Raw genomic sequence first — 72089 nt, forward strand, 5'->3', positions numbered from 1 at the left:
AATTCTACCATCAAGATACTCATCACCGGATTCAAACTCTGATCAATACAATTCCATCATGGCAGTCACCATCATCATTTTCAGTTTCAGATGAATCCGTCTTGTGGGTCACTTCAAAAATGCGATTCCTTTACTGTGGGCAGTTCATTACGTAATGATATTGGGAATCACACTGAAAACACCGATTAACTATTCCCCAGGCATTTTCTGGGTTTAAATGCCTATGGGCACCATCCCAGGCATACTTCTTGTCCCAACTCTCAAATTGGCTAGGATATTGACCATTTTCAGACCTGTCATTAACCCCATCTTTGATTTGGAATCCTCATCTAATATTTTGTCAACCTCGAAATTCGACTACCATTGATTCCTCTATCCTTTGTTTCACAGCATAGTTGTTTGCTTTTGCTAAGAAAGTGACAGGGAACAACCGTTTCCCCAGAAATTTTTTAGGGCAGCAGCCGTTTGATCTAGGGGAGATTCTTTCCCCCAGAACTGAACCCCTATCAACGTGGGGATTGTGAGCACAGTCCAGTAATTTAAATGCCAATTCCAGAATTTCAAGTTCAAATCTCTGGAGTCTCCTGTACCATTTATCAAAATCCATGATATATTCTTCCATGGACTGATCATCTGATTTCCTAAACCTATCAAAGATCGTCCAGGCTTCATACACTTCCAATAACTCATCCTTTTTGTAAAGCTTATCCAAAAATTGTAGCAGGAGGTTCAGTCCCTCTTCATGATCCAAATCATCCACTTTCCACTCTGAAAATACCTTACTCCTTATTTTACTTTTGGCTGGTAATGATAACACCAAAGCCATACCTTGCTTCTCCCGGGGTATGGAAGCAACCCGGGTCCACATTTCAACTTCAGCCTTCCCTTGCTGATAAGGTTCAGAGTCAGGAAAAAAATTGGTGGATAGCCGAAGCCTGTGATTTTGCACCATCCTTCCACCATTCCGTAACTTAAATTGTCAGCAACAGTACACTTCATTTCCCTCCGAGGATTGAGACAAAAATCTTCGTATATTGCAATCAATCAACAAAGCTTAAAGTTCATCCTCTGCTACCATGTTACTCAAAATAAGGTCGTGGCGGAAGTACACTTCATTTCCCTCCAAGGATTGAGACAAAAATCTTCATACATTGCAATCAATCAACAAAGCTTAAAGTTCATTCTCTGCTACCATGTTATTCAAAATAAGAGGTTGTGGCAGAAGAATTCATCCAGGCTGGTCTCGGTTCAAGCTGGTTTATTTTCAAGACAACTCCTCAGTGCTACCGACTTCCAAGCAGCTTCCACACAAAGTGTTCCAGCTGTAGCTTTTTATTCTATGTAGATGGGATAATCAATGCCCATCACCTGTTTAGCTAGCAATTGTATTTAACAAGGTCATTGCCATGCAGTGTGATTATTTATACATTGACATCATGCTCAATGTTTAAATTATTTTTCTGCACTTGATGCTTAGTTCCCTGATCTAAGGGCAGGCTGTTGATATGCAGAAGTTTTTACTGTGTTATCTTTGTATTTTCTCCAACGTTTTACAGTTTGATCTTATTAACTATGTAAGATTTAAGAGTTCTGAAGCTGTCAATTCCATAGATTGAAGAGAATTTACAATGATGTGCCTCTCCCTCCACTGTGAGCCCCTGCAGGGGCGCTACACAGATTTAGGATAATTAAAGAACAACATAAAAGATAATCTCTTGGGGGGGAAAAAAAGACAATTCTCAAACCTGGAAGTGAAGATAATTGTGTTTTAATTTGTTTGTCCTGGAAATGGACTTTGTGCATAATCATTGTTCCCAAGCCTTTGCAGCACATAATAAATAACAAATGCATTCTTTATTCAGGCAAGCATGTCTGACAATCACTTAAATCTGAAATTACAATTCAAGGTCAGTCAAATCAATCTGTAGATAAGGGTTCCATCTCTTTTACATTATTAAACTGTGTAATTACGGTTTTGAGTTGCCAGTGTGTACAAATCTTTAGGGAGTCATTAGTCCTTAGATTACCCGAGCAATTAGATCATTGGATGCAGTGTGATTACTCAATACTGTACAGACCCTGTGCAGCAACACATGACTCACCTGATGTGTGGGAGAGCCATTAAAGAATACCTATTTTATAAAAAAATGTCTTCTGTTTCACATTTAGAAAATAAACAAGCATTGAAGCAAACCTGATTTCTCACAAATCTATTTAAACCTTGCCGAGTATAATGCCAGGCAAGGCTTTGGTGCTACGAGATCAAAAATGAATTGAGCTTTACTGAATGCCAAAGCCCAATTCAAAGGTTGTAGCTTATTCCCCCAGGCAGGTTAACATTTCAGGTATGAACCTTAATGATAACCAGTCTGTTCTCTGCTGCCTGGCCTGCTGAGTAGCATTTTCTGTTTTTGTTTCAGATTTTCAGCATGTTTGGTTATTATCATATCTCTGCTACATGACCATTTAGAGATTAAGCTAACTAATTATTAACAGTGAAAAAATAATGTTCAAACAAACCTTCCAATAGCAGCACATTGACTGGTGAATGTACAACCCATGACTGTTTTATGGCTTGCTAAATTATAATTAGCTGTTAGGGACCATTAACATTTTAAAAGATATCTGAATACCTCGTTTCAACCAATAGAACTACGCCACAAGATTTCATTTTTCTTAAAGCAAAACACAAACTTTAATGTATAAAAAAGAATTAAACAAAACAAGCACTATTAACTGAGCAATATGGTTTATGCACTCAGGTTTACTTCCTACAAGAATTCTCTCATAAGACATTTCAATCTTAAAGTTATTTACTTATGTAGGGACCACCCATACGTATGCCACAATTCTCTGGAGAATTTTCTTCATCTCCAGCTATTCTCTAAGTTAAAACATACATCTATCTTCTCTTGTCTGTGGAGGCCTCAGTCCCTTGTTCTGGTTACTTCTCAATACTTCCAAGCTAATCTGCTGGTTACTTCCTTCTGTATTACGATATTGCAAAAGTAAGTAACCAGCAGATATTACTGTAAATTCTCCCACGAGCTTCAAACTATCAAGCTTCTGTTCCTCACAAGATTCAAACTGAGATTACACCTCACCCACCTTTCATGCAGTAATGAGGAAGTAAGTGTTTCACTCTGCTTAGAGTGCAGGTCTGCCTAACTGTCATTTACTTTGGCTAATTTCCCTTAGTGAGCTGCAAACACACGAGGTCCAAACTGCATCTAAAAACCTCTCCCAACCAATTATCTCAGTTGAAATTAAAACCAATGAGCCTTCCTAAGCTCCACCCATCTCCATGATGATATAGCCTGCTCTGGGCTATCTTTAAACTGATCTTTAAGCTAATTATCACTCACTTGCAATTTCTCCAGCTAAGTAGCCCACTTGCTATTTTATAACTATATCTTTTCTGTTAAACAAACATGGGTAACCTGCTGAACTACCATTTCTTTAGGTGTTCTGGCAATCACTGAAGCCCAGCATTTTAATTACATTACCTCCACATTAATAATCTTCCCAGAACTAAAAATCACTCCTAAAATATTAACATGAACCATGAACTAGGTATTTGCAACAGCTGTAGAACAGAAATGAAGACTTGATGGAAAAGAATTATAGAACTTGCAGGAAATTTAGCATATGTTTACCATGTGCAATATATTCTGTACGCAGTGCTGTATGTAGAATTGCATGTCGATTGAGATATACAGAAAAATACCTTGGTAGAACTGTGCATACTCGTTTGCCTAGTGTGGCAAAAGGGGAGTTAATTGCAAAGTGCCCTGCGGAGCCTGCATGTACAACCATAGAACCAGAGAAAAGTTACATTGTAGAAAGGGACCATTCAGCCCATCGTGTCTGCGCCGGGTGCATTGTGTAGTAATTCATGCACTCTGATATCTGCAGAGCTCTGTGCAGTAATATACAGTGGGTTACCTCAGGGTTCAGTACTGTCATGAGTCATATGATCATAAAAATTGTAGACTACAGGGGTGGTTATGTGGCTCTTCCTCAGTCTTTGCACCAAGTGATTTCTTGCCCTCAGTGATTTCAACCTCCATCTCATTATGTTCTCCCCACTTGAGTTCACTTCCCTCCTGTCCTTGACTTAATAATTCCCTTCATATATTCACACCACACACCAACCTTGCCATCTCACATGGCCCCACTACTCCCAGTGTGTCAATCACAAATAAGGCCATCCATGGTCACTTCCTTGTTTACTTCTTATTTAAACCCACTTTCTTCTGTGTTGACCCTAGAAAATTTCTTCCCAAATCACTTACAACACTTTCAAATTCCCAACTGTGTAAGCCTTGGTTCTCCACCCCCCCCCACCCCCAATTAAATGGGCAACCCCTTAGTCTGAAATTATGCCCTCTGATCCTAGACTCTCCCACAAGGGAAAATAACCTCTCAGCATCTACCCTGTCAAGCCCCCTAAGAATCTTATATGTTTTAATAAGGTACCTCTCATTCTTCTATACTCCACTGAGTACAGGCCCAACCTACTCAAACTCTCATCATAAAAAAATCCCTCCATACCAGGGATCAACCTAGTGAACCTTCTCTGGACTGCCTCCAATGCCAGTACATCTTTCCTCAGATAAGGCAAAAAAAAATGTCCACAGTATTCTAGGTGTGGTCTAACTAGTGTCTTGTATAGTTTTAGCAAGACTTCCCTATTTTTATACTCCATTCCCTTTGAAATAAAGGCCAACATTCCATTTGCCTTCCCTATTACATGTTGAACTTGTATGCTAGCTTTTGGGGATTCATGCATGAGGACCCCCAAATCCTTCTGTGCTGCAGCTTTCTGCAGTCTTTCAACATTTAAATAATATTCAGCTCTTCTATTCTTCCTGCCCAAGTGCGTAACCTCACATTTTCCCACATTATATTCCATTTGCCAAGTTTTTGCCCACTTACTTAACCTGTCTATATCCCTCTGTAAACTCTTTGTGTCATCCTACCACTTGCCTTTCCACCTATTTTGTGTCATCCACAAACTTGGTGATAGTACATTCATTTCCCTCATCCAAGTCATTAATATATATTGTAAATAATTGTGGCCCCAGCACTGATCCCTGTGGCACTTCACTAGTTACAGGCTGCCATCCTGAAAATGCCCCCCTTATCCCAACTGTCTTCTATTAGTTAGCAAATCCTCTATCCATGCTAATATACTACCCCCAACACCATTGTCTCTTATCTTATTAAGTAGCCTTTGTTACCTCAAGATTTGACCATTCTCCTCGCTAGCTTCCCATTGTCTACCCAACAAAAACTTGAACTTATCCAAACCTCTGCTGACAGAATCCTAACTCACACCGATCCTCCTTTACTCTGTTCCTTTGCCTACATTGGCCCTTGGTCTGGAAGTGCCTCAATTTTGAAATTCTCATCTTTGTTTTCAAATCCCTCCATGGCCTCGCTCCTCCCTATCTCATATCACCTCCTCCATCCCTACAATCTTTCACAATCTCTGTGCTGCTCCAATTCTGGCCAGTGTGGATTCCTGCTTTTAATCATCCCACCACTGGCAGCCATGCCTTCAACTGCCTGGGGACTAAACTCTGGAATTCCCTCCTTAAATCTCTCTGACTACCTCTCTCTCCCCCTTTAGGCCATTCCTTGAAACCTACTGCTTTGAATAAACTTTTGGTCACATGCTCCAATATTGCCTTAAATTAAAAGCAAAATACTCCGGGTGCTGTAAATCTGAAATAAAAACAGAAAGTTCTGAAAAAATTCAGCAGTTATTGCAGCATCAGTGGAGAGAGAAACAGAGTTAACATTTTGAGTTGAATGTCTCTTTGGAATCCAAAGAAGAGTCACAATGGACTTGTAATGTTAACTGTGTTTCTCTCTACACTGATGCTGCCAGACCTACTGAGTTTTTACAGCACTTTGTTTTTATTTATAATATTCCCCTATGTGGATAAGTGCTGAATTTTCTATAATAATGCTCCTGTGAAGTGTGTTGGATCATTGTACTATGTTAAAGGTGGTATCTGAATTCAAATTATGGTCCAGCCTTGCATTCTACTTGAACACCATGGATGTTATTTATATGGACTTCCAGAAGGCATTTGATAAAGTCCTTCATGTGAGACTGTTAGCTAAGGCTGAAGCTCAAGGAATTGAAGACAACTCATTGTCCTGGTTAAGAAATTGGCAGAGTCACAAGGGATCAAGAGTAGGGATAACAGGCTAGTACTTTAATTGGCAGGGTGTGATTACTGTTGTCCTATAAGGATCTGTGTTGAGGCCTCAACTATTTACCATATTTATTAATGACTTATCTGATGAAATAGAAAGCTATATATCCAACTTTGCCAATGAACAAAAATAGATGGCATTGTATGCAATGTAGATGGAAGCCTAAAATTACAAAGGGAGATTGATATATTGACTGAATAGGCAAACTATGGAAAATATTTTTAATCTAAGCAAATGTGAGGCCATCCAGTTTGTATGTACATGAATAGAAGAAGCGCTTTCTAAATGGTGAAAATGTAGAAATAGTGGAGGTCCAAAGAGATTTCAGGGTTCTAGGTACATAGATCATTAAAAAGTCATGAACAGGGACAGAAAATAATTACAAAGACTGGGGGAAATCAGTGGTGTAGTGGTAATGTCACTGGGCTAGAAATCCACAGGCCCAGGCTAGCGCTCTGGGGACATGGGTTTAAATCCTACCATGGCAACTGGTGGAATTTAAATCCAATAATAAATTTGGAATTGAAAGCTAGTCTCAGTAATGGTGACCATGACAGCTATCATCGATTGTTGTAAAAACCCATCTGGTTCACTAATGTCCTTTAGTGAAGGAAATCTGCTATCCTTACCTGGTCTGGCCTATATGTGACTCCAGACTCAGACCCACAGCAATGTGATTGACTCTTAACTGCCCTCTGCAATGGTTTAGCAAGCCAATCAGTTCAAGGATACCTAGGGATGGGTAACAAATGCTGGCCTTGCCAGCGATACCCACATCCCATGAAAGAATAGAAAATATTTGGCAGATCCCATTTTTGCCAGCAAGGAAAAGAAATAAGGCATGAATCACACAGATGGGAAAGCTGAACTTAGCAGGACCATTTGAAATTAGTGCTAAATTCAAATAAACCTTATTTCCACTCTCCAAAGGACTTAGCCTGCAGTGTGAAAACTACAATTTTCTGGAGGAGGCATAAACATGGAGGTCAGATTTAAGATCTGATTAAGTATCATGCCATCCCTTCAAAAATGAATAAAGAACCAGGCTGCAGCTTTCAGTTAGAGCTAAAAAGCAGGCACCCATTGCTGGGGTGAATTGATTGGCAGGTCATCTGGTATAGCCTATAAAAACTGTTAGCTGTCTGTTCCTGCAGTTTCAAATGACTTCATTGTTGACATTCAGCTGAGGCATTATGAATGCTTGGCTGGGTTTCAGCAGAGTGCTGAGTTCACATTTTGACTGAAAGTTTTAAGAGGTTTTTGAAGGATTATCTGTCTTTGATATAGTTTGTGAATAGACATTTATTTGTTTTTATGTCAGATTGACCACTTGAGAAGATTTAGCTTTTTAAATGTATTTCATGAATGAAAGTATTTTTTCAGTATCAAGTATATAGCTCTTGGGGCGAAAGGGATCAAAGGGTATGGGGAGAAAGCGGGAGCAGGTTATTGAGTTGGATGATCAGCCATGATCGTAATGAATGGCGGAGCAGGCTCAAAGGGCCGAATGGCCTACTCCTGTTCCTAGTTTCTATGTTTCTATGTATGAACGAGAACTCGCATAGATTGTTAGAATTTTTTTTCTTATCTCAACATGTCTCTTGAGGTCTGCCTATAGTGGAAGCTGGGTGAGTGAATATAGAGATAGAATGGGGAGTATGAGTGGGCATGGAGGTGGCATAGGGGTATGAGGGAATTGAGGTAGCATGGGGGAGTAAGAGGGGGCATGGGAGCTGGGTAGGGGTGAGTGCTAGAGGGCCTAACAGCCTTCAGTACAACATGCTGAAGTCTCAGAGAACTAAGGCGAGTTTTCCAACAACCCTGCCTAGACACTCATTCACCTCTGTGGCTGTCTTCGAACTGCCTTTGGGGTTGGCGACCCTGATTCCATCCTGCCCTGCCTCCCCCGAATGAAAATATGGTTGACAGGGAGTTTTTTTAAAGGAGACAGTTCTGCTGAGTTGGGAAGTTTTCTGACTCAACCTTCTCACCCCCTCCACAAAAATCCAGCTCCCAAAGTACTGTGAGCCGTTCTGGGCACCACGTCTTTGTTAAGGATGTATTGGCCTTAGAGGAAGCACAGAGTAGATTTACCAGAATGACATTTGGACTCCAAAGGTTACATTATGAGGAATGATTGCACAAACTAACACTGACACTGTATTTTCTGGAATTTAGAAAATTAAGGGGTAATTTGATCAAAGTATTAAGGGGAACAGATAGTGTAGATAGAGAGAGACTATTTGCATTTCTTGAGGAGGCTTGGACTAGAGACATAGTCTAAAAATTTGAGCCAGACCTTTCAGGAAATTAGGAAACATTTCTGCACACAAAGGATGGTAGAAGTTTGGAACTCTCTTCCACGGATTGCAATTGATGCTCAACCCGTTGTTAATTTATACCTGAAATTGATAGATTTTGGTTAACCAAAGGTATTAAAAGAAATGGCATGAAGGCTGGCATATGGAGTTAGTTTACTGCTCAGCCATGACCTAACTGAATAGCAGATCAGGCTTGGGGTTGGGGGGTGGGGTTGGTGGTGGTTAAATTAAATGCTCCTGTTCCTATTTTCTGTTTTCCATTGTCAAATTTAGTATTGCTGAAAAAAACACATGTTGCCGAAGCTTTTCACCTTGCACACGTCAGGACAATCTGCAACCCTTCGCAGTGTGGCACACTTACATGTACTAGAAGCTACATATATTCACACACAGGACCCTGTTCTTTGCAGAAAGAAAGAATATGTACACACATTATGCCTATTTCAACTAAACAAAATAGGTGACAGCCATTCTCTGCTTCATTCCCCAGGGTATTGCCTTGGCCAATCAGAGTCAACCTACCTGATTTGAATTTAAATGAAGCTTGGCAGTTAACTGTCAGTAATCAGTTAACTGGTGCATTCTCCATGGCAACATCTCTACCGATCAGAGTCCATTTGCCGATCAACAGCACTCTCTTCTCATGAAGTATAAATTGTTGTTTCCTTTACATTTGGTATTCTTGCGAATTGTCCTGATGAGTACAAGGCAAAAAGCTTTGACAATGTGTCTTTTTTCAGCAATACTCAAATTCTGTACTACCAAATGACTATTTCCAAATTAATTATGAAAGAAGAGCACAAGAAGGTTTCAGCGCCATCTCTGAGTTACGTGATAAGCGGTATCTTACAAAACTGAGAAACCTCAATTTATTCCTCATTTCTGATTCATTTATCCTTGAGCCATCCTCCATCTATTCCACCATTCAATACATTTTTTTTTACCAGGGTACTCCAAATAAAAGTAAAAATCTGCATGAAGATATGACAGAAAAGTAATGAAGTGGCATAGCATTGTGTGGGGAGGGCTACAATTGGTGTAACATGTATTTAGTGCGGACTGGGAGGGTCCATATCCTAATGCTAGGGTACGAGACTTTAGCCAAAGAGGTGGAGCTATTAAATGAAAGTACACGCAGACAATCTTAGAGGGGGGATTGTTCCTGAGTGAATCACCAAGAATGTTAAAGAATACTTGTGGCCAGCGCTGATTGAAAGATAAGCCCTGAGTAGGAATAATTGATGCCACATCCTACTTCACTGTGATTTTTGCCCTGAGTAGCACTACCAAGGCTTTTGTTGTAGTTGAATGTTATGGTAACAAATGATTATAATTACAGGAAATTCGATTGCTTCTGTAGGCTTGGCACCATTACTCATGTAGGAACTACCAGAAGATAACTACACTCAGTATGGGTTGCTCCACAGCTATTACCTTTCGGTTTGCTTCAGGGAGCTTTTTAAAGTTACCATAATTACACTCTGCAGGGAAGAAGCAACTCAATCACCCAGCCGCATTCAGCACTTAGTGCATGAAATAGCTTTTTCAATAACATACAAGGCTTTAGAGACTCATATTTGTCAAAATTGTGCAAAGGTAAATACATGCAGCTGTACTTATACTTATAATTCCCATAACACAGCACTATATGTGTTTATAGATAAACTCACTGCCACTTCTCTTCCAGGAATTCTCCCCTTGAAGAAGTTCCACTCTTCTTCTCTCCAACAGGATTTCCATTTGTCTCCTACCTTGTTCACCTTTATTGCTTTCCATTTCCCTTCTATGGTTGACCAGCTATCCACTAAAATCTGCAGTCACAGACACATCTCTTTCCTTAGCAACTATCTCCAGCTCCAACTTATTCCATGTGGATTTCTCGAACTGATGTTCTTGCTGCATCCTGAGATACATGCTCACCACAATGGTCTGCCACATGAACTCTCCCGATTTCTATCATAAGCAGTGCCAACTCACTCTATCTCAAAGCTGTCCTGTTTCTCTGTTTCATTTCATACCTTGCCTCATCCGGCACTTTAACAAAAAACTTTTTATCTTCCTTTCAGGTGTGAAGAATTGCAAGCTTCAACAACTCATGGGTAACAACATCCCTCTGGATCATTCTTCCCTTTCACTTCCTTCTGACCCCATCCTTTCTTCAAATCTTATCCCTTGCCGTGTATTCATGATACCTTTCAACCTTCCCCTCTCTGACCTTGAATGATCAGTCCTTAGCAAAGGCCCAGCTTCATCCCCTTATACCCTCACTTCAGTGAATTTCGAGCTTGGACAAAACTGAGTTCCTCTGTTGCCTTCACCTCTGCCAGGAGTGTTCTGCCACTTAGCGGATCTTTTGCCCACCTCCAACATTCCCTGTAGCTCTCCCTCTGGCTTTTTACCCCTCTCTTTTCATTGAGAACTGCCGGCTGTCACAATTTCTCTGCCCTCCAAACTCACTTTTACTTGTCTCCTGCAGAACTTGCAGAAGTCTGTTCTCTCAGATATAGCCCTAATATTGTCATCAAAGCAGCTGAAAAAGGTAATGCTGTTGTCTGGTATGTTGACCTCTACCTAGCAGAGGTCGAATACCAACTCTCTGACATTCCACCTATTTCGCTGGACCGTGATCCCAAGCATCAAGCCATTATTTCCAGGACTGTCACTGACCTCATCTCCCCTGGAGATTGTCCTCCACAGCCTCAAACCTCAGATCCCCCAACCCTGAAGGCTTATCATTTTAGCCTGCGCAGTATCACTGAACTAACGTCTTCCTATCTCGACTCTTATTTTTTCTCCCTTTGCCCAGTCTGTTCCCACCCACATCTGTGACATTTCCAATACCTTCCATCACTTTAAGAGATTCCTGACCATAATCATCGCCTTTTCACAATGGACATCCAATTTCAACACCCCCCAGGATGGTCTGAGAACCCTTTGCTCCATCCTTGATAAGCCTTTGTTCAAAGAAGAAATGAAGAGGCCTCACACCATCCTAGTGAGGGATGGTAGCGTAGAAAGATTGGAAATCCATGGTGAAAAGGTGATGGTTAGGGCCAAGAAACTGGAAATTATTGATAAAGTAGTAAAGATCAGCTAGGAGGAGTTGTGGAAGAGTTGGTAGCTCAAAAATGTTTTTTGTTGTTAAAATGCCAGCTGAGGCAAAGGATGAAATGGAACTGCAGACCAGGACAGAGCGTGTGTGTGATGGTGCATGGTGTTGAGCGTGGATCTCAGGATGTGGTGAGGGTAGTGGTTTGAGGCATGCTCTCAAACTCTCTCCTCAGCAGCACCGGCCTACACGTTATGCTCCATACGCAAGGAGGTCTACATGAGGGGCAAACCAAAATGAGTCCTAAACCAAAGAGATGACTCACTTCCAATAAACTAGGAATAACACCAGAAACTATCTCAAAATGCCAGGGGCAGGCTCCTCACAACGAGGATGTCAACCCAAGATAGAATCCATGCACCAGAGGAACCTCCTCAAAATGGGTCCATGCATCACCACACCAAATACGATGGGTTCCATGCACCTCTGCATGAAAGATACCCTGGATATTGTTCCCTTTACTCACAAGAAAACTGCCTCATGATGGATAAAGCAGCATTGTGAGTCTCACAAAGAGATAATGTTCCATTAGTACAAATGCTTTTGTTTAAGTTGAATCATACAGGGTCCATTGGGAACTTGGTGTAATTATAAACTCCTGTTCCTAAATTAACCTCCAAGGTACTTATCATCTTGTGTGTGAAGATGGGGTCAGTGATTCACACTGACAGCATGAGGCAAAAGACGATATATCACATTCTGAGCCAATGCCAGTGCCAACTGTTCACAGCTCTTTGGAATTACAGCTAAGCTTGTTTTAATATCAATATATGACAACTTCATTCTTATATTCTATATTTTACAATGCAACTGAACATACTGCTACACAAGATGTCAGGTGGAAGGGAGTGAGGGAAGAAAGGTTGCTAGAGTACACTATTCCTCAGCTGTTCTGCCAGAGGGGAGAACATGCAGTGTTTTCAAGTCATAGCACTTACTAGAGGAGGACCATTTAATGCATGAGATGTGCTGCTGAGAGCTTTCAGCAGTGTGCTCCTATCTGTGCTTCTAGGGAATTTTAGATGAGGCATTCTTTATGTGTTAGAGATTTAAGACAAGATGTTCTTGTCTCTGTTACTGGAAGGTATAAAACAGTGTTCCTGGATATGTTGCTGGGAGGATTTAAGATGACATCTTGACATGTTGCCGAAAGGTTTAAGGCAAGGTGCTCTGGTCTTTTTATTAGACACTTTACAACCTACTGTACTTAACACTGAGTTTGACAACTTTAGATCTAAACCATATCCCCTAATCTCTCTTGGACTGCATGTTTAGAGAATGGTTGCACTGGAGTCGCTGGGAATAGAAGAGGTGTGGCTGGTAGCTAGGGTGGGGAATCCCCTATCAGTACAGGGTTGGTGGGGTGGTCTGCATCCTGGAGGTCTTCCAGCTTTTCTTTCATCAGTTCTGGGCCATGGAGGCAAGAAACCAGTTTTTCTATGTTTCGCTCCTTGTCTGCCTTGCAACATCGTCATTTTTATTGTTTAATCACACCTGCCCTCCACCCTATCCAGACGTCTGCCTTTTTAGCATCAGAGTGGAGAAAAGAGAAATTGCTCAATATGAGAATAAGTTCAGCCAGGTGGAGGAGGGTGATGGTGGATGGAAACTGTTGGACCTCTATTCAAGGAAGAAGTAGAAAGACTGCAAACAGTCCTGGTGGGGGATGGAGGAGTGGAGAGATTGGATGTCCATGGTGTAAAGGAAACGGCTAGAGTCAGGAAACTGCTAAAATGGTGGAGGTCAGCTGGGAAATAGGAAAAAGTGTCAAAGAGTTGGCCACTGAAAGGGAAAAATGTTTTTTTTCAAATGCGCTGGCTGAAGCGAAGGATGAAATGGAACTACAGACCAGGACAGAGTATACATTTGGTGGTGCATGGCATTGAGTATAGATCTCAGGATGTGGCGAGAGCAGAGATTGGAGGCCTGATCTCAAACTCTCTCTTCAGCGCTGACTCACTCTATCTGCTGCACACATGAGGGAGACTCATATGCGGCAGGCTACAACACCCTCAAAACAAATCAAACAAGGGGCAAACCAAAGCAAGCCCTAAACCAAAGAGATGGCTCATCTCCAATAAACCATGAATAACATCAGCAGAGAAAGGGGTCTTTCGGCCCATTCTGTCTATGCCGGTTCTTTGGTAGGGCTGTACAATTCTCCTGCTCTCTTCCCATAACCTTGCAGATCTTTACCTTTCAAGTATTTATCCAATTTCCTTTTGAAAGTTACTATTGAATCTGTTTCCTGTAGTTATTGACCTTCTGCCATTGGAAACAGTTTCTCTATATTTACTCTATCAAAACCATTCATAATTTTAAATACTAAATATTAAATCTTTGCATAACACTTCTCTTCTCTAAGGCAAACAACTTGTTTCTCTAGTTTTTCCATGTAACTGAAGTTCTGCATCCCTGGTACTATTCTAGCAAGGACCTCTCTAAAATCGTCACATCCTTCCTAAGGTGTGGTGCTCAGAATTGGATCTTAATGCTAACAAGTCTATTATGTGGTACTTTATCAAATATCTTTTGAAAGTCCAAAGACACATCATCAACTGTAATACCCTCACCAAACTCCTTACTTTACTTTGTCAAAGAACTCAAACAAGTTAGTCCAATTTTTAACAAATCCTTATTGGCTGCCATTATTAACCTGCATTTTCTTCAATTTGGCTCCTAATATAAAAAACCCACCCTCTTCCTCAAGAGACAATCTACTTCTTTGAGATTTGCAGGTGAGACTTTCTGAATTGATTTCTGCCTCTAAAAGTGCAGCCTAGTCTTGATGAAAGGTTGATTCCTACACCTAAATATGAGAGAAAGGCCAAAAAGGAAAGTAATAATGTAAAACAACAGTGCAGCATATCCACTGAAAGTAGAATGCACCATAGCAAAAAATCAAAGTGCTTCTCCCAATCTCTTGCAGGAAACTAAACATATTTATTTGTGAAACACAAAATTTCTCCTGGTAGTTATGGAACAGAGTTTGTGGAAGGGATCAAAAACAATGGTTTCAGTCTTTCCAATGTTTTGTTGGAGGAAATTTCCGCTCATCCAGTCCTGGATATCGGATAAGCTGTCTGATAATTGAGCAACAGTGGAAGAGTCAAGAGAGGTGGTGGTGAGGTAAAACTAGGTGTCATCAAATTACATGTGAAAACTTTGGATGATGCTGCTGAGGCACAGAGGAGAAATAGAAGGTGGCCAAGCATCGACCTTAGATGACACCAGAGGTAATGGTATGGTAGCAGAAAGAGAATCTATTGCAAGTGATACTCTGGCTACGATTTGTTAGATAAGAATAGAATAGAACCAGGTGATAGCAGTCCCACCCAGCTGGATGACAATGGAGAGGTGTTAGAGGAGGGTGATGTCATCAACTGTGTCAAAGGTTGCAGACAGGTCAAGAAGGATGAGGATGGAGAGGTTATCTCTGTCACAATCACATAGGATGTAATTTGTGACTTTGATAAGAACTGTTTCAGGTATGTGGCAGGGATGGAAACCTGGGGCAGAATCTTGTTGAGGTGTCGGCTGGAGAGCCAGCAAGAGACCCACGCTGCCTCTTTTCGCTGAACCACAAGCCAATCATCCAGTGGAAAGGCCAGTGGCGGGCCTTTCCCTGGAATCAAGACCCTGAGGGTGGAAATCTTGCCCGCCAATCAGAGGCTGGCAGCTCTTGTGCTCATCGGTGCCACTGGGGAGGCCCTAGCTGTTGCTGGAAGGACAGGCACTGAAGTTCCAGGATTGTGGAGTGACCCTGGCCACAATAAGTAATGTTGCCCGGTTGGGGGGGTGGGGTGGGGGTGCGGGGGTGGAGGGGGGGGTGGGGGGGGGAGGTGGTGGGGGGGGTGGGTGAGGAGTGGTGGGGGTAGGTGTTGTGGGATTTTGTGCGTTAAGTGTTGTGGGCAGAGGGGTACAGGGGATCGGCAGCAAGGACAGGGGGCTGGCTCTCAGTCAGTCCTCCTCCTTCTTGATGTCCAGTCCCTTGATCAGGCACTGAGTTCCACTCCCACAAGAAGTGTCAAGCTGGCTGCATGGTTTTAGCTGCCATGCATGCCGCATGGTGACAGGCCCACCTGCAGCTAGGTTAATGCCAGTAGCAGCAGGATGAGGGCCTTAAGAGGTCATTAATTGGCCTTAATTGGCAGCAGGGCAGGAAGGTCAACCATGGGCCTTCCCATACAGAAATTAATTCTAGCAGAGACGGGAAGCCGGTGGGGTTCAGGTACGCCAGCATCCTGCCTAATGAAATGCCCTACCATCTTCAAGCTCGCCACCAAAGAGAGCAGAAGATTCCACCCTGTTTTGAGGGATTCACATATGGAGCTGTGGGAAAGCTGGACACAGATTATGGGCGGTGTCAACATGTTTCAGGACTTTAGAGAGGGAAGGGAAGTTGGAGATGGGTCTGTAGTTTGCAAGGACAGTGGGGTCAAAGGCTGGCTTTTTTGAGAAGAGGGTGATGAAGGTAGATTTAATGGAGAAAGGGATAGCGCCTGAAGAGAGAAAATCATGAACAACATCAGTTAACATGGGGACGAGGAGGGGAAGGTGACCGGTCAGCAGTTTAGCGAGATTAGGATCAAGGGAACAGGAGGTAGGTCTCATGAAGAAGATGAGCTTGGAGAGGGCATGAAGGGAGATAGGAGGGAAACTGGAGTAAATGTGAGTTCAAGATGAGAACGGGGGAAGTTTCAGAGCAAGCTTAGTCTAGTGGACTAGTAGAAGGGATGAAAATGACAGAGGCAATGATTGGATTGTTTCAATCGAGTGACAAATAAATCTATGATCTCCTTGCACTTATTTTTGGAGGTGAGGTTGGAGGAGACCAGGGAAAGGGGTTTAAGAAGACATTATATTGTCTGAATGTGCAGTCTGTTGCCTGGTATGGGAGACAATGAGTCCATCTAAGCGTAGGCTAACAGGATTCATTCATTTTAAATTAATAACCTGGATACGTCAGTGAGTATTGCATGGGTTATTGGTTGGGAACCAATAAACTGTACAGAAATGCATTATTAGGGCAAGAACAAAACTAGGCCAGAAGTTAAATCTAATTCAAATTATTCACATGATGCCAAAACCTAGATCAAAACAGATTGTTGTGGACTTAATTGAATTCTGGAATGCTGCCAATTATAATTTCACCACTGCCCCAATGAGTTTAATAGGCTGTATTTAACTCCAAACACAATGGATTAGGCCAGTTTAAGACGGATTAGTTTAATTTGCACTGGGGCTGGGCTCTGTAACTTACAACAGTGTTTGATGTAGAATGTCAGGAAGTTATTTTTCCATAAAACCCACATAAGGTAATAAAAAAAAACAAAATAACAGAACCATTTACTTCAGTCTTAGTATTCCCCTTTTCCATTCAACAAATCGCTCTTGACTTTGTTCCTGTTGATAAAAAGATGATTTTGATCATCAAACATGTCATGATGTTATGACCACAAAAACCATCTGAGCTGTACAATGTTAAACTGGCTACATTCATTCTGAATCTCTAGCCTTTGTCACTTCCAGGGGGAAGAGGTGATGTGTGGTACCTGTCACTTAGGTCCTAGTTAGCCTGACTGAATTCCTGCTGTGAAACATTACCCCAAACCTACTTTTTTGACAACAGTATCCTGCACTGAGCTGTTGAAATTGATTTTAAAAAGTCAATTCTGGCAGATGCTGGAAATCTGAAATAAAAACAGAAAATGCTGGAAAAAACCATGCAGGTCTGGCAGCATCTGTGGAGAGAGAAACAGAGTTAACGTTATGACTTCTTCAGAGTTTGAAACGTTAACTCTGTTTTTCTCGCCACAGATGCTGCCACCAGACCTGATGAGTTTTTCCCGCATTTTCTGCTAAGATTAATTGTGATGTTAAGCTGTGTAAGTACACAATCAAAACTATTTCCACTTACTTGGAACACTGAGCAGTGTGATGCAAATACACGAAAGAGCCAGAAGCTAAACCATGTATTTCATGCAAGATTTTTGCTCCCTTCTCTCTTAGTATTTTGATTTCCATGAACATACGCAGTAGAAGGTGTTGCTGAGTCTTTTTACCTTCATTCTTATCAGAAATACCTGGACCACAAAAATTAGGACACTTCATTGATTAAAAGCAATAACTGTGAATACAGGAAATACAAAACGAATTCCAGAGTTTACAACAAATCAGCCAATATCCAAAAGAGAATGTGACAGTTTTGATTAAGGGCATCATCTGCAACTTTAACCTTTTTTTCCTCTTTCGGTACTAAGTAACCCATGGCACACTTCCAAGATGTTTCTGTTCATGTTTTGAAGTATTTTACACATTCCTCCAGTGCTCATTGTTCAGCCAGCAGGGGCTATCTTTCACAGATGGTGAAATCTGTCAATTTGCTGGTAAGAGAGAAATAATTAGCATTTATCATGTCCTCCAGATGTCCCAAGGTGCTTACAACCAATGAATTGCTTTAGAAGTGCAGCCTGTTTAGTCAGCAAGCTAACAGCCAATTTACACACTGCAGGGTTTACAAACATTGAACAACAAATATTTGCCTTTTAAGCAGTTAATTTGTTCTTGACAGTGTTGGTTAAGGGATGAATGTTGCCCAGGAGAAATGCTGGTTCTTTAATTAGTGACATGGGAGTTTTTACATGCACCTCAACAGGTGTGACATTTGATAAAAGAGTTCTCCCTTAGTACCACACTAAGGTATCAACTCCAATCCTGCAATGACGTTTGAACCTGTAGCGTCCTGATTCAGAGGAGTAAGAGCTGCCACTAAGCCCAGTCTGCCACTTTACGGCTTAGTCTGGGATTTAAGTACATGGAGCTGTGGGATGAATCAAAATTACATTTTTAAACTGGAATCAGTGAGGCTCATTCCAAATCAGTGAGATTCGATTTGATTTGATTTGATTTGATTTGATTTGATTTGGTTGTTAGCCAGGACTCAGTTGGTAGCACACTCACCTCTGAGTCACAAGACTTCAGGTTCATGTTCCACTCCGGGGCTTGAGCACAAAGTTAAGCCTGACATTCCAATGCGGCACTGAGGGAGTGCTGCACTGTCGGAGGTACAGTATTTTGGATGAGACATTAAATCACGGCCCCGTCTGCCAGCCGGAGTCAATATAAAAGATCCCATGGCACTATTTCAAAGAAAAGCAGGCATGTTATTCCCAGTGTCCTGGCCAGTATATACATATATAGATCCCCTAACATCGCAAAAAAAACCAGATTATCTGGTCGTTATCACATTGTTGTTTGTGGGAGTTTGCCATGTGCAAATTAGGCTGCCATATTTTCCACATTACAACAGTGGCTACACTTAATTTCATTGGGTATAAAGCACCTTGAGGCACCCAGTGGTCATGACAAGAGTTATGTAATTGCAAGTCTTTTTTGATTGTTCTATTCGAATTATGCTAACAATTCCTTATGCATTTTGTGCTTCAGAAAGAAGTTAGATCTGAATTGTGGATTTAGAAACCGTTCTATGCAAGTCTTGACACATCCTGAGCATGGTGATTTGAGATCCTGTATAAAGCCCTGGAATACCTGTGCAGCAACTCAAATTGCAGTTAATGGCCAACCTACTCCAAAACCATGGAAATGTTGGGGGGGTAAGCACTATACCCCCAGATGCCCAAAAGAAATCTGAAACACATCAGCTGAAGTATCCTAAGAGTTTTACGTTAATTAATATTTTCCATAATCATTAGTGTGGCTTAATTTCATCTAAAATCAGATTAAATTTTTGATTACCCATTTCATGTTCTCATTGTGGCTTTAGTGCCCTAAGCTTTACTAGTTTTCTTTTTCATTAATGTAATGTTCTGGCTGCTAATGCTAGTAAAATTGAATACTTCCCCTCCCCAGCCCTGCAAAACAATGAAAATTTTCCTCACCAGCCTACAACCAAAACTCCAGTCTGGTTGAGACAATGACAGTCTCACACCAACAGATAGAGGGGAAATACTGTAGGAAATTAAATGACCTGAAAAGCTAATTACTGTTGCTGTAAAGCGTCCTCTGCTGATAGTTACAAACTGACCAACTGAGAAGGCCCATTGGACTTCTGAATAGACTGCATGTGAAAAAAATCAAATGGATGGGGGCTTAGGGAATTGTCACAGTTCAGTTTTAGAAACATATTTGAAGAAGAATTTATTTCAAAGGGATGAAGCAGCGATGTGGAGCTAGTATTAGCATAGTGAGCTGAATGGCTTCTTCTGTGTGATTCTGTGATTATTTTGCAGGTTGTTTCAAAGACATTTTCAAGGAAAAAAGCAGGTCTATTATTGCAGCACTTAACGTACACCTCACATATATTTAAGAAGATAGAATCACTTTAGAATTATTAACCCATTTATGTCCAACATCTTATCACTCTGGTGCCATGATGGACAAGTGATTCTCATGAGGATGCATTGCGGAATTGTGGTGGATAGGTTGGCCACAGTATGACATGCCAGCACTTAGCTGCTTGTAAAATCGTATTTTAAAAAAAAAACAGTACAACTTTATCATCTTCCTGAGGCCAGAGCAAGATTATATAACTCCTCAAACTATTAAAATACTGGAGTCTGGCCTGAGCAGGTATCCCTTGCTTTATTCATTTGATTAACCCCCTTGCTGGAGTACTTTTCAATCTCTACCCAACCCAGCTATACCAAAAAATCATTGGTACATGGAGAAAAAGTGTAGGCTAACACATTTGAAGTGATCTTTTGAACACTAGACAGTAATATGTACTTTCTGTTGTGTTCTCATAATGATATAAGTCCCTGAGCTTATTTGCTGTATAAGACTCAAGGCACCAATCACTCATAAGGGATTAGGTAATCACATTTATTAAGATGGGGACATGGGAACAGTTTTATATTATCACATAGTTTGGAGGCATTACAGCTCTGTGTGTCCTTTGCTCAAAGCAGAAGTTAAACTAAGACAGGATCACATGACACTTCTAGTGATGTCATGCTGATATCCCTTAAAGGCATATTACAACACTTCCTACAGCATGAGGAAGCAGTTAGTGTGTGATGACCAGGCTCTCCTGTATAAAGATATTAAAATATACAGACTTTCTTATTAAAAATGTGACTCAGAATTCCAATTCATTGCACCACATCTTTGTCATAGATCTCATAAACATTCAAGAAATTTCTTCAAGCCCCATGCAGCTCTAAATCGCATAGTTCTCTCTCGACTCAGCTTAGTGCTATGCTGCCCTCTTTACTCATTTTCCGGTTTAATATTTGGTGCCTTACCTGCCCAACTATGGCGTTGTCTGTGTATTCTGTGCATATGTGGGTCTTTGTGCATTTATACACTTGTATGCAAACATGTGCATATGTGTGTATATATTTGATTATATCTGTGATTCTGCTGTTTCCTATGCTTGCACTGGGCCAAAAATAAAGAACAAACTTGCATATATATAACATCTTTCATGACCTCAAGTCTTTTCAGAGTGCTTCATAACTAATGACATACTATCGAAGTATAGATCAATGTCGTAATGTGGAGATGCGGTAGCCAATGTGCACACAGCAAGGTCCCACAAACAGCAGTGGGATAATGGACAGTTAATCTATTTCAGTAATGTTAGTTGAATGGTCAGTATCAGCCAGGATATTAGAAGAACTCAAATTCAATTGTTCTTGTGTACTGAGAGTTAATATTTCAGTAGGAAATGAAGCAATAACAAATAGAATTATTTCACATGTTCCATCTCACAGTATAACTCAACTCCTCTGTGGCTCAAAAGCAATTAGGGTAATGCAAGGCTTATTTATCACCTACCGTTTCCTTTACTCCTGAACACAGGCATACTTAGTGAAGATTCAATAGACGATCTGCTGACAAATCACTTATGGCAAAAGCAATAAGCAGCTAATGCTGTTAATTGCAAAACCTTTGATGGAGAAAATATTTCAGATTAGTTAAACCTCAAGAGAATATGTTGACAAGATCTTCCTGATGGATAAGGAATCTGTAAATTTCAATGATAATTGTTCCTTCATAAATGCAACAGTGTTTTATTGTTAAATATAAGCTGATTGCTGCTCAGGTAACAAGGAACGTTGCACTGTTGCATAGACAGACATAACATAAGACGTGTACAGCATGACATTTTCTATTGCTGAGCTGTCTCATCGGCATTTAATTAGCTCACAGGATTCCACTTCATTGTGTTCCATAGGTTATTGGGATCAGACTTAAATGATGATTTGAAAATGTTATAATGTGATATATGAATTAGGGCTCTGCCTGCATTTGAAATGGTGTCTTCCAAACACTCCTGAGGTGTGACCTATGGCATACAGTGTTGGAGAAGCAGCTCACAGTTGCTGCATTCATGTAGATTAACTTTCTTGCTGAACCTAATCATTACCTTTTTTGTCACGATATCTGGATGAATGCTGATGTTCTCATACAAACTAAAGCAAGAAGCATCCTTTAAACAGGTAGAACAAAACAGGGGTGATGTTTCCAAGGTTTATGTCATACAAGGCAGTAAGAATGCAATGTTGGGGTCAAAACTGACTCCAAAAATTTATGCTTATCAGAACTTCACCCAAAATGTGCACCTCATGCAATTCTAATCAGGTGGGACTTAGGCAGAGGAAACTTCAGCTAAAAATAAGAAGGGGGGAGGGGGTGGGGACGCCTTCATTTTTATTTGAAAATGCAACATTAATTATTGATAATGAGGGGCTTTGTATATTCTCACTGGAAATGCATTCAGATTGATATGCTAAGATACAGGTTTCCATGGTTGAGTTTATTCTCTGAAAGTATGAGAATTTAGAGGAATGCTGCCATTTGAATTATTTTCAGAGGCTGCATTGTGAGAATATTTTGCTAATTTTGCTTGGGTTATCTTATCTGGATCATCCCTTGCATCACAATTGTTCGTGGCAAGGGTTTGCTACTACCATTTCATTTTGTTCCTTTAAAATTAGGATTGTGGATGTTCCTAGGTATTTGGGAAGAAGAGCAGAGAAGCCAAAGGAAGGTTGAAAACCAAGGGCAGAATTTTTCCGTCAGCGAGCTGGGGGTGGGGCTCCCTCACCGACGCGAAAGTGACGCGGGATGATGTCAGGAGGAACCCCCGACGTCATCCCGCCACATTTACATTTTCAGGAAGGTGGGCGGACAGCGTGATCAGCTGTCCGCCCGCCGACCTGTCAATGGCCAATTGAGGCCTTTGACAGGGCAGTTAAAACAATTAAAGGCCCTGCCCATCCAACCTTAAGTTTGGCGGGCAGGCCAGGAGCACCGGCGGGCTTCTGAAAAAACATGAAACCTCATCCACCGGCGGGATGAGGTTTCATGTCGGTTTTAAAAAAGTTTAATAAAGTTTTTGTGCACTTTACTAACATGTCCCATCTCGTGTGACATTGTCACATGGGGGAAACATGTTAATGATTTAAAAAATTTTTCTATTTTTACACTTTGACAACCTTTCAGCGATCTCCCTGAGGTAGCACTTTGCCTCAGGGAGATGTGCGCTCTTTTGGGGAATCCCCCCTGCCTGCACAGGAAGCGCATAGCGTTTCCTGCTGGGCGTCACACTGGGCGGGCCTTAATTGGCCGGCCCACTTAAAATGGCGGTGGGTCCGTTTCGGCGGCGGCGATTAGCTGCCCGCTCGTCAAGGGCAGAATTCAGCCCCAAGTCAACTTGCGTTAAAGGTGAAATCTTTATATGCCATTACCCTTGAAGCCAGATACCTAGGCAGTGATGTACTTACCTAGCTTTGTCAGAAAGAAGGAAATTGTATTTATGCAGCATCTTTCACAACTAGGGTTCCCAACTGTGATCAAAAGTATTCCTGGAGGTTTCATCACATGACTTGCCCCAAGCTCCAGCCATTAGTCAGCCAACACATCCAACCTTGTGATGCACTGCCTTCCTATATCAATTGGAAAACAAAAAGACTCAATTGGATGATGCTTCACTGTCAGCCAAAAAGCCTTTTATTCCCATTTTCAATATTTTTATATCTGGTAAAGAAAAATGTTCAAAGAAAATGACAAAAAACAATATTTTTTAATGTCCCAATGATTTTTCTCCAGGGTTACACACATCAGTATCATGGAGATTGATCTTCAATTCTGTGAGACTCCAGGCCAGTCCTAGAGGCTTCACAACTCTATTTGCAACCTCAGGAAGGCCCACAGAATTCCCCAAATGATTAAGCATTTAAAAAAAATATAATTGCTGTGTCATCTAAGTGAATATGGTAGTCAATTTACAGTCAAGGTCCCAATAACAGCAATGGAAGAAATGACCATATCAAAAGGGATGGAATTGGTCTTTAGGTGTAAGGCAAAGCAAACCATAGTAAATTGGCAGAGCATTTTAAACCTTGCCAGATTTTATTTCCCACTAAAGTTAATGGAAAAGAAAGTTGGGAGAGTGTAGAATGAATTTCCAATTCACTAATGCCTGTTCTGCACTACTGCCAATCTATATTTTTATTTCATTCATCCAGGGGATGTGAATATAAGAACATAGGACTTGGGAGCAGGAGTAGGCCATCATTGGACATCACTGGTAAGGCCAGCACTTATTGCTTATTTTTAATTGCCCTTGAGAAAGTGGTGATGAGCCACCTTAGTGGCCTTTTCCCAGCTTTTGATGGAACTGTGTAACTTGCTAGGCCATTTCAGAAGGCAATTAAGATTCAACTGCCTTGCTACCAGTCTGGAGTCATGTATGCTAGACTGGGTAAGGATGGCAGATTTCCTTCCCCAAAGGACTTTTCAGATGGGTTTTTACAATAATCTGATAGTTTCATGGTCACTATTACTGATTTTAGATTTTTTTCCAGATTGATTTAATTAGCTGAAATTAAATACCTCAGCTGCCATGGTGGGATTTGAATCATCAGTCTAGGCCTCTCAATTACTAGACCAGTAACACAACCACTGTGCTACAGTATCCAAAATTCGAGGGATATATGTGGGACAAGACATTGGAAGAACTCCCACACTGTTCGCTAGATCTTGCTATGGGATCTTTTACCTGAGAGGGCAGAAAGGGCCTCAGCTTAACATCTTATTCTACCACTTTTGACAGTGCAGCACTCCTTTTAGTACTGCACTGGGGTGTCAGCCTTAATCATGTGTTCATCTCTGGATTGCAGCTTGAACTCATAAGCTCCTGCCTCAGAGTTGAATGTGATCTCCAAGCAAGCTCCATCACTGGTAGTACACTGCCAGTGGCTGACATGATCATCATATATCCTAGGTTCAATTCATGTTGCCAGAAGGAACACCAGTCAATCTATAGTGCGTGGGTGTTTCAAACAAATGACCAATAACCTCGATACATTTCTTGTAGACAACAGGAAACGGCATTTTTTCAAATAGCAAAGTTATATCAATATCCATGGCATCATGTATGATACACGAGCATTCCTCCAAGTTTCTGCGCACAATAGGATGGATTGGGAATTTATTCAAAATTATAGAGCATTGTAAACCACAAAAGAACCCAGTTACATTGCTTTTATTTGACATTTTATAAGGCTTTTGACCACACGTCATATGCAGCCTTCATGAAGAAGTTGAAAGCATTGGGAGTAATGGAAACATCTTGGATATTATCGGAAAATGTACAGAAGGCATAGGATCCATGTATGGCTGGATGACAAACTTGCTCAACCTGTGGGGAACCATCCACTACTGGCTGAAAATGGGCAACTGGCAGGACAAAAACTGGTCGGCACATTGAAATCCCATTTTCCGGCCCAGTTCAATTTTCAGGCGCATCCTTAAATGGGCACGTAGTACTCCCACCTAAAATAGGCAGAAAGTTGTTTAATTATGCAAACTGGATCTCATGTCAGTCACAAGACTCCAAGTACCATTTTAATGTTTTAAAAATGGGAAGAGCAGGCACTATGCTTGCTAACACCAACTGTTTACCAGGCGTTGGGTGGCTGAATCAATAGCTCTTACAAGGATCACAGTAGTAGGCTGTTCAGGAAAATAGTTAAGTGCTGGGTTTTTGTGAAGACCTTTCTGGGGCCAGGAGGAGCATTCTGGCCTCCAGAAATGGTCAGGCCTGGTGCTGGCCTGTTTTCATCTCTCTGGGATTCACTTTGGGGAGAATTTTCTCCCCATCGGGCAAGCTGGGCAGGAGTGGGTATGGGTGGGCGCGCAGCCGATCGCCGCCTGCGATCAGCTGCGTGCCACCATTTTATGTGGGTGGACCAATTAAGGCCAGCCCAGTATGACGTGCACCTGGAAGCACTCGGTGCTACCTGTGCGGGCGGGGGGGGAGGAGGGAAAGTCAGGGCCTGCGCTCTTTCGTGCATGCACGCAAAAGAGCGCAGAAATCTCCCTGAGGCACGGAGCTGCCTCTGGGAGATTAATTTCATTCTCAAAAATTGAAAGAAGAGAAAAAAAATTACTCATACATGTCCCCTCATGTGACATTGTCACATGAGCCGGGACATGTTTATGTGTTTTAATAAAAATTTTTATTTAATTTATAAACCCTTCATGAAACCTCATCCTGCCCGTGGATGAGGTTTCATGAGAAATGCAAAGGCCGCCTGGGCTCTTCGCCTGCCCGCCAACCTTAAGGTTGGACAATCAGTTTAATTAGATTATTAACGGCCTTTGATAGCTCAGCGGGCGCACAGCCGATTCCGGTGCGCACCCGCGGAACTGGAGATCAGAATGACACGCGGTGACGTCGGGAAGCACGCCCGACGTCACCGCACGTCATTTTACGCATCAGCATGTTGGAAGATTCTGGCCTTTGTTATGACATTGTTTTACGGTGTATGTAATTTAAGATACTGATTAACATATTGCTCAACATGTAAATGGTTTACATTATCACAGGAAGTGATGCATGTTAACGTGTAATATAATAGTTGGAGCACTATTGCTCAGCAGGTAACACATGTAGGAAGAGCTCTCCTGGAATCCTGCCATTCTTCAATAAAGAACTCTTCATTTAGATTACCAGTCTTTGTTATAGTGTTTTGTCTGTTTGTATTAAAAACCAATAACATGACATGATGGCAGCAGTGCTCAACACACTTCATCCACCCATTGACCATGTCTTACCTCTTCAATCAATTTCCCAATGTCCCAAATCACCAAATTTCAGTGCAGCACCCAGTGATCTCTTTGCAGCTTATCAGTAAAATTGAAATAACTCTTGTTTGTGGTCTTGAGTGGGTGAGATGGACATATCATTGATTTAAAACAAAAACAGAATTACCTGGAAAAACTCAGCAGGTCTGGCAGCATCGGCAGAGAAGAGAAGAGTTGACGTTTCGAGTCCTCAAAGTGAGTGAGTGAGGACTCGAAACGTCAACTCTTTTCTTCTCCGCCGATGCTGCCAGACCTGCTGAGTTTTTCCAGGTAATTCTGTTTTTGTTTTGGATTTCCAGCATCCACAGCAGTTTTTTGTTTATATCATTGATTTATGCCATTCTTGGTGGAAGAGAAGTGAGTCCGAGTTGCCCAAAATCATCCATCTCATTCAATGCCTTTATCAACAATGTGTGGGGTGACATTATTGATGGACTTAGAAGGGAAGAATTTTACCTTTCTCTGCCCAGCAGAATCTTTTTCCTAGTTGTCTGCGGCAATTTTAATGCAGGGCAGATGAAACGGCCCTTGGATTCCTTGCGATATTGGAAAAATTGATTTTTTTTTTTCCCTTAAGGCTGTGGATGTTGGTCAACTGAGATTTTCAAGATTGAGATCAGCATTTTTTTTATTAGGTCAGGGTATAAAGGGGTATTGATCAATGGAGTTGAGGTTGAGATCAGCCATGATGTAGTTAAATGATGGAACAGGCTTGAGGAAACTAATATTATATAAAGGTCCCCAAAGTCCAAGAGATCTGGATGTTCTGGAAAGATTCTTTCTGTTCTATTTTTTTGAAGATTGGTGTATTATTTGCTGGTGAGTATCATAGAATCATAGGGTGGAATTTAATGCCCTACCCTGTGGTGAGTTTGGTTGCAGGAGGGTATTTAATCAGGTGAGAGGATAGCGGGCTAGTGGCAGGCAGGGGACTTGCCATGCTGGAAGCCCGAAAAGGGTTGTTTGGGGGCTTCCAGGAGATGGGGGTCCCTCATTCAAAGGCACTCAGGGCCTGATTAGGGGGCCCAGCATTCGGAAAGGGGGGCCCACTGAGAGCCACCTCTATCCTTGCTGACGACTCCCCTCTACCATGAGCCTCACCCCACCTCACCCCTCTCCCCGCTTTCCCCTAATCACTCACCTATGCCTTGGTCCATGGAGATTCTAGGCCTTGGGTAGGTGAAGTACCAGTAGCAGCCACCTGCTGCCTCAAACATCTTTTCTTCATGTTGCTGATGGATGCTTTGCCAAACACCTTAAATCTGTGCCCTCTGGTTCTCGACCCTTCTGCCAATGAGAACAGTTTCTCTTTATCTACCCTGTCTAGACCTCTCATGATTTCAAACACCTCTATCTAATCTTTGCTAAGGAAAACAACCCAAGCTTCTCCAATCTTTCCACGCAACTGAAGACCCTTACCGTTGGAAGCATTCTTGTAAATCTTGTTTGTATTCGCTGTAAAGCCTTCACACTAAAGTGCAGTGTCTAGGGTTGGACACAATACTCCAGTTGGGGCCAAATCAGAGTTTTATAAAAGGTTCATCATAATTAGTGTGTGTACTCTCTGCCAGTATTTATAAAGCCCAAGATCCTATATGCCTTTATAACCACTATCTCAACCTGTCCTGCTACCTTCAATAACTTGTGTATACATATATACAGAGGTCTCTCTTGTGATATTTACGGAATTTTAATACATGTAATCAAGCAAATGAATGGCTGAGTCAGAAGGCTCAAGTCCCAGTTGGCTTTGACCGCTGCCTCAGTTTTATTTTGCAAATAATTCAATTAAATAAATCCATCATGAGGCATTGCTATCCTTCGACAATCGTTCTGGGCTTCTTCAGTCTTGCTTATATTCAGGTCTACAGAGTATTTGTTGAATTATTTCCATTCTGTTGAAATAGTGAATATATGTTACTGGAGCTAAGAAGCTAAATTAGAAGACATGTCAATGAACACTGCTTTAACACACTTCTTGGTGGTCATTTTAGGAGAGGTACAAGCAGAAGGCAGAAGAATGAAACGCCAAACTGGTCAGTCTGGATATGATACGTGAGATTCCAAGAACATGCAAGAACATAATTTTGAGAAAAAGAACCATTTAGGGGTGGCATGGCTTATAGTGAAGTGACATATTAGTGATGCAGCATATTGGACTGAGTGGTGTGTTTCCCATTGATTTGTGACATGTTCCTTTTTTTCCAAATTGATTGTACGATCAGATGAGACAGGTGGTATATGTCTTTACTTCTTGCAGTCCATTATCGTTGTCCTCAGTTGATTGCGTTTCATATATGGAGTTAAATTAAATATTGGAAAATATAAAAAACACGATGGATCAGTAACACCTGATCATTAATTATCATATATGTAGCTTTACCTTGTTACAAATAACATTGTGACAAAGTTAAATGCAAAATACTGCGGATGCTGAAAATCTGAAAATTCGTGTCGTATGACTCTTCTCTGAAGAAGAGTCATACGGGCTTGAAACGTTAACTCTGTTTGTCTCTCCACAAATGCTGCCAGACCTGCTGAGTTTCTCCAGCATTTTCCATTTTTATTTGTGGCAAAGTTAACTGTCTGAGATATCCTTCAATCAATATTCAGATTGAGGCGTGGTCCATGGAATGGCCCAGTGTTTTGCTTTGATTTTCAAAAGAGTTGTAAGCAACAAATTGAGGCAGCATCAGCAATTTGTTAAGTAGGGAGTTAGTTGGTTACAGAGGCATTAGGGGTCCTGGAGCAGGTCATCCACCTGCTTTCTGTATTAGCCACCTGTTTGATCATGATTGCTGTGATGCCAGATCTGTATCATCCCTGCCTTTACTGTGTTGGTGAGGGGGAGGGAAAGCACAGCGTCCATTGACTTGAAATATGATTGACAGCTTTGGTTTCCAACCCTCTTCCCCAAAAGGCTAAGCAAATTCTGGTTAGGCCAATTAAGTTTACTTTTTAACACAAAACCCTGACTCCCAAATTCAGCAAAATTTATTTTCCCCTGCACCTATCTAACATAATAATTTAAAACCTCCCCAATTCCCAAGATAATTTTGGAGCTTACTTGTTACACTCTGCCTGATTTTCCATCAAACCAGACTAGAAACTCTGCCAGCACACAGCAAAGGTGAGCTCCTTATATGTGATTAGTTGGGTAATTCTGACAGAGAAGCAATGCCATATTATTAACAAGTAATAATGCCAGAAATGTACAGTAAGAACTAATGTTTTTCCGTGTTACTTTGAGCCTACTGAACACCACTTCAAGAAGCAAGGGCCTGTCAGTTTGACTTTGGCCAATAGTGTAAAAAGAGTGATAGTGAATCGACTGCCCATTTTACGCCATCACTCAAAGTCAAAATTACCCCCAGGAACTAAGCACCCAAGCACTGAATTCCTGCCCCTTTGCTGCAAATGCTGGATGGCTGGAGGTAAGTGTGTTGGGAGACCGGGGGGAATTGAGATCAGAGAGGGGAATGCCTTTGGTCCCAAGCTGATAAGATAGAAGTGGTGTGGGGTTGAGGCATATGAGAAACTCCATTATTGGATGTTAAGAAATCCAACAATATTTACCCCAGTGGAATACATAGATTCCATGAATGAAAGAGAGGAGTAAAGTATATCATTCCTACAGACCAATCAAGTTGTTGGAAGAATATGGTTTATGTGATTGCGCCAAACATATCAGATTGCTAGAAAAGAGACACATACTGAATGAATAATCAGCTAGTCAGATAATGATCCAAACTCAAGTGCTTCCAATAATTTCAGTAGATTCTTTAAATTAAGAGGTCACATTATAAAAGCTGTTTGCTAAACTCTCTTTGATGATAAAATAAAAGTGATGGAAACAACAAAAAAAAATGCTAAAAAGGTTATTTTCTAAAACTTAAATCAGACTGGTTCAGTTAAACTGAATTTTTGTTGACTGCTGCTTTATAATTATTAACATCAATGACTATTTAAGAGGATCTGGAGAGTTTAATTAAAATTTTGAATTATTCTCAACCTTCACTGAAACAGTCTACACACCCGTAATCTATATTTATGAGGTCATTTAAACATGAGAGTACAGCCTCCTAATTGCAGGTTTTATTTGACACTTCCTCTAGTGGTCTCATACCAGTGACATGTGCATTCCACAACTGGGACTCAGCAGGGGCCTGATCTCAGTTGTAAGAGCTTCTCATTAAATTCTAATGAAGAACAGTGAAATTTCTTAGAATTCTTACCATGTTTCATGTAAGAGGCTTCCCAGCAAAGTTAAACTCTAATTGGATTCCAGCATCCGTAGAGATACCACAAAGTATTCACTTTCTTAAAAGGTGAGATCTAAAAAAAAAGTGTATTGCTGAAAAGAGAGACTTGTTGTAAAAGATTTTCATGTTGCTGTTATTAGGACATAAGCAAGAATGCCAAATTTCAAAAGATTACAGCAATTTATACTATAGGAGAAAAGAGTGCTGATTGGTTGGCAAGTTGATTCTGATTGGCTGAGACGTTGCCATGGCGAACATGAATATTGAATCCCAGTGTCAATTTCCACGTGTAAGCTGACAACACCCATTTCTACTTTGCCAACAACTCTCATGACCCCCTCCATTGTCTCTAAATTGTTAGACTGCTTATCTGACAACCAGAAATTTCCTCCAAATAATTATTTCAAAGATTGAAGCCATTGTCTCTGCTCCATGAACCATGAACTCTGCTCCCTACCGCCAATGTTATCCCTCTCTCTGATTGACTGAAGTTGAATTAGTCTGTTTACAACCTTTGTGTCACATTTGGTCAATAGCTTCCAAGCACATATTTGTGCCATCTCTAACACTGCCTACTTCCACATTCCTAACATTGTTCGACTTTGCCCCTACCTCATCCATGCCTATTACCTCTAGACTTGACTATTCCAATTCGCTCTTGGGTGGGCTTCAATTTTCTACCCTCCATAAACTTGAGGTCATCCATAACTTTGCTACTATGTCCTAACTTGCACGAAGTCCTATACCAGGCCTTGCTGACCTACATTGATTTCTCAATTTTAACATTGTTTTCAGATCTCTCAATGGCCGTATCCCTCCCCGGCTCGTTCCCAACCCCTTCTGAGATCAACATTCCCTCCCCCAGACCTTACACATACACCACAGAAACAAGCCATTCAGCCCAAATAGCCCATGCCAGTGCTTAAGCTCTATTCGAACCATCTCCCATTTTTCCTCATTTAAATCTACCATTGTAATCCTCTATTCCTTTCTTCCTCATATACTTGACTAGCTTCCTATAAATGCATCTATACTATTCAATTCAACCACTCCCTGTGATAGTGAGTTCCACAATCTCACCACTCTTTGGGCAAAGAAGTTTTTTTCCTAAATTCCTCATTGGATTCCTTGGTAACTATCTTATGTTGATAACCTCTAGTTATGCTTGTTGCCTGGAAGAGGAAACATTCTCCCTCTATCCACTCTATCAGAACCTTTCAGGATGACCTCTGTTAGAACACCCTTCAGCTTTCTTTCTCTTCAAGGGAAAAGAGACCCAGCCCATCAATCCTTCCTTGATATATGTATCCATGCATTTCTGGTATTACTTTGTAAATCTTCTCTGCACCTTCTCCAGTGCCTCTTTTTTATGGTATGGCGAGCAGAACTGGATGCAGTACTCTAAGTGCAGTCCACCCAAAGTACAATACAGGTTATTAGCATGACTTCCTTACTTATTCCTATAGAAATAAATTCTAGCTTTTGGTTTGTATTTTTATGGCCTTGCTAACCTGTGGATTTTAGTGATAATGACCTGACACACTGGCTGATTCAGCCTGAGGGATGAACAATTTTTTGATCTCCCAAACCAATTACGTGCTTGCAACTCATCAAATGAGGCTCATAATACTTCATCTGATGTTTTGGGCCTACATGACAGGAGCACATCAGCCTCATTGTTATGGCTCTTCAAGGTGAGACACACTTCAGAGTAACTATTCCTAGGCCACAAAAGCAGAGATAGGTGAGTTTGAAAATAGGCACATTTGGGTTAAATTAGATAATGTGAAAGCTGAATCCAGAAACAGGCAGACCAGGTATTCAGTCATCTGAACCAGATGAATTTGAGTGACGGGCGGCCCCTGTGACCCATTTTTCAGAGGCAGGTAAGCTTGAATGCCAAACAGCACTGAGACTTGTGTCTGAAGCAGACAAATAGGAATGATGGACAGTACTTCAACTCATTCATCTGAAGAAAATGATTTTGATGGCAGATGCTATTGGAATTGATTCAACTTGCAAGGTTAAGTGCCCTTGTTTACAAACATTCAGATGCCATGTAACATTTTATTATGTGGAGGAACTATAGCGGCTACTATATTAACAGTGTTAATGGTATCAAATCATAACAATTGTAAGAACAGGACACTGTAAATTGTCTGAAGGTTTGCCTTTGAGGTTTGTTGGGGAAATAAGTGAAAATTGAGTTTTAGTTTGAAAACGGACCTATTACCCAATTAAGTTCAGTTGTTGTGAATGCTGGGAAAGGGCTTTTGGCTAATAAAGCAAAGTTAAATCAAACCATCACCCAAGTCTTTGGCCTTGGAAATTCACAGATAATTTGACCATAGGCATTTTCTAAACTAAAGGCTGTAAAGAAATTAAGGCCCTAATGGTCCTGAGTAATGACTAGAAAGGATTGTGTGTAGCCTATGCACCATCGACATGGCACAAGCCAGGAGTGTTATGGAATGCTCTCACCTGCATTAATGAGCATGGCCCCAAACACATTTAAGAAGCTTGACACCATCCAGGACAAACCAGCCAACCTGATCAGCCCACCATCCACTACCTTAAACATTCATTCCCTCCACCAGTGGCGCACAGTGACAGCAGTGTATGCCATATCTGTCGCAAGTTGCCAAGCCTCCTTTGACAGTACCTCTCCAAACCCATGACCTCTACCATGTAGAAGGACAAGGGTAGCAGGCACCTAAGAATACCACCACCTGCAAGTTCTCCTCCAAGTCACACACACATCCTGACTTGGAACTATATCACCATTCCTTCACTGTTGCTGGGTCAAGATCCTGGAACTCTTCCTAACAGCACCGTGGGTGTACCTATGCCAGATGGACTGTAGTGTTTCAGGAAGGTGGCTCACCACTACCTTCTCAACGGCAATTAGGAACGGACAATAAATGCTCACATCCAATGAAAGAATAAAAAAAAAGATATTCCTTACTGTAATAAAAGTGTTCCTGTTCTCCATTTAGTATGATGGATTTCATTGGTCTTTGACATATATCCTTAGAACAATTATAATCAGTTGTCTTCTTACACAATGCTGAAAGAACAAAAAGTTTAGTGCCTGAGCAAGTCGACATGGCATCTCAGACAGGACAGTACTTCTTCAGTTCTGCGCTGAACTGTCAACGTGGATCATGTGATAATATTTTTGGAGTAGGGTTTGAACACATTGTTTTGACTGAGATGAGCATTCTACCACTGAACATACAGCTGACACAAAACGAATCATGGGAGATGAAAGAAGCAATTACCCATCAGCTGTGGCACAGCTGGTAGCACACTAGCTTCTTAGGCAGTAGATTGTAGGTTCAAGTCCCCTTCATGAACTTGTGCACAAGGCTAACTCTCCAGTGCAGTACCGAGGGAATGCTGCCGTGTTGGAGGTGCTATCTTTTAGATGAGACGTAAAACCAAAGCTCCATCTTCCTTCTCAGGATGATGTAAAAAATCCCATGACACTAAGAGCAGGGTAGTTATCCCGAAGTCCTGGCCAATATTTATCCATTAATCTATGTCACAAAACAGACTATCTGGTCATTACCACATTGCTGTTTGTGGGACCTTGCTATGTGCTAATTGGCTGCCATGTTTCCTACATTACAATAGTGACTACACTTCAGCAGTACTTCATTGGTTGCAAAGCACTTTGGGAGGTCCTGAAAGCCCTATATAAATGCAAGTTTTAAAAAAAATCTCAAACAGTACCCTCATTCATAGAAAATCAAAACAGCAGTCGGGTTTAACATCAAATAATTTTTTAATACATGTCATTTTGATCTTTTCCAATTGGGCAGAATAGCAAAACAATAGGCAAAACAATTCGGACAATCTAAACCATGGCCTGAATGTTTCCCTCATCGGGCGTGCGCGTTCCGGCAGTCCCGGGAACTGCCGGGAAACAGGCCCCCGACCGCGATTGGCCCCCAACCAGAATCGGCCCTCGACCGCGATTTCACGCTGGCTGGCCAATTAACGGCCAGCATGAAACGCGCGCTGAAAAGCTCAGCACCGCCAGGGTGGGAGGGTGGGAAGAGGGCGGGCGATGATGTCACCGCGGGCACGGGTGAGCGCTTCCACTGAGCTCCCCGAAGGCAGGCAGCTGCCTCAGGGAGCTGCAGACCTGCAAATAATAAAAGAAAGCACAAAAAAGCTGCAAAAAATGTTCATGCAGCGAAATCAAGCACCTGCAAGCCTACCTCATAAAAATGCTGTCCCCAGGTATGTCCTTTTATTTTATTTACTAACGGAGATTTCATCCCGCCCTCGGATGAGGCTTCATCAAAAATGTAAAGGCCGCCTGGCTGATTGGCCTGTCCGCCAACCGTAAGGTTGGATGGGCCACGATAAATCGCCGACAATTGCGCCGTTCAAATGTCCTAAATACAGGAAAATGGAGGGTTTTCTCAACTTATTTAAAAATAACATTATCTAGCTTAATTTAACGACAAATACATTTGCTGTCATCATTGAGGCATTTCATGTCAGCCAAAGTACAAATTAAAGCTGTTTCCAGTTATTCAGCAGCGCACCGACACCGTGCCAGAAAATGTTAACTCATGCAAGCACTGTATACCTTAAATATATTTGTGTTCATATTGTGCATGCAAGTATTATGTAATTTTACACTAGCCTAATGAGGGTGGGGGTGAAAAACCGGAGGCAACATGAGAGAAAACCTTTTTATGTAACGAGTGGTTAGGATTTGGAATGCGCTGCCTGAGAGGGTAACGGAAACGAATTCAATATTAACTCTCAAAAAAAATGGATAACTAATTGGATAAAAAGTTTGCAAGGATATGACTTGTTCTTCAAAAGAGCTAATGCTGCCTTCATGGGCCAAATGGCCTCCTTCAATGCTGTATTATTCTATGAAACAGGAATAACTTTCCAATTGAGAGCCTTTTAACAAAGCTGAGGCGTGACAGAGTTAAAACTGATGGACTCATGATAATAGTAGGATAGTATTTGGGAGTCTTGCAAGAGCTGTCACAGACATTGGCTCTGAAATTACACAATACGTTAATATACACATTTAAAAGTATTTGTTTGAAATTCTTCTCTCTCCGATTTTAGCCGAGTTGCCAGCCCTTCTGAAAGTATCAGAGAGGGGAATTTCAGAGAAATATGTTTAACATTTATTATATAACTATCCTGAGACTACGAGCAGAATTTTCCGTGCCTGCTGGTGTCAGGCGTGTTCCGCAGAGTAAGCGGACAATATGGTGAGAAGGCCAAAAATCCACTTCACAACGCTGTGAAACCAGTTTGCAATCGTCTGCTCTGCCCGTCAATGGCAGGCTGTGTTTTCCACCATCAGACGTCGGGAACCTCATTGTAATACATCTGCGTATCATTATAGGCCCAGCCCGCCGGAATCATACCCCCACACTGGGTCTTCTGCCCACGTTGATGGGAAAACACACCAGTGCAGAACATATCTTGACAAGTGTGATGTGCAGAAGTCAGGACTTACTGTTAGGGCCTTGCTCACATTGCGGACATCGAGGAGCAGAAGATGTTGGAGCCCAACAGCAACGGGATCCTGGAGGAGTGTTCATCGCATACAGGGTAGATTCTCATAGAAACGTAGAAAATAGGAGCAGGAGTAGGTCATTCAGCCCTTCAAGCCTGCTCTGCCATTCAACATGATCATGGCTGACCCTCTATCTCAGCGCTGTACTCCCGTGCTCTCCCCATACCCCTTGATGCCTTTAGAGTCCAAAAATCTATTTCCTTCTTAAATATATTCAGTGGCTTGGCCTCAACAACCTTCTGTGGTAGAGAATTCCATAGGTTCACCATCATCTGAGTAAAGAAAATTCTCATCTCAGTCCTAAATGGTCTACCCTGTATCCTGAGACTGTGACCACTTGTTCCAAACCCCCAAGCCAGAGGAAACGTCATCCAGTCTGTCCATCCCTGTCAGAATTTTATATGTTTCAATGAAATTTCTTCTTATTCTTCTAAACTCCAGTGAATACAGGCCTAGTTGGCCCAATCTCTCCTCATATGACAATCCTGCCATCCCAGGAATCAGTCTGGTGAACGTTCGCTGCACCCTCCATGGCAAGTATATTCTTTCATAGGTAAGGAGACCAAAACTGCACACAGTACTCCAGGTGCGGTCTCACCGAGGTCCTGACCAGCTGCAGTAAGACATCCTTGTGCTCAAGTCCTCTCGCAATGAAGGCCAACATACCATTTGCCTTCTTTACTGCTTGCTGCACCTGCATGCTTGCTTTCAGTGATTGGTGTTCAAGGACACCCAGGTCCCTTTGTGCATCAACATTTCCCAATCTATCACCATTTAAATAATACTCTACCATTCTGTTTTCCCTACTGAAGTGGATAACTTCACACTTATCCATGTTATGCTGCATCTGCCATGTATTTTCCCACTCACTTAACCTGTCTAAATGACATTGAAGCCTCTTAACATCCTCTTCATCGCTCACATTCCCACCAAGTTTCGTGTCATCAGCAAACTCGGAAATATTGCATTTGGTTCCCTCATCCGAATCATTGAAATAAATTGTGAGTAGCTGGGGCCCAAGCACTGATCCCTGCCGTACCCCACTAATCACCGCCTGCCACTCCGAAAAAGACCCATTTATTCCTACTCTCTGTTTCCTGTCTGCTAATCAATTCTCAATCCATGCCAATATATTACCCCCAATCCCATGCACTTTAATTTTATACACTAATCTCTTATGTGAAACTTTATCAAAAGCTTTCTGAAAATCCAAATACACCACATCCACTGGTTCTCCCTTATCTATTCTGTTAGTTATGTCCTCAAAAAACTCCTGTAGGTTTGTCAAACATGATTTCCCTTTCATAAATTCATGCTGACTTTGTCTAATCCCATTGATATTTTCTAAGTGTCCTGTTTTCACATCCTTAAAAATGGACCCTTGCATTTTCCCTACTGCTGATATTAGGCTAACTGGTCTGTAATTCGCTGTTTCCTCCCTCCCTCCTTTTTTTAAATAGTGGGGTTACATTTGCCACCCTCCAATCTGCCGGGACTGTCCTAGAAACTACAGAATTTTAGAGGATGACAACCAATGCATTATGACAACCACCTCCTTTAGTATTCTGGAATGTAGATTATCAGGCCCTGGGGATTTATTGGCTTTCAGCCCCATTAATTTCTCCAGCACTATTATTTTAGTAATACTCATTTCCTTCAATTCCTCCTTCTCACTAGACCCTTGGTTCTCTAGTATTTCTGGGAAGTTATTTGTGTCTTCCTCCGTTAAGACAGAACTAAAGTAATACAGTGTATAAAGGAAGAGATAATGGGAGTTATGACGTGGCAGATGATGTGCACCAGGTGGACCAAATCCACAAGGGAAACTTGGTCACACTATCACAATGGCTTTGCAATTTGTATTTATTACGAAGAAATATGTGCACTGAATTCAGGAATAATAAGCCCACCAAGACCTTTAGCGATTTTAAAAATTAAATGAAAACATTTATTAACAAAATAAAAGATTTCAAGCACATGGGTAAGATTACAATTACTTACTACTATAACAAAACAAAGAACAAAGAACAAAGGAAAGTACAGCACAGGAACAGGCCCTTCGGCCCTCCAAGCCTGCGCCGATTATATTGCCCATCAACTAAAACATTTTGCACTTCCGGGGTCCATATCCCTCTATTCCCATCCTATTCATGTATTTGTCAAGCTGCCTCTTAAACACCACCATCGTACCTGCTTCCACCACCTCCTCTGGCAGCGAATTCTAGACACTCACTACCCTCTGGGTAAAAAACTTGCCCCGCACATCTCCTCTATAGTTTTCTCCTCTCACCTTAAATCTATGTCCCCTAGTAATTGACTCTTCCACCCTGGGAAAAAGCTTCTATCTACTCTGTCCATGCCACTCATAATTTTGTAAACTTCTATCAAGTCGCCCCTCAATCTCCATTGCTCTAGTGAGAACAATCCGAGTTTCTCCAACCTCTCCTCATAGATAATAACCTCCAGACCAGGCAGCATCCTGGTACACCTCCTCTGCACCCTCTCCAATGCCTCCATATCCTTCTGGTAATGTGGTGACCAGAATTGCACGCAATATTCCAAGTGTGGCCTAACCAAAGTTCTATACAGCTGCAGCATGACTTCCCAGCTTTTATACTCAATACCCCTGCCAATGAAGGCAAGCATGCCATATGCCTTCCTGACTACCTTATCCACCTGCATTGCCACTTTGTGACGTGTGGACCTGTACACCCAGATCCCTCTGCCCGTCAATGCACTTAAGGGTTCTGCCATTTACTGTATAATTCCTGCCTGTATTAGACCTTCCAAAATGCATTACCCCGCATTTGTCCGGATTAAACTCCATCTGCCATTTCTCCGCCCAAGTCTCCAACCGATCTATATCCCGTTGTATCCTTTGACAATCCTCTTCACTATCTGCAACTCCTCCAACCTTAGTGTCGTCTGCAAACTTACTAATTAGCCCAGTTACATTTTCCTCCAAATCATTTATGTATACCACAAACAGCAAAGGTCCCAGCACTGATCCCTGCAGAACTCCACTAGTCACAGCTCTCCATTCAGAAAAGCACCCTTCCACTGCTACCCTCTGTCTTCTATGACCAAGCCAATTCTGTATCCATCTTGCCAGATCACCTCTGATCCCGTGCGACTTTACCTTCTGTACCAGTCTGCCATGAGGAACCTTTTCAAAGGCCTCACTGAAATCCATGTATATAACACCCACTGCCCTTCCATCGTCGATCATCTTTGTCACTTCCTCGAAAAACTCGATCAAGTTAGTGAGACACGACCTCCCCTTCACAAAACCATGCTGCCTCTCACTAATACACCCATTTGCTTCCAAATGGTAGTTAATCCTGTCACAAAGGATCTTCTCCAATAATTTCCCTACCACTGACGTAAGGCTCACCGGCCTGTAATTTCCTGGATTATCCCTGCTACCCTTCTTAAACAATGGAACAACATTGGCCATTCTCCAGTCCTCCGGGACCTCACCCGTAGCCAGTGAGGATACAAAGATTTCTGTCAAGGCCCCAGCAACCTCCTCCCTTGCCTCCCTCAGTACTCTAGGGTAGATCCCATCTGGCCCTGAGGGCTTATCCACCCTAATATTAATTTTCACCTATTAATTTTCTGTCAAAGAAATCAGTCATAAATTCCATCTGGGAGCATGTCATGAAGCTACTAATGTAGATAATATTGTTGGAAAATATTTTTCTTTTAAAATAGAGGTTTAGTCAGTGGGTGTGTCTAAATTGGATTAAAGCCAGTTAGTCTGGGTGCTTTGAGGCGTACTAGTTTTGAGATGTAAGAGGTGGAGTGCATTTGCATTTTTGATTAGAGCATTCAAGAAATCTGGCACCTAGCTAGCAGAGACCAAGCAATGTTTATATTACTAATAAAATTGGTACTATGAAAGGGGTTTTATTGTTAGAAGGGGGGAGTTCAAAGAGAGTGGTGATAAAATAAGAATTTACATTCAATGAGATGTGCTGGATATAACCATTAGCAGTTTTTGTGTGTGCAGGGCAGAGGCAATGTAAGATCAAAGCAGCTGTAAGCCTACAACTGCATCCACAGGAATCAAAGTGAAAGGAACCTCATTTTGAGTTGGTAAGGTGAAAATGCTTTTCCTGGTGTCTGGTTAAACCTATGGGTGCTGTTGCCTTAATGGAGATTAGTTTGGGAATTTGTTAAAAGTTATGATAGTAATAATTTATAGCTATGTGTATATATTTAACTCGTGTAAATTAATAAAATGTTTCATTTAGTTTAATATAAAACTTCTCGAGAACTGGTGGCCTGATTCCTGAATTTAGAGTTGCATCTCAAACATACCACTTAAAAATATAGGTTATGACAGTTGTTTAAAGTTTCCCTCTGGGATTTTTAAATAACTCAACTTTACCAACTGCGGGGTCATAACAGAGCAGTTCATAATAAAATTATAGCTTTTATTAATAATTCCCAGAATATTTTGGGGGTTAAAGCTAACTTTTAATATATAAAAATTTGGAAGCTGCCTCAACAATGGCCTTTTTCAGCATTTTAGAAATCACGAGTGTTAGTTTAGGAAATGTATATTGAACAAATATTGCTGCAAACATTAACACTGCAATAAGCGCTTTAAGATAAGAACTTAACAAGGACTGGCTGCAAACAGGAAAAGCAATGAGTTTCACCAGAGTGCAAAAGGGGCCAGAGGTTGATCAGGAGAAGACATTGCAAAGATGGGGGGGACGAGGAAAGAGGAGCCCAATGATCTGAGGGCCTTTTAGGCTCAATTCTTCTTGCTTCTCTTCTGCTCTCAGAGCTCTCTCCAAGTACTGTTAGGACCTAGGCAAACCACCCCCCCTCCCCCCCAACACAACCCACTTTACTTTCCCCAGTGTTTCCCCAATCTAAGTTTCAAAAATATGGAAATATAAAGCTGGGATCACTGATCAAATAAGCTGTCAAATAATCCAAAAAATAAATGCTTCACAAATATCCTTAAGGGAAGGAAGCCTGCTTTCTTTACTTTGCCCACCAGCACCAGTAACTGGGGCTGGGCAATAAACATTGACTTTACTAAAAAGTCCCTTAACCCATGAATTTAAAACCCACGTTTTAAAAAGTTAGTCTGAAACTTAGGGACCTGCCTCGCAATTGGCCTAGTGACCCAGGTGGTGAAGCAATTGGACTTCTACTGGCCTAGAGGGAACAGCAATTGACCTCTTAATGCTCTGGGAGGTAAGGGAATTGGCCTCTTACTGATGCGGGGAGACACTGTAATTACAACCTTAAGGCAGCACATCAAGTTGCAATCTAACAGAATATGTTGCATGGTAGAATGCTCCCCTCCTTATACAAGTGTATCCTCCAGTCCACTATGAGCAACACCATGGGTACACAGGTAAATTCAGTTATTTAGGGACCAACGTGCACCATTTGTTTTCCCTTTGCATTTTTTGGTTACAGGTAGCACCTTGAATCTTTGGCAGGCTGACATCGAAAGGCCTCACGTGGTCAGGAGGGCCTGTGTATTCTTACCTGTCCTAGCTACTAAGGAGATTTTTCTGATGACTGTATTATAACCCTGCAGTGAAATACATACACATATACATCTCCATCCACATCTCCCGCTGTGATGACATCCCGTGTTGGGTGAAAAGCTATCGTATTTACAATTGCATCGAAGGTGATGTCTTCGGGAGTCTCTCTTACTCTGGCCTCTTTCACCTCCTCATCTTCAGAATGATCCTCATTTGTCAAGGCAAATTAATTATGAATTCCTAAAATTCATAATTAACCTGACTCCCAGTTGCACACCCCCTTTAAGGAAACTATCCAAAATAGATTTTAGATTTAAAACAAAAACGCAAGTTAACACAGTATCCACTTGACAGTGGAATTCCAAATGGCTTTCCCAAAACTTCAGTTACTTTACATTGCAGACTTATGAACACATGGCTGGAGAATTCTTGAAGGCTGTTTCACACACTCCTGTTAGATCTTATATGGCTTCCTCACATAACTTTTCATTCTCCTTTATATATGTTTCTCTCTCTTTAATATTGTTCTATTGTTCCATATGTCTTTGGAAATGTACCCTTCCCATAATATAAGAACTTTCATCTTGCCAATATTGTCAGTAACCTTTGGAAAAAGTAAACATACCCCTTAGCCTTGCTTATCTAGTTAGTTGTAAACAGACTGACATCCTTTTGAAATCTAAACAATCCATTCACTTATCTGAAAATGCAAATTTCCCTCACATCTTACATGCTAAGCCAGCATCCATGTATACTCATGAGCATTTCAAGTACATTTCTACACCTAGCTTCTTTTGATAATCCCAAGCTTGCAGTCTACCTGACTCCAAATGCAATTAAATCACACAGACAGACCCAACTATACTCCCAGCCATAAACTTACTTCACAATAAACCAGAAAAATATTATGAAAATTATTATACTTTCATAACTGGGAGCTTGCGAGGAAGGTACAGCAATAATCATGGGGGATTTTAATCTATATATAGACTGGAAAAATCAGATGGGCAAAGGTAGCATAAATGAGGAGTTCATAGAATGTTTTCTGGTTAGTTTCTTCGAACAGTATGTCCTGGAGCCAACTAGAGAGCAGGCTATACTAGACCAGGTATTGAGCAACAAGATAGGATTAATTGATAACCTCCTTGTGAAGGCATGCTTAGGTAGCAGCGATCATAATATGATTGAATTTTACATTAATTTTGAGGGAGAAATGAGTACATCCAAAACTAGTATTTTAAAATTTAACAAAAGCAATTATGAGGGCATGAAAGCAGAGCTAGCTAAAGTGAACTGGCAAATGAGGTTAAGGGATAGATCAATAGAACTTCAGTGGAAGACATTTAAAGGGATATTTCAGAATACACAGAATAAATATATTCCAATGAGAAAGAAAAATTCTAAGGGGAGGGCCCACCACCTGTGGTTAGCTAAAGAAGTTCAAGACAGTATCAAACTTAAATAAAAAACATATAATTCCGCAAAGACAGGTGGCAGGTCAGAAGATTGGAACGAATATAAAGAACAGCAAAGAATGACAAGAATATTAATAAGGAGGGACACATTAGAGTATGAGAGAAAGCTAGCTAGTAATATAGTGACAGTTTCTATAAATATTTTAATATGAAAAGAGTTAAAAAAAGTGAGCATTGGCCCTATAGAAAGTACGTCTGGGGAATTGATAATGGAAAGTAGGGAGGTGGCGGATGAATTAAACAGGTATTTTGCTTTGGTCTTCACTATAGCGGACACAAGTAACATCCCAGAAATAGCTGTAAATCAGGAAATGGAAGAGAGGGAGGAACTTGGAAAAATTACAATCACCAGGGAAGTGGTATTGAGCAAATTGTTGGTACTGCAGGCTGACAAATCCCCAGGTCCAGTTGGACTTCACCCTGAGATCTTGAAAGAAGGGGCTAGTGAGATAGTTGATGCACTGGTTTTAATTTTCCAAAATACCTTAGATTCAGGGAAAGTTCCATTAGATTGGAAAACAACAAATGTAACTCTATTATTCAAAAAGGGAGGGATACAGAAAGCAGGAAACTGGCCAGTTTGCCACATCTAACATAGGGAAAATGTTAGAAGCTGTTATTCAAGATGCTGTAGCAGGGCACTTAGAAAAATTCAAGGCAATCAGGCAGAGCCAACATGATTTTGTAAAAGGGAAATTATGCTTAACCAATTTATTGGAGTTCTTTGAAGGAGTCACATGTGCTGTGGATAAAGGAGAACCAATGGATGTACTGTACTTAGATTTCCAGAAGGCATTTGATAAAGTGCCACATCAAAGGTTATTGCAGAAAATAAAAGCTCATGGTGTAGGGGGTAATATATTGGCATGGAGAGAAGATTGGTTAGCTAACAGGAAGCAGAGAGTTGGCATAAATGAGCCTTTTTCTGAAACAAAAACAGAAAAAAGCTGGAAAAACTCAGCAGGTCTAACAGCATTGGTGCAGAGAAAGTCAAAGGAAATGTTTTGAGTCCGTATGACTTTGAAAAAAAGTCATACGGACTTGAAATGTTAACTCTGTCTTTCTCTCCACAGATGCTGTTAGACCTGCTGAGTTTTTCCAGTTTTTTTCTGTTTTTGTTTCAGATTTCCAGCATCTGCAGTATTTTGCTTTTATCTTGGGTCTTTTTCTGGTTGGCAGGATGTGACGAGTGGTGTGCCACAGTGATCAGTGCTGTGGCCTCAACCTTTTACAATTTATATAACTGACTTGGATGAAGGAATGGTTGCTAAATTTGCTGACTACGCAAAGATAGGAAAGTAAATTTTGAAGAGGATTTAAGGAGGCTACAAAGTGACATAGGTAGGCTAAGTGAGTGTGCAAAGATCTGGTAAATGGAGTATAATGTGGGCAAATGTGAAATTGTTCATTTTGGCAGGAAGAATTTTCAAAAAGCCTATTATCTAAATGGTGAGAGATTGAAGAGCTCTGAGATTCAGTGGGATCTGGGTGTCCTAGTGCATGAATCACAAAAGGTTAGTATGCAGGTACAGCAGATAATTAGGAAAGCTAATAGAATATTATCATTTATTGTGAGGGGAATTAATTACAAAAGTAGGGAGGTTATGTTTCAGTCGTACAGGTCATTGGAGAGACCACATCTGTAGTATTGTGTACAATATTGGTCTCCTTATTTAAAGAAAGATGTAAATGCATTAGAAGCAGTTCGGAGAAGATTTACTAGACTAACACCAGGAATAGATGGGTTGTCTTATGAGGAAAGGCTGGACAGGTTAGGCTTGTAGCCACTCGAATTTAGAAGAATAAGAGGTGACTTAATTGAAACCTTTAAGATCCTGAGGGGTCTTGACAGGGTGAATGTGGAGAGGATGTTTCGTCTTGTGGGAGAATCTAGAATTAGTAGTCACATTCAGATCAGCAATGATCTTATTGAATGGCAGAGGGGGCTTGAGGGGCTGAGTGACCTACTCCAGCTCCTAATTTGTATGTACGTATGTATGTTCGTATGTTAATTGCCCTGCCATTTCTTTGTTCTCCATTATAAATTCTCCCATCTTAGACTGTAAGGGACCTACATTTGGTTTCACTAATCTTTTTCTTTTTACATACTTATAGAAGCTTTTACAGTCCACTTTTATGTTCCTTGCAAGTTTACTCTCATACTCTATTTTTTCTCTCTTAATCAATCACTCTGCCCTCCTCTGCCGAATTCTAAACTGCTCCTTGTCCTCAGGCTTGCTACTTTTTCTCGCAACTTTATATGACTCCTTTTTGGATCTAATACTGTCCTTAATTTCTTTTGTTAGCCATGTTTGGGCCGCTTTTCCTGTTGTGTTTTGCACCAGAAAGGAATGTATAACTGTTGCAATGCATACATTTGTTCCTTAAATATTAACCATTGTCTATCCACTGTCATGCCTTTTAATGAAGTTCCCCAATCTATCTTAGCCAACTCACACCTCATACCTTTGAAGTTTCCTTTGTTAAGATTTAGGACCCTAGTTTCAGATCGGACTACGTCACTTTCCATTCTAATGAAGAATTGTATCATGTTATGGTCACTGTTTCCTAAAGTATGCCTCACAACAATATTATTAATTAAACCCTTCTCATTGCACAATACCAAATCTAGGATAGTCCATTCCCTAGTCGGTTCCTGGACATACTAGTCTAAAAAAAACATCTTGTGCACACTCCAGGAATTCATCCGCCACAGTATTATTGCTAATTTGGTTTGCCCAGTCCATATGTAGATTAAAGTCACCCATGACTGTAGCACCCGTGTTACATGCATCTCTAATTTCCTGTTTAATGCTGATCCCTTTCCTATCATTACTGTTTGGAGGTCTATAGGGAACTCCCACTATTGTTTTCTGCCCCTTGTTACTTCTGAGCTCCACCCAGACTGATTCTACATCTAGATTTTCTGAGCCAATATCCTCTCTCACTCTTGCACTGATTTCATTCTTAACCAACAATGCCTCGCCACCTCCTTTTCCTTTTTGCCTGCCCTTCCTAAATATCGAGCACCCTTGGATATTCAGTTCCTAGCCTTGGTCATCCTGCAGCCATGTCTCCGTAATTGCAATCATTTTGTACCTGTTTACATCTATTTGCGCTGTTAATTCATCCTCCTTATTGCAAATGCTTCGTTCATTCAGATACGGTGCCTTTAGACTTGTCTTTTTAACAGTTTTACACATTTTTTTGTACTATGGCCCTATTTGCTGTTAGCCCTTGTTTACTCTGCCATCCACTTTTACTTTCTACTTTTCTGTCTTTCATTCCTATCTTTGTTTCCCTCTCTTCTGCCTCTCCGCTCAGGCTCCCATCTCCTGCCACTCTAGTTTAAACCCTCCCCACAGTACTAGCGAATACACCTGTGAAGATATTGGTCCCTGACCTGCTGGGGTGCAACCTGTCCAACTTGTAGAGGTCCCATCTTCCCCAGGATCAGTCCCAATGCCTCAGGAATCTAAATCCCTCTCTCCTACACCTTCTGTCCAACCACACATTCATCTGGTCTATTTTTCTATTCCTGATCTTGCTAGCACGTGGCACTGAGAGTAATCCTAAGATTACTACCTTTGAGGTCCTGCTTTTTAATTTATTTCCTAGCTCCTTATATTCTGCTTTCAGGACTCCATCCCCCTTTCTACCTATGCCATTGGTACCGATATGGACCACAGCGTCTGGCTGTTCACCCTCCCCCTCAGAGTGTCCTGTCACTGCTCAGTGATATCCTTGACCCTGGCAGCAGGGAAGCAATATACCATCCTGGTGTCACATCTGCGGCCACAGAATTGTCTATCTATTCCCCTTACTGTAGAATTCCCTATCAAAGCATTCTCTCCCACTCTTTTTTGCCCCGCTTGTGCAGCTAGCCACCTGTGGTGCCATGGACTTGGCTCTTACTGCATTCCCCTGAGAAACCATCTCCCCCAGCAGCATCCAAATGGAAAAGCTGTTGGAGAGGGAGATGGACCCCGGAGACTCCTGCACTACCTGCACTAGTGCTTTTACTCTGTCTGGCGGTCACCTTTCTGCCTGTGCATGATTTAACGGCGATGTGACCACCTCACTGTACGTGCTATCCACGAAGATCTCATCCTTGCGGATGCTCCACAGTGACTCCAGGCGCAGCTCCAGCTCCAAAACATGGATTTCGAATAGCTGCAGCTGGAGACACTTACTGCACACATGCTCGCCCAGGACACTGAAAGTGTCCCTGACTTCCTGCATCGCACAGGAGGAGCATTCCATTTGGCCAAGCTGCCCTGCCATGTCTTACCCTTAAATTACTCCTTTTCCTTTATTTCCTCTACTTTAGAGAATATTAAGGACAGAATAAATACTTACCAGGTCCTACTTACCAAGGCCACCACTCTTCTTACTGAGGGGATGGTGAGTTTGGGAGGTGTGGGAACGAAGGTGTCTGGGGGGGTAGTGAGGATGGGAGGGGGGGTGAAATGAAAGTGTCGGGGGGTGAGCTTGGGAGGGGGGGGAATGAAGTCGTCATTCCCTCATCAGCGAACTCCCTCTCTAACCAAACTCCAACTGAAGCACTCTAATGCAGCCCAAAGCAGCACACCAGTGCAGACAAAAGCAGCAATGTAGATGGCTTGCTTTTATGCTGTCTGAATCTAGCTTCTGAAAACACCTTTATAATTTACTAGCTGTAGCTGCAGGCAGAGCCTGTATATCCCCTGTTTTAAAGCTGGACTGAAACTCACCTTCTCCCAACTCAAAGAACAACTTCTAGCTAGTCGCTAAATGAAAGGAAGATTAGATTTTAGATAGAAATTAACCCTTAAAAGACCCTCTCTCACCAAACTCCAACTGAAGCACTCAAATGCAGCCCAAAGCAACACGCCAGTGGAGACATAACTCCACTGTGAAGCAGCTCACGGAAGGCAGAAAGTCACCGTTGAGGGTCTGCTCGCAACGGATGATCATTGAGGTGGAGAGAAGGACCAGCTGTGTTTAGGAGAGGAAGATGTACCAGGGGTGGGAGAGGAAGGTCTAGGATCAACTGGAAGAGGAAGGTGTGTCAGGGTGGGGTGTGGGGGATGGTGAATTTGGGAGGTGCGGGAACAAAGGTGTCGGGTGGGGTAGTGAGGTTGGGAGGGGGGGGAATGAAGGTGTTGGGGGTGAGATTGGGTGGGGTGGGGTGGGGGGGGAATGAAGGCATCAGGGCCGGGAGGGGGGCAGGGAGTACAGAGTGAGGAGGGAGTAACGAGGGAAAAGATGCCAACTGGGGAGGTGGGTGTAAGATGGGAGGAAGGTGTAAGGGAAGGAGTTCAGAGGAGGGAAGGTGTCCAGAGAGGGAAGGAATAAGGGTGGAGGAAAAGGTAAGACTGGAGGAAGGAGTCCGGTGAGGGGAAGGAGTGAGGGTGACAGAAGAAGTAATGGTGGAGGAAGGAGTCAGGAAAGGGGAAGGACTAAGTGGGGGGGTGGAAACAGGGGGTGGGGGAAGGAGTTCCAAGAGGTGAATGAGTCCAGTGGGAGGAAGGATTCCGGAGAGGGGAAGGAGTAGGGGTAGAGGAATAAGTGAGGGTGGAGAAAGGAGTCACGAAGGGGGGAAGGACTAAGTGTGGGGGATGGAGTCAAGGGGTGGTGGGGGGAGGAGTTCAAAGGGCAGCAGGATTTCCATTAGGGGAAGGCTTTCCATTAGGGGAAGGAGTCCCAAGGGGGGGAAGGAGTTCCAAGGGGGGAGGGGGGTGGGGGGGTGGGGAGGAGTCCCAAGGTGGGGAGGAGTCCCAAGGGCGGAGGAGTCCCAAGGGGGGGAGGGGTTCCAAGAGGGGAAGGGGTTCCAAGAGGGGAAGGAGTCCCAAGGGGGGAAAGTGTTCCAAGAGGGGAAAGTGTTCCAAGGGGGGAAAGAGTTCCAAAGGAGGAAGGAGTCTGGAGGGGGGGATGTCCAGGTGAATGAGCGAGGGAGGTCCATGACTGCCTCCTGAGGAGCGAAATGAAGGTGGGCGTGGTAGGAGGGAATGGTGGAATGACTGAAGGCAGAGTAAGGCGGTAAGGTGGGAGGGTGAGGCTATGACGGTATCGGTAGAAGGAGCGGCTAGGATGGTAAATTAGGACTCTGAGGCAGACACGGACCCTGGGGGTGCGAAGGAGGAGGTCAGGGAGGTATATGTGGATTGGGGTGGGATTTTTGGGAAGGAAAGGAGCATGTACGTTCACCAGGACATCCCTGAAAGAGAAGGGTTGTGGCTGGTAGGTCACAATGGGGAGGTGGAAGGTGATGCCAGGGGGGTCAACAGTGATGGGGAAAAGGAAATGGGTGACTGGGGGAGGGGAAAGGACTGGGGTGGGTGTGGGGGGTGCTGATGAAAAATGTTCACAGAATCACAGAATTGCTACGGCGCAGAAGGAAACCATTTGGCCCACTGTGTCTGCACCAGCTCTCCGAATGAGCATTATCACTTAGTGCCATTCTCTTGCCTTTTCCCCATATCCTTGCATATTGTTTCTATTGAAGTAGTCATCTAATGCTGTCTTGAATGCCTCGATTGAACCTGCCTTCATCACACTTCCAGGCACTGAATTCCAGACTCGAACCACTTGCTAGTTGAAAAAGTTTTTTCTCACATCACATTTGCTTCTTTTGCAAACCACTTTAAATCTCTCGATCCTTTTACGAATGGGAACAGTTTCTCCTTATCTACTCTGTCCAGCCCCCTCATGATTTTGAACACCTCTATCAAATCTCCTCTTAGCCTTCTTCTCTCCAAGGAGACCAGTCCCAACCTCTCCAATCTATCTTCATAACTGAAGTTTCCCATCCCTGGAACCATTCTTGTAAATCTCTTCTGCGCTCTCTTCAATGTGTTCACATCTGTCCTATGTGAAGGATGTGGCGCCCAGAATTGTACACAATACTCCAGCTGAGGTCTAACTAGTGTCAGCATAACTTCCCTGTTCTTGTACTCTATGTCTCTAATAATGAAGCCCAGGATACTGTATGCGTTATTAACTGCTCTCTCCATCTGTCCTGCCACCTTCAATGATCTATGCACATATACACCCAGGTCCCTCTGCTCCTGCACCCCCTTAAGAATTGTACCCCCTATTTTATAATGCCTGTCCATGTTCTTCCTACCAAAATGCATCACTTCACACTTCTCCGCATTGAACTTCATGTGCCATCTATCAGCCCACTCCACCAACTTGTCTATGTCCTTTTGAAGTTCTATACTGTCCTCCTCACCGTTTACAGTGCTTCCAAGTTTTGGATCATCCGTAAACTTTGAAATTGTCTCCTGCACACTAAGATCTAGATCATTAATATATTTCAGGAAAAGCAAGGGCCCCAATACCAACCCCTTGGGAACTCCACTACGAACCTCCCTCCAGCCCAAAAAATATCCATTGACCATCACCCTCTGTTTCCTATTACTCCGCCAATTTTGTATTCATGCTGCTACTGTCCCTTTTATTCCATTACTTTCTTAAAAGTCTGTTGTGTGGCACTGTATTTAATGCCTTTTGAAAGCCCATGTACATCACATCAACAGCATTACCCTCATTAACCCTCTCTGCAAAAACCCCAGCAAGTTAGCTAAACACAATTTCCCCTTTAGAAATCCATGCTGGCTCTTCCTAATCAACTCACATTTTTCCATAATTGTTTCTAGAAGCTTCTCCACCACTGAAGTTAAACTGACTGGTCTGTAATCTTATCCTTACAACCTTTTTTGAACAAGGGCGTAATGTTTGCAATTCTCCAGCCCTCTGGCACCTCCCGAATCTAGGGAAGACTGAAAGATTATGGCCAGCCACCCTTAAATTTCCTCTTTTACTTCCTTCAATATCCTTGGATGGATCTCATCCGGTCCTGGTGCCCTGTCAACTTTAAGTACCGACAGCTTATCCAACACTTCCTCCTTTTCACTTTTGAACCCTTCTAGTTAAAGAGTTTCCTCCTCTGTCACCGTGGCCTCGGTAGCATCTGCTTCCTTGGTAAAGACAGGTGCAAAGTGTTCATTTAACACCTCAGCCATGCCCCCTGCCTCCATGTGTAAATCCCCTTTTTGGTCCCTAATCGGCCCTGCTCCTCCTTTTAACACTCTCTTACTATTTGTGTGCCGATAGAAGACTTTGGGATTCCCCTTTATGTTGGCTGCCAGTCTTTTCTCATAACTCCTCTTTGCTTCTCTTATTTGCTTTTTCACCTCCCCTCTGAACCTTCTGTATTCTGCTTGGTTCTCAATTGTATTTTCTACCTGACACTTGTCATAGGCACACTTTTTCTCCCTTATCTTAATTTCTATCTCCTTTTTCATCCAGGGAGCTCTGGATTTGTTTGCCCTACCTTTCCCTTTTGAGGGAATGTATCTTGACTGTGCCCAAACCATTTCTTCTTTGAAGGTAGCCCATTGTTCAGCTACAGTTTTTCCTCCCAACCTTTAGTTCCAGTCTATCCGGCCTTGCTCTGTTCTTGTCCCACTGAAGTCTCCTATCCCCAAGTTAATTATTCTTACTCTGGATTGCACATTGTTCTTTTCTACCATCATCCTAAACCTTACAATACAATGATTATCTTCTCCTAAATGTTCCGCCACTGACATTTGATCTACTTGGCCTACCTCATTTCCAAGAACCAGGTTCAACAGTGTGTCCTTTCTTGTTGACCTGGACACATACTGCTGTAGAAAATTCTCCTGGACACAATCTAGGAACTCTTGCCCCTCTCTGCCATTTACACTACCACTGTCCCAGTTTACATTCAGGTAATTAAAGTCCCCCATTATAACTACTCTATAATGTTTGCTCCCCTGTAATTTCCCTGCAGATTTGTTCCTCTACATCCTTCCCATGAGTGGCAGTCTATAGACTACACCGCGCAATGCAATTGCACCCCTTTTGTTCCTTAGCTCTAGCCAAATTGATTCTGTCCATGAACTTTCTGGGACATCCTGTTTCTCCAGGACTGCAATGCTCCCCTTAACCAATACCACCATCCATCCCTCCTTTTCTTCCTTTCCTATCTTTTCTGAACACCCTATACTCAGGAAAATTTAACAACCAGTCCTGCCCTTCCTTGAGCCAGGTCTCTGTTACCACCATAAGATCATATTTCCACATGGCAATCTGCGCTTCTAACTCCCCAATCTTATTTACTATACTCTGTGCATTCATACGCATGTACAGTAACCCTTATTTAGACTTTATAACTTTCTCCCTTACTCCGACTCCATCTATTAGCTTACTATTCTCTGTACTAGTGCTATCTGTCTCTCCCAGTATTTTGTGCACCCTGGTATTTCTTTCTAATATTCTCTTCTAGTTGCCACATCCCTGCCGAATTAGATTAAAGCCCTCCCAAAAACACTAGCAACACACCCTGCAATGAACTCAGTCCTGGCTCTGTTCAGGTGCAACCCGTCCAGCTTGTACAGGTGCCGTCTTCCCCAGACCCAGTGCCAGTGTCCCAGGAATCTAAAGCCCTCCCCACTACACCATCTTTCCAGCCACACAGTCATCTGCCTCATCTTCCTATTTCTGTACTCACTTGCACGCACCATGCTTGCTTAAATTGAAAGTGAAATGAGAGTCGTGGTGGGCGAGACCAGGTGCTGCATGGGAGTGTGATCCGTGGGTGGGCGGAGATGCAGCTCGGATGGTCAACTGAAAGCGAACCCCAGCAGGCAGCATTGAAAATGCTCAGGACATTGAGATGAGTGTCCTGCGGGAAGGATCACGTGCGTGGGAGAGTGCTTGCATGAGGCTCCGAAAGGCCTTACCACACACACACACACACACACACACTTCTCCCTCCAGTATCACTCATGGGCCGCTGCGTGCAGCTGATCTGCTATTGGGTTGGTGGTAGGGGTGGAAATGCAGTGGGAGGACTTGAGAAGCCTGTCAATGAAGCTGAAAGATACCTTTACACATTACTCAGTGAAAATGAATAGATTTTCAGATTGTAAAGTGACAAGATGTGTTCGTCCGTGCAACCAGTTGTGATCAGAATTTCTTAACTGTTGAACGCCTTAGAAGACTTTGAGGTGCTGCTCTGACACCCGTAGCAGGGATGGAGACATCCTGTGCTGTTGCCTCCGATAACTTCAGCCTGGGTCCTCTGGAGGGATGAGGGCCTTGGGGCTCCAGCTTGCTTTGGCTGTCCTCCTGTGGGCCGGCTGCACCCTCTACGGTGACAGAGGATGAGGTTGAGGGGGTCACAGGCAAAGGGGACCAGAAGGGAGGGGACAGCCTCTGAGATTCCTGAGTGGATGACCCGGGGTGACCAGCTGCTGCTCTCCCTCCCTTTGTGTGCCCGAGGTCCCCAGCCTGACTCTTTGAGGGGAAGGAGCACCTGGTGGGATGTCGCGGTGCCCCGTTTCTGTCTCGCATTGCCACTGCAGGAAGTCACCCATGGCTACCACGATGGAGTGTAGGTCTGCATGCGTCTCCATGTTCTGCTGGACCAGGGTCTACATAGCATCCATCATCCTCCCCATGGAGACCTCAATGTGGGGACATGTGGGTACCACTTCATCAAAGAGCAGGCAGACTCGCGTGCCACTCTGTTGAGGGCTTCCAACAACTCTGTGTGATGTTCCCCTGCCTTCTGCTGACTCTCTGCATTGAGTTGGAAGGCCGAATCCAGAGGCTCATCATCTGACTCGGACCTCACAGATGCCTCTTCCCAGGCAGTCTGAGTGCCGGGGAGCTCGACTGAACCTGCCTCCTCCTCCTCCTGTGGCACATGTCTGTACGGTGACCACCAGATTGTGAACCTGAGCTTGTTCTAGATCTAGGTCTTAAAGAAGTGTGTGTCTCTGCGCTGGTGGAGGGTGTGGATAAGCGCTGTGATGGATCTTCCAGGCTGCTTATTTCCAGCTCTTCAATGGCTGGAGGTGAGGACCTGGATGGAGCTGAGGGACTGGCTGGCTGAGGGTGTCGGTCGCTTGGCAGAGCTCCCTGTGAACCAAAGTAGAGATAATTACTTCGTGGCAGCAGAGTCAAAAGCGGGAGAGAGAGCACTCACAGTTGCATTGAGAGAGGTGGTGCTGGATCCTCGCGAGGCTGTTTGCCTCTGACCTCACCGTTGCAGCGGGCACAATTCACATCCTCACCAGTCAGAGCGATGGCACACTTCTCAAAGTGAGTGAGGGGTCTAATGTGGGCCACTCCACCCCCAGACTGGGACCTCTCCCTGTTGTTGTGAGCCAGCTTCTCCTGCATGAAAACAGATGGAGAGAGTGTGAGCAGGACACATGGCACTGCATGGAATGTTTGTGTGGTGAATGGAGCCATGGAGAGGATGAGGACGCGAGCTCCATGGGGATATGAGCCTGATGGAGATGTGAGGGTGTGTGTGAAAGTTAGTGGTGTTGTCCCTTGAAATGTGAGTTCCCTGTGGATGTGTGATGGGTTTGTAAGTGTTTGAGATGAGAGTGATGAGACGAGTGAGTTACCCTGGCAGAACAGATGAGACCATTCATCCTGTGGCGGCACTGGGTGGCTGTTCTCTTTTGCAGGGCATTGATGCTGACCACCACCTCCCATGCTGGATTGGTGACCTAGTTTGTTGATCTTCGCCCAGAGAAGGCTAGAGGACATCACGGCAGGCCTCCACTGCATCCAAAAGGAGCTCACAGGATGCATCATTAAACCGGGGGGTGGGGGCTGCAGCCTTCTTGCCTTTCGGGGCCATGTCCTGTGGGCAGTAGTCATGGACTGGATGCACTGAGAGGTGTGCCCACGGCTGCACTTTGAATAGCGTGTCCGGCGTGATGAAGTGGCGAGGTGATGGTGTAGCGGCCGAATGAGAGCCCGCCTGCCATGGAAACGGCGTGTTTCCTGGGAATGCATAATTAATGAGGCGGCATTGGGACAATATGGTGCCCGATATTTCAGGTCATGTTGTGTATCAAATCCTGCCAAAGACATGGGCATTGGAATACATTGAGCAGTCACTGAAAGGTAGCATGTGTAACACTGGTAACATTTTAAGCTGCGTTCCACATTTACTTTGGACAGGATTTTATGCCGATCAGGCGATATTTCGGTCGGCGGGCGCGGGCAGAAGTCGGAAGCACGCCTGCCAACAATTAATCCCATTAACGGAGCAATTGACTCCGATTTTTCATGGTCCGTCCATCCGTCCATCCAAGGGCGGGATGAGGTTTTCATTATTAAATAAAATAAAAATAAAAATAAAAAAAATATATGGGCAGCATTTTCATCATCTATATGTTCAGGTGCCTGATTGTGATGCTTGGACATTTTTTTTCTTGATTTTTAAAAAACTTTATTTCACGGTTTTCGGGTCTGCAGCCCCCCCCTCCCCCCGCCACCCCGAGGCAGCTCTCTGCCTTCAGGGAGCTTCCTCTCAGTGCTCGATCGTGCCCACGGAAACATCAGCGTCTTCCCTCCTCCCTCCCCCATTCCCGGCAGCACTGAGCATTTCAGCGCACGTTTCATGCCAGGCCGTTAATTGGCCAGCCAACGTGAAATCGCAGTCAGGGGCCGATCACGGTCGGTGGTCCGTCTCCTGACCGCTCCCGGGCCCGCTGATTGTGCCTGCCTGCCGAGCTGAAAATTCAGGCCTTGGAGTTTGTAAAATACTAACCATTACTCATTTTCAACCACCAGATGCTGCTGGAATAGTTTGTATAGTTATTAAGGTGTGCTATAGTGACACCTAATGACATTGTATGAGTACTGCAGCCAGGTAATTGTAAATAGGACTGAAAAGTGATGCGTGTTATTGAATTTTTAATTCCATCAGCTACTGTGGTGGGATTTGAACCCATGTCCCCAGAGCATTAGCCTGGGCCTCTAGCTTACTAGTCCAGTGACATTACCACTAGGCCATCATCTCCCGTGATGCGTGTTATTGCATCTAGCTGATTTTGATTCTCTAAAGAGCTAAATCAGGCCTGGTGAGTAGAGTACAAGTTGTTACTACAAATCTCTCACCATGCCTCTCTGCTTCCCTGTTGTCTTTGACAGTGTAAAGCAACATTCAGTCTTACAGCCAATTTCTCAACGAGAGAAAGAATTTGCATTTCTATAGTGCCTTTCACAATCTCAGAATGTCCCAAAGTGCTTTACACACAACAAAGTCATTTTAAAATGTAGTCACTTTTGTAATGTAGGGAAAGTGGCAATTTGTGTGTAGCAATGTCCCACAAACAGTATTGAAATTATATCCATTTGATTATAATCTGTTTTTATTGATGTCAGTTGAGAGATAAATGTTGGCCAGGACACAGGAGGAAAGTTCCCTGCTCTTCTTCGAATAGTGGTGTGGGATTGTTTATGTTTCCCTGAGAAGTCAGTTGGTTTAGCATCGTATCTGAAAGATGGCAGCTCTAACATCTTCAATATGGTGCTAAAGTGTCAGCCTGGAGCGGGACTCGAACCTGTAACTTTCTGACTGAGCGCTGCTACTGAGCTAGGGCTGGCATGCTGATGACATTTTAATATTAATATTGTGAAGGATTTGTTTTTGGGAAATTTGAATGACATTGAATTTTGGACATTCTTCCTCCTGAGTTATTTTTAAAAGTTTACAATATTAATTCGGAGTTGTGAATATGTCATTTAAGAAACCACGGGTCAAGGTAGATGTCCAGCAGGGAACAACTGTTTGGGAACAACAAAGAGATACTTTGCATATCTAAGTTAACAAAGAACTGCTGTTGCCAGGCTAAAGACTCTTACTGATTGGGTTAAAAACACCTAGCCTAGGAGACGTATTCCTTGAACATCTTAGTCTTTAAGACTTTCAGTCAGAGATTGTGGGCGTGCCTTAGAAACAGATTGCAAGAGAAAGATTCTCTCCTTACCTCTCTCTGCCCCACCTTTATGTGAAACTTTTCTCAGAAACATCTCAATGGTATAATTCATCTGTTTTTTTGAATGTCTGCAAAGTTGTGATAAGTAAGAGTCATCAATGACAGTTTCACCAACAAATCCATCTGAAAGAGTTTCCAGATCTATTGTGACCAGAATTCTGTTAGATCAACAACATTGAGACCTTTTCGAATTTTATTCTTTTAAAAGAAACTTTCCCACACTCCAGCCTCTGCAGGGGACTATTTGTTTTGTCCTGTTTTGTGTTTGTGTGTAACTATATGGGGGTTCGAATATCTGTGTTTTTTAAAAAGGGGAAAAATCATTATGCTTCTAAACTACAACTTGTATGTTAACCAGTTTATTAACTTTTTTAATAAGTAGTTTGTTTTATAATACATTAATTTTTTTTGTGTTTACTGAAAGAACCCTGCTTAGAGTCTTTTTATGCTAGGACTAACTATATCAAAGGGTAACGATTGGCTAGTTTTGTGGGTGAATTAAACACTTAAACTATTGTTACAATCTGTGGAAAAGCGGGGCTAGAGTTAACTCCCCCCATCTCGGTCCGTAACAAAATATTCAAACATTATAAAATATAATAAGATCTGATGAAGCCCGCCCTTGAAAAATGACATTGTTAAGAGTGAAGGAGAACAGGTTTCAGCTCCATCTGAGGAATTGAATTGATTACATTGAAATGAACTATTTTTTTCTGTCACTCCCAGCAGATGGTGTTTTGTGAGAAATGTATTCAATGGATTTTACTTCCACATAAAAACATTGTTAGGTTGGAACCGCACTAATCTTGACCCTCTCCTTCATCCATCACGTAAAATAATAAAGGCTATCTGTCACTCACTGAGCACTTAGGTGAACAACCCACTACAATCTGAAGGAACTGATACTCACTGGCATTTGATGGATGGCTAAGGTGGTCAAAAAACATCATAACACACAACAATAAAGTCAGTGGCTCTTAAACTGCAGTGGTAATGTCGAGTTGTCAGCAGCAATGATGCAGTATTTTCCATCACACAATGTGACTTTGGCATGCCATTCAGCTTGCTAACTCAATACAAATTCCTTCTGAGAAGTTCTTGTTTAACATGCACTCTTAAAAAATTAATTAGGCTTATTATTAGATGGCATGGGAACAGGCGAACCTATTCTGTTCCTGTCATCCCACCTGCTGACTGCAGTTGGAATTAGCATCTTAGTAAAGTGCTCCCTCAAGTGTTATCCCTGAATCAATAGAGAAAAAAGACTTAACCATCCAGTAACAACATCTTATAACTCTTTCATGGCATTTGCAGAACTGACCTTAAACTTCAAATCCCTTTCCCATGCAAGAGCAATTTCAAATTTAGTTAGTGTGCACAGTATACTAATAAGCTGCATAGAGTATACAAGAAGGAGATAGTGTACAAAACCCATCTGCCTTTCAATCCCTGATCTTCTTTCTTCACCTCCTCCCTGTTGACTCAACTAGTGTCACATCCCACTATTTAAAAAGCAGAACCCATTCCTAAAGCAACCAAGAGCAAGGTCTTTCCATTATATTCTCTGCCAATGAATACAGTGCAAGGAAGTCACCTGACCATTAATCTCCCATTTTCTTTTATGCCCTTTGGAATCAAAATTTATTCATGACCTTGCCCTTGCCGGTAAGAGTTCTGTGGCTGACTGCAGTGTTCCTCTCCCAAGCTGGATTATTGTGTTCCTTTTTTTGTCTGTTTTTCCTTTGTTGCTTGTTTTATCACATTTCATATTTACACTGCATTTTATTTCCACGGCCCCTGTTCCGCCACTTAATTTCACGCCCTAGCAGCCACTGATCTTCCAATTCCCTCAGTCTCTAACTTGATCCTTATATTTAGTGAGAGCTATGCAAATACACGCTGTGCTGGGAGCTTGGTTGCAGCTAAGAGTGCTCGTTTATTAGATTTATTCCCAAGTTTATCATTCTGGTCATTTCACTCTATTTTTTCTTCCCTTTCCCTTTTCATCAGTAAAATGCTACTTGGTAAACTTTGGAGCTCTGCTGAAGTCTCGATTTAGTCAGTCAGTCTGAATGAAAGTATCACAGAAGTGGAAGCTCTGATCGTTAACATACATGGGGACCTATATTCAGACTTGACAAGGGGCAGAATGTTCTGCCTGTCGGGTGGGTGGACCCGACCCAATCGCTGGCGGGCGCAGAGCTGATCGCCGCCAGCGAAGCAGGCCACACCATCATTTTACGTGGGCGGGCTAAGTGCAGCCTCAGGGAGATCGCTTCTACTTTTAAAGCTATTAAAAATTGAGAAAAGGAAAGTGTAATGAGGGGACATGTAAGGGATTTTTCTTTTCTCAATGTTACATGAGTTGGGACATGTTCATAATTTACAGAATAACTTTATTACAATTTTTAAAACCCTGCATGAAACCTCATCCCGCCGGTGGATGAGATTTCATGTTTTCTCTATTTGCCACCGGGGCTCCTGGCCGACCCGCTAACCTTAAAGTTGGACGGGCAGGTCCTTTAATTGGTTAAGTGATCCTGTCAATAGCCTCAATTGGCCATTGACAGGTCGGTGGGCCCACAGCTGATTTTGCTGCGCCCCCGCCTTCCTGAAAATTTAAATGGGGCGGGGTGACATCAGCGGTTCCGCCTGACATCATCCCGCATCATTTTACGTGACGGCAAGCGGGCCCCGCCCCCTGCTCGCCGACGGCAAAATTCTGCCCAATAGATTTGTATAGGCTTGAACAAATTTCCCAGGACATTTATACAAACTTGTGTCAATTCAGAGTTAGCTTCTTGAAACTCCGCGAATTTGACTAAGCCTATACAAATCACTGCTTGTACAGAGTTACTGTCACACTGGCCCTAGATACCTGATTATCCCTCGGTGTTGACTGGCAGATTTGTTCAACTACTCCTGATGTGAGACTCTGGCCTGAATTTTCACGGAGACGGAAGAGGTCCGTGGCTTAGCCAAAATGGTGCCGGAGCCCCAAACCCTGAAATCCCACCCAACAAACCTGGCAAGCAACATTTTCGCCAGGGTGGGGAGGGAGTAAGGGAGGATTGTACTTTGCACATCAATGGTTCACTGAGGCAGCTGCACATTTAAAAGTGCAGCTGCCTCATTGAGAAACAATTTTGGTCGCCCAGGTTTCTGAAACATGTCTCATGGACTTTAGACGTTTGAGTAAAAGACCTAAACCTGTCGGAGTTTTTTGGAGAGGTAAGGTACACCTTTGGGAGAGGTTAGGGACTCTTTGGGTTTGTTAAGAGTATACATGAACGTGTGTAAAAAGTGGATAAAGGTTATTGAACTGTCAAACTGACAATCATTAAAATCCCCAGACCTTTAAATTTTTGAAAAAGAAGCAACCTGCAGTTAAAAAAAATAGGTGCTTGCAATTTTAGTAGGTGTTTGTTGACATAAGCCTGAGGGTTATCATTATAGGATTAGTGCTGCTTGACTGATTCCGCAACCTATCATTATCACAGTGGGGTGTAAGTTCACCGTTTGATTGACAGCTCCAAGTGGTTATAAGGAGATTAGCTGCCTTTCATGTGGGCTATGATTAGAAATGTTTGTTTTTATAAGGGATTTAAAGGCATTGAATGGTCTTTTCTCACTGACATTTTTTTAAAAAGTGGTCTGTAATAGATAGTAGAGCTTTTTTTATTTCACCTCAGCGTGGCTCCTAAAGTCTGCCCACAGTGGATACTAAGGCCGGAATTTTCCGGCCGCATTGATGTCAGGTGTCATGATGGGCGCGGAGGGGCAGGACAATATGGCGAGAGGGCAAAAAATCGGTTTCACACCGGTGTGAAGCACAGTGGGGTCACCTGATGGTGTCCCCCAAGACGGAACACGAATCCCGCTGGAGGCTGGCTTAAGCCCACTTTGCACTCCGCTAATGGGATGCAAAGTAAGTCCCAAACAAAATCGTCCCACCACACCAGATTTACTGTTACACCGGTGGGAAAACACGCCAGCCCAGAACACGTCTGGACAAGTGTGACGTGCAGAAGTCAGGAGTTACCATTAGGGCCTTGCTCAGACCATGGACATCCAAGGAGCAGAAGATGCTGGAGCCCTATAGCTAGCAGACCCTGGAGGAACACATGCATCACGCGCTGGATGGATTCGCATGGATGTGGCTCCACCCCGAAGTAGCTCACGGAAGTTGGGAGGTCTCAATGATGTCTCAAGTCTGCTTCAGAACATCATGGTCTTGGCCATGCTACGGATGATCAGTGAGGTGGGGGAGAGGAAGGTCTAGGTTGAACTGGGAGATTAAGGTGTACCTGGGAGGGTGATGGAGGGGGAAGTTGGGAGTGGGGGACAAAGGTGTCAGGGGGGTGAGGTTGGAGAGAGGGAAAAAAGGTGTCGGGGGAGGTGAGGTTGGGCGTGGGGAGGAGGGAGTGCAGGGGGAGGAGGGTGTAATGGGGGAGAATGCGGCAAGTTGGGAGGTGGGTGTAAGGAGGGAGGATGCCTAAGGGAAGCAGTTCAGAGAGGGGAAGGAGTTCAGAGGAGGGAAGGAGTCCGCAGGAAGGAGGGAGTTTGGAGGGTGGAAAAGTTTTGAGGAGAGAAGGAGTCCAAGGGCAGGAAGGTGTCCAGGGGGAGGAGGGATAAGGGTGGATGAGGGAGTAAGGGTGGACGAGGGAGTAAGGGTGGACGAGGGAGTAAGGGTGGTCGAGGGAGTAAGAGTGGTCGAGGGAGTAAGGGTGGTCGAGGGAGTAAGGGTGGTCGAGGGAATAAGGGTGGTCGAGGGAATAAGGGTGGTCGAGGGTGTAAGACGCGGGGGATGTCCAGGTGAACATGCAAGGGAGGAGTTGATGATTGCCTCCTGGGGAGCGAACTGAGGGTGGGTGAGGCAGGGTGGAATGATGAGTATGAGAGGGGGCAGAGGGAGCTGGAAGGGTGAGGGTACATTGGAAGTAGTAGAAGGGACAATGAGGACAGTTGTTGGGGATTCAGAGGCAGATACGGACCCTGGGGGTGGGAAGGAGGAGGTTGGGGAGGTCAATGTGGATGGGGGTGGGATTCTCAGGAAGGTAGAGAACGTGCATGTTCACCTGGACATCCTGGAAAAACAAGAGTTTGGGCTTGTAGGTGACGGTGGGGAGCTGGAAAGTGATGCTGGGGCCGGGGGTTCGACAGTGATGGGGGAAAGGACATGGGTGACTGGGGGAGGGGAAAGGTCAGGGGAGTTGAGCAAAAATCTGACTATGACTGTCATTGTTGGAATCGAAAGTAAGCGGAGCCTCATGCTAGACGGGCACAGGTACTGCATGGGAGTGAAATCAGCGGGGGGGCAGAGATGCAGCTCAAATAGACAACTGAAAGTGAACCCCAGCAGGTAGCATTGAAAATGCTCAGGACAGTGAGATGAGTGTGATGGATGAAGGCTCCATGGAGAGTGCTTGTACAAGGCTCCGAAAGGCCCTGCCACACACATGCTTCTCCCTCCAGAATCACTTATGGTCTGGCTGCGTGCAGCTGAACAGCTAGTGGGGGTGGAAGAGGATGCAGTGGGAAGTCTTGCGAAGCCTGTCAATGAAGTTGAGAAGACAACATTGCACATTATTTGATGAAAGTGAATATCTTTTCAGATAATAAAGTGACAAGATGTGTTCACCTGTGCAACCGCTTGTTATCAGAATTTCTTAACCTTACTAGGACTACCACTCCTTCCAGGTCCTGCCCTGACATCCACAGCAGGGGTGGAGACAGCCCGTACAATGGTTAGCCTGGCTGCTTCTGATGACTTTGGCGTGTGTCCTCTGGAGAGCCGAGGCCTTGAGGATCCCGGCTTGTATTGGCTGTCTGCCTGTGGACCAGTTGCTCCTCCTGCAGTGACAGAGCACAAGGTTGAGGGGGGGTCACAGGCAAATGGGACTCAGAGAGAGTGGAAAGCCTCTGAGATTCCTGGGTGGATGACCCATGGGTGTCCAGCTGCTCCTCCCTTTGGGTGCCCAATGGCCCCAGCCTGACTCCTTGAGGGGAAGGAGCATCTGGAGGTGCCCCGTTTTCCTCTCGTGTTGCCACTGCAGGAACTCACCCATGGTTACCGCGATGGAGTGCAGGTCTGCACTCTGCGCTCCGCTGGACGAGGGTCTCCGCAGTGTCCATCCTTCCCATGGAGACCTCCGTATGTGCACAGCTGGCAAAGCCATGGACTACTTCATCAGAGAGTAGGCGGATGCACTCCTCTGACTCACATGCCATTCTGTTGAGGGCTTCCTACAGCTCTGCGTGATCTTCCTCAGCTTTCTGTTGACTCTCCATGATGAGTTGGGAGGCCGAATCCAGAGGTTTGTCATCTGACTTGGATCTCACAGATGCCTCTTTCCCAGCAGTCCTCCTAGTGCTGGGGTGCTCGGCTGAACCTGCCTCCTCTTGCTGCAGACACGTGTCCGTGTGGTGACCATCAGATTGTGAACCCGAGCCTGTTCTAGACCTAGGTCCCACTGAGGTGTGTGTCCTTGCTCTGGTGGAGTGTGTGGGTAAGCGCTGTGACGGGTCTTCCAGGCTGCTTATTTCCAGCTCTTCAATGGAGGAGGTATCCTCTTAGCTGGAAGTGAGGACCTGGATGGAGCTGAGGGATTGGCTAGCTGAGGGCGTCAGTCGCTTGGCAGAGCTCCCTGTGAACTAAAGTAGAGATAATTAGTGCATGGCAGCAGAGTCATAAGCAGAAGAGAGAGCACTTGCAGTTGCATTGGGAGAGGGATGATGTGGTCAGGATCCTCATGTGGGCGTTCGCCACCGACCTCACTGTTGCTGCAGTACGGTCCACGTCCTCACCAGTCAGCACGATGACGTGTTCCTCAAAGTGAGCGAGGCGACTAATGTGGTCCACTCCACCCCTGGCCTGGGACCTCTCCCTGCTGTTTCGAGCCAGCTTCTCCTGCATGAAAACAAATGGAGAGAGTGTGAGCAGGACACATGGCTCTGCATGGAATGTTTGTGTGGTGAGCGGAGCCACGGACAGGATGAGGACGAGAGCTCCAGAGGATATGAGCCTGATGGAGATGTGAGGGTGTGTGTGAGAGTTAGTGGTGTTGTCCCTTGAGGTGTTTGATCCCTGTGGATGTGTGATGGGTTGATGGGTTTGAGAGTGTGTGAGTTGAGAATGATGAGGTGGTTGACTTACCCTGGCGGAACAGATGAGATCATTCATCCTCTTCCTGTACTGGATGGCTGACCTCCTCTGTGCTCCAGTGGCACTGACCGCCACTGCCACCACCTCCCAGGCCGGATTGGTGACTCTGGTGGACCTCCTGCGGCCAGAGTGGTGGTAGAGTATATTTCGGAGGCCTTTCACTGTGTCCGGCAGGTGCCCTCCCAGGGAGGCATTGCTAAATTTGAGGGCTGCCACCTCCTTTGCTTTTGGTGCCATCTGTCACCTGGAGCAGTCCTGGTCTGAAGATGTGAAGTAGGCATGCACTCTGAGGCACTTTAAATATGGCACCTGAAGCGAGGAAGCGCTGAGGTCACGGTGGGGCAGGCAAACCTGAGCCCACGCACCAGTGATCTGACGTGTTTCCCATGAATACATTAGTAATGAAGTGGGACGTGCCGAGAATGGGACGAAATGGCGTGAAAACCCGCCATTGTGGCCGACGAGTAATACAACTTTTTTCCCGCCCGTTACCACACTTTGTGCAAATCTGGACCATTCCGCCCTAAGTCATTTGGCATGGAGGGTTTAGGACAAAGTGTGGTGGGTCTGGGGTATGGCTTGGCATGAGTTGGCATTAAGTTGGCATGGGGTTATAACGTGCGATGGGGGGAGGGTGGAGAGGCCTGGGTGTGAGGGGCCATGTGGATGGGTGGAGGGGATGAGGTTGGCATGGGGAATGTGTGGGGATTGAGGGGGTACGGGATGGTGAGGGCGAGATGGCTCTTTCTTGTTTTTACTCTTTTATCACAACTGGGACGAAGTCCCAGAGCACCAAGGCATGCCTTTTAACCAGCCTGCCTCGACACCTGGCAGCCCCTGTGGCCAACTCTGCACTCTTTCCGGGGGAAGCGGGTGGGCCTGACTCCAGTTAGCACCTGCCACCATGCCCCCTCCCACCCTCCACAGACTTCTCTACAGATCTCTTTAGGTCTAATTAATGCCTCATCTATGTCTAGGAATCAGACTAATATGAAGAGAGAATGGGTGATGTGTCAATCTTCTCACATCTAAATTATTCTACCAAGGGCAGTAAGAAATACTTTTTAAGCCACAGAGGATGGAAGATCCAAAGGAATTGGAGCAAGCAGCATGAATAAATAAACTCCTTCGTATGGGATGTTGGACCAGAAAGTGAAAGGTGGAAAAGACAAAACTTGAATTTCAATATGAAGGAAAGATAGCCGTGAGCTGAAGGAGGGAAGGGGCAGATTGAAATGGAAACATTACATTTATCTATGCCTTCACCAGTGTTTACATGCCAAGTTGTTCCACAGAGACCAAAATGGATTCTGCACAGCAACAGAATGAGGAAAGATAGCTTTTAGCACAAGCAAAGTTTGTGGATGGATCGAGGGGGAAGTGGCAAGGCAGAGGGAGTTAGGCAGAACATTGTATGGTGTAGGACCAAGTAAATTGATTTGTTCCACCACGGAAGATCAAATAGACAGGGAGAAGATGCAAAAGTGGCCAAATTACTAGCTTTTTGAAGCTGCGCCCAGACGTAATTCTCAAACTTCCCCTGGATGCACAATGTCACTTCTGGGAAGCTGCTTTGGAAGAGGTGATTAGTGCTTTCAAGCTGACATTTCTAATCCTTATTGCAGCTTTGAATTCATTCCAGAACTACTGTCCCAGTTCTCCAAGGTTTAACTGTGACTTCCAGCAAACATTTCCACTTTAGTAATCATTCTGCCTCACTTCACAGTTCATGTCTACAAGCAATTTTTAATTTGTAGTGAATAAACAAGTCCCACCAGGACTCCATTTACTGACCCCCTAACTCTAGAATTAGATTTACACAGAAGCACATGCTAAAAATGACATCCCAATTTAAACACAGAAGACTGCAGGTTACCTGGAGATTATCAAAAGGCTCTCGACACACATCTGAGGCACAGGACTTGGTTGAAGCTGCTTGTTTATTCCTTTTATGGCATTTCCATTTTGTCTGCATTCGATGCTATTTTAGGCTTATTCATTTCCAGATGCAACGTTAGCCAAAGTTACAGCAGCCTTAATCCAAAGATAAAGTTCATTCTTTGCTTTATCTTGGCAAGTATGGTTCATTGGGGTCTGTAAGTGAACTTTTGTCCCTGGTATTTTTTTCTGAGCATTATTAATACTGTGTAAAGTGCTTTTGTTGGGATGCGGGTGACACCGGCAAGGTTGCATTTATTGTCCAACTCTACTTACCTTGAAAAGGTGTGGGTAGGGGCCTTCTTGAACAATCATAAATTTTGTGATGGTGCCCCCCACAATGGCACCAGCATATTCAGCAAAGATGAAAGAATGGTGATTAGTATGCGTACGGGTCAGTATGGTATGCGTCTAGGTGGGGGACTTGGAGTTAATGGTAATCTCACAACTACATTGTGTACTTCATGGTCAAGGCCAAAGGGGAGGGTGTGCTATTGAAGTCAGCTTGGTGAGATGCTGCGGTGCATCCCGTGGAAGGTAGATATTGCAGCTACGATGTGTCAGTGGTGGGGGTAGGTGGATAGTGAGTCCAGTGACGGGGTACCACTTAAGCAAATTGCTGTGCCCTGGATGTTATCAAGCAGTAAAGTAATTTATTGCCCTCTACAATCGGTCTATTATACTACAGTCAACACCTGCCATTTGCACCCCCCTCCATCGTGATTTTGCTTACCTATGCAAATCTGTTTGTGTATCAAAGTGCGGATCGTGTCCCTGAAATTTCGCTCATCCACAATTAAAAACGTAACAATCCAGATGCTATCAATTTAAAAAGTCAAACCAAAAAACAAAAAGATACATGCAACTATTACAGGCACTTGAGAGACTCAAACTCGCCGCTTTTTGCAGATCTTCAAGCTGTTGACAAACTTGCTGCTTCTGTGCTTCATGCGTGTGCAGGCCACACCAGCAGAAAGCCACAAGTTCACAGTGACATTTAAAACAGCACACACCTGAGTAACGGGAGGAAAATCTCACCTTTTGGAACCCTCTTAAAGCACTGCTATCACTGTACACTGAGGAACAACTCAGGACTCAGAATTAAAACTCAAAAGAGTTGCTGCTCCCCTGCCCTCCAACCATTAACATATTATAGCACCAAATAAACAGCACTTACAGAAGCGAACATTTCAAGTTTCTGCACATTGTCCCGAAAGGTTAATAAAGAATTTAATAAATTTAATTTATTAAATTCTTCAGAAACCATAATAAAACGCTGTTCGTTCTCTCTTCCTCGAAGAAAGTGCACATTGCAAATGCTGACAAACAATTTCTTCAGTAAAATTGTCTTCAATTTAATCAAAGAAAAAATAGCTTTTATTGACTCCATTACTGTAAAGAATGTGAAGTTTGGGAATGCTGAAACATATCTAATTCAGTCCCATTATAAAATTATAAATATAATAACAATTATAAAATGCATTCGCCATTTGCAATTTTACTCTTTGTGAGATCTCCAGGGAACGAAAACCCCCGCAAATGACAGGAGTTGACTGTATTACAATATATTGTAATTATACTATACACCTTGGATATACCCTGTCCAGACTGGGCAACTCCTCATTTGCGTAGCTTCAACAAATGATGCTTCTTTGGTAAAGACTGATCGGGTAGGTGTGAGCCCAACCTGATCAGGCATGTAATCGCGTGAGATGACGTCAGGTGAATGTCCCAATGTCATCCCGCGCTCGCGCGATATTTCAGTCGGCGGGCACGCGCAAAAGTCGGAAGCGCGCACACCGACAAGTTAGAGGGCAATTAAGCCCATTAACAGCGCAATTGTCTGTCATTTTACATAGCCCGTCTCACCTTACGGTTGGCAGACGGGTGAATCGGCCAGGCGGCCTTTACATTTTTCAGCAAACCTCATCCAAGGGCAAGATGAGGTTTCTGTTATTAAATAAAATAAAAATAGAAATCTGTGGACAGCATTTTTATAACCTATATGTTCAGGTGCCTGATTGTGATGTTTGGTCATTTTTTTTCCTGATTTTAAAAACTTTATTTCCTGGGTTTCGGGTCTTCAGCTCCCTGAGGCACCTCTCTGTTCTGTCAGTGCTCGCCCGTGCCCGCATTGACGTTATTGCATGCTCCCACCCTGACAGCACTGAGATTTTCAAAGCACTGAGATTTTCAGCGCGCAATTCACACTAGCTGGCCGTTAATTGGCCAGCCAGTGTGAAATAGCGGTCGGGGGCCGATCGCGGTTGGTGGTCCGTTTCCTGACCGCTCCCGGGCCTGCCGATCATGCCCACCCACCAAACTGAAAATTCAGGTCACTGATGCAAATTATTCATTTAGTACCCTGGCCATGCCTTCTGCTTCCATCAATTGTTCTCTATTTTTGTCCCTAATTGGCCCCACTGCTCCTCCGACGACCCCTGTAAAATGCCTAAAAAAACCTTTTGCTTCTCTTTCATGCTCGCCAGACTTTTAGATGTCCTTTTATCTTAGCCAGGCATTTGGATTCACTTTTATGTTAGCTTCCTTTCATGAAAGAGAGAAAAAAAAACTAGACTTTGGATTGTTGGAGTCATAAAAGTCTACATATGGGAGGGTAGGTGCTTATGAACCCGGGAATATATCTAGTAGACAAAAACCTAATGCTTAACAATATTATTGGAAGAAGATAGAGAGACAGTTTCTGGTAAATACTGCCTCTGACTGTACCAGTCCTACATTACGCTGCTCATCCAGATCCTATGAGGATAACTCTCCCTATCGTTATTGCCAGGTGTGTGTTCTGTTGACCTCACCCTGGCATGTTCTTTTTCAATATTCAGGAATATTTAGAACATGAAATACAGTGAGAGGTTTGTTGCGAGGAGTCCGCACTTAAACATAGGGACAAGAGTAGGGCAATCAGCCCCTTGAGACTGTTGCCATTCTATCAGGTCACAGCTGATTTGGATCTCATTTACCCCCTTTCACTCAGTATCCTTGCCTAACAAGAGTCTATTGACCTTGGTCTTGGAAATATAAATTTATACCGCATCACAAGCTTATGGGGAGAGTTCTATATTTTCACTACCCTTTGTGTGAAAAATGTGAATTTAAGTTCTAAATAGTGTAGCTCTAATTTTAAGATTAACTCCCTTCCCCCACTTCTTCTGGATTCTTCCACAAGAGAAAAGATTCTCAGTATTAACCCTGTTGAATCCCTTATCATTGTAAGCATTTTAATTCAATCACCCTTCAACCTTTCAAACTCAAAGGAACCAAGTTTATGCAACTCATAATTTTACCCATTTAAGGCCCAGTGTCATTCTAGTGAATCTGCAATCTACCCCAATTTGCAGGCCTCTCCTGAGGCCTAGTGCCGAAAATTCAAAGCTGTGTTCTGGATGGGGCCTGACCAACAATGTACAACCAAAACATCACTTCTTCTGTTTTGTCTTCCAGCCCTCAAGAGATGAAAATCAACACTTAATTAGCCCTTTTTATTACATTTTGTACCTGTTCACTAGCTTTCAGCATTTTGTGTGCATGGACATTGAAACTGTTTGCTCCTGCCCAGCTCCTGGTTTCTCACTTTTAAGCAGATATTTAGATTTGTCTTTCTAGATTCTGAAAGGGTGACCTCACACTTCCGCACATTGAACTCCAGCAGCCATAGTTTTTCTGACGCAAATTTAATGTTTGCTAAGGGATCTCTACACCCGGTGGCTGTCAATTTCTCAGTGTGACAAATGGAAAGTAGAAAAAACTGATCCATCAGCATTGATTTAGCTGATGTCAGGCAGGGAATGTGGGCCATGGTTCCTTTGATAGCACTCATGCCTCAGATTCAGATGATTATGAGCATAAAAACTCAGGCTGACACTTCAAGTGCTGTGCTAAGTAAGTGCTGCACTGTTGGAGGTGCCGTCTTTTGGATGAAACATTAAACCGAGGACCTGTCCGCTGGGTGTAAAATATTCCATGGTAAAATTTCGAAGAGGAGCATGGGATTTATCCCTTGTGTCCTGGTCAATATTTATCCCTCAACATCCAAAACCAGATGATCTGGTCATTAGCACTTTGCTGTTTGTGGGAGCTTGCTGTGCACAAATTGGCTTCTGCATTTCCTATATTAAATGATCATGCTTCAAAAGTACTTAATTGGTTGTAAATCCCTTTGGGACATCATGAGGTTGTGAAAAGTGCTATATAAATACATTTTAAAAATCTTTCTTTTAAGCTCACGATTAAATTTCCCACCGTTTTACAGGCACGGAAATGCACCGGTGTGTGTATATTACTTTGTGAGTTCCTGTGTTTTAGTGTGCTAAATTTAGGGATCCCTGTGTGTGAGCACACATATATATCCTTATGTATTAGTAAGTCTAAGCAGGCTTATGATGTCACCGGTGTAACTTGGTCTACACATTATGTTCACCCTCACGTGTACTTTTAAATTTCCTGCTCTGTTCCAGAGCAGTACTTAGGTCAGAGTTTCAATCGTTATAGTCCCATAAAGTGGAAATGGGATGCATTAAAAGATTGGAACTAAACAGAGACTCAAAAGAGAGACACATGACAAAACTTGGTCTAAATATACTAAATAAAAATCGCAAGAAAGATCAAAACCATATTGTGGAGTTGAAAGGAGAGATTAGAGGAACCAAAAGGGAAGACGAAAAGGAAGCTCAGATAACCTGAAAGGAAACAGAAAGGGCTTTTCTAAGCATATTATAAGGAATAGAAAAAAAGAGTAGAAACATCAGAAGGTATTCTGGAGGTATTGAATTTAATATTTTTGACAAACAATGGTTGGAGACAGCATTTAGATATATGAGAGAAGGTCATAGGTTTGGAAGGTGTTGGAGAACCTTGGCAAGTTGCTGAAGTGCATCTTGTAGATGGTACACACTGCTACTGTATGGTGGTGGTAGAGGGAGTGTGAGTTTAACATGGTAGATGGGGTGCCAATCAAGTAGGTTGTTTTATCCTTCATCACATTGAGCTTCTTGTTGCTGCTGCACTCATCCAGGTGAGCATATCCCATCACATTCCTGACTTCTGCCTTGCAGAAGTCGACAAGACTGGGGATCAGGAGGCGAGTAATTACTTACCACAGGATTCCAAGCCTTGGACCAGTTCTTGTAGCCACATTAATGTGGCTGGTGGGTCAAATTTCTGGCCAGTGGTAACCTCAGGCTGCTGATAGTGGGGTTTAAGCTTTATTTTCTATAATTTGTTCATGAGATGTGTGTCTCAATGGCAAGGGCTGCATTTAGTGCTCACCCCTAATTGCCCTTGAGGTAGTGAGCTGCCTTCTTCAGCCACTGCAGTCAATGTGTTTTAGGTAAATCCACAGTGCTGTTAGGGAGGGAGTTCCAGGATTTTGACCCAGTGGTAGTGAAGAAATGGTGAAGACAGGGTGGTGCTCCCATGTATCTGCTGCCCTTATTCTTCTAGATGGTAGAGGTTGCGGGCTTTGGAAGGAGCCATTGAAGGAGCCCCGGTGAATTGCTGCAGTGTACCTTGTAGATGGTACACACTGCTGCCACTATGTGCTATTGGT

At 43.2% G+C, this 72089-nt stretch overlaps 1 long non-coding RNA gene across 3 annotated transcripts; it reads right to left on the reverse strand.

The window, feature by feature from the left end:
• Window positions 1-17506: 17506 nt before the first annotated feature.
• Window positions 17507-57556, reverse strand: LOC144667737 (uncharacterized). 3 transcript variants are annotated; one of them, XR_013573360.1, is made up of 4 exons: window positions 57412-57556; window positions 31017-31116; window positions 18625-18803; window positions 17507-18047 (listed from the first exon to the last, which is right to left on the reverse strand). It is a non-coding gene; the product is annotated as an uncharacterized LOC144667737 (long non-coding RNA). The 3 variants fall into 3 exon arrangements; XR_013573359.1 differs by lacking the exon at window positions 57412-57556 and adding an exon at window positions 42188-42415; XR_013573361.1 differs by lacking the exons at window positions 17507-18047; window positions 18625-18803; window positions 57412-57556 and adding exons at window positions 28143-28676; window positions 42188-42415.
• Between the last annotated feature and the right edge of the window lie 14533 nt (window positions 57557-72089).

Source organism: Cetorhinus maximus, chromosome 25 (assembly GCF_964194155.1).
Source record: "Cetorhinus maximus chromosome 25, sCetMax3.hap1.1, whole genome shotgun sequence".
NCBI lineage: Eukaryota > Metazoa > Chordata > Chondrichthyes > Lamniformes > Cetorhinidae > Cetorhinus > Cetorhinus maximus.